Source organism: Bidens hawaiensis, unplaced genomic scaffold (assembly GCF_021521415.1).
Source record: "Bidens hawaiensis isolate Kalapana, Puna unplaced genomic scaffold, B.hawaiensis_p1.1 tig00005453_1, whole genome shotgun sequence".
NCBI lineage: Eukaryota > Viridiplantae > Streptophyta > Magnoliopsida > Asterales > Asteraceae > Bidens > Bidens hawaiensis.
Window position 1 is genome coordinate 5,028 of NW_027491347.1, and position 72,089 is coordinate 77,116.

At 37.7% G+C, this 72,089-nt stretch overlaps 3 protein-coding genes and 4 pseudogenes across 5 annotated transcripts; 3 read left to right on the forward strand and 4 right to left on the reverse strand.

Annotated features, from left to right (window-relative positions):
• LOC143629724 (protein EARLY RESPONSIVE TO DEHYDRATION 15 pseudogene) overlaps positions 1–83 on the reverse strand; it is a 539-nt pseudogene extending 456 nt beyond the window's left edge.
• Positions 84–19,060: 18,977 nt separating this feature from the next.
• On the forward strand, positions 19,061–20,278 carry LOC143629683 (uncharacterized). Its single transcript, XM_077098893.1, has 2 exons — positions 19,061–19,701; positions 19,816–20,278. Exons 1-2 carry the CDS (start codon positions 19,576–19,578, stop codon positions 20,119–20,121), a joined length of 432 nt encoding a protein of 143 aa, XP_076955008.1. The 5' UTR covers positions 19,061–19,575; the 3' UTR covers positions 20,122–20,278.
• An 8,336-nt stretch (positions 20,279–28,614) lies between these two features.
• LOC143629764 (putative methyltransferase PMT6) lies at positions 28,615–32,100 on the forward strand. The gene is made up of 7 exons (XM_077098945.1): positions 28,615–28,908; positions 29,140–29,554; positions 29,646–29,935; positions 30,841–31,227; positions 31,329–31,575; positions 31,662–31,800; positions 31,892–32,100. Exons 1-7 carry the CDS (start codon positions 28,737–28,739, stop codon positions 32,048–32,050), a joined length of 1,809 nt encoding a protein of 602 aa, XP_076955060.1. The 5' UTR covers positions 28,615–28,736; the 3' UTR covers positions 32,051–32,100.
• A 1,380-nt stretch (positions 32,101–33,480) lies between these two features.
• On the reverse strand, positions 33,481–34,658 carry LOC143629685 (transcription factor MYBC1 pseudogene; annotated as a pseudogene). Its single transcript, XR_013153010.1, has 2 exons — positions 33,764–34,658; positions 33,481–33,674 (listed from the first exon to the last, which is right to left on the reverse strand). The product of XR_013153010.1 is annotated as a transcription factor MYBC1 pseudogene (transcript).
• Positions 34,659–37,230: 2,572 nt separating this feature from the next.
• On the reverse strand, positions 37,231–40,469 carry LOC143629727 (actin-like; annotated as a pseudogene). The gene is made up of 4 exons (XR_013153019.1): positions 40,413–40,469; positions 40,013–40,302; positions 37,721–38,377; positions 37,231–37,636 (listed from the first exon to the last, which is right to left on the reverse strand). The product of XR_013153019.1 is annotated as an actin-like (transcript).
• Positions 40,470–44,123: 3,654 nt separating this feature from the next.
• Positions 44,124–47,373, forward strand: LOC143629765 (uncharacterized). The gene is made up of 2 exons (XM_077098946.1): positions 44,124–45,288; positions 47,165–47,373. Exons 1-2 carry the CDS (start codon positions 44,144–44,146, stop codon positions 47,169–47,171), a joined length of 1,152 nt encoding a protein of 383 aa, XP_076955061.1. The 5' UTR covers positions 44,124–44,143; the 3' UTR covers positions 47,172–47,373.
• Positions 47,374–49,376: 2,003 nt separating this feature from the next.
• Positions 49,377–52,344, reverse strand: LOC143629686 (receptor kinase-like protein Xa21; annotated as a pseudogene).
• Positions 52,345–72,089: the final 19,745 nt, after the last annotated feature.

Sequence of the window (72,089 nt, forward strand, 5' to 3'; positions counted from 1 at the left end):
TCCTCGACTTGGCGGACCGCAGCAGGGATAAACAACGGGGCATTCGGGTTCAGAGTAGACCTTCCTTGTGAAACCAGGGACATTCTTGCCTCCCCACAAGGATTTCAGTTACCTGCCAGTGAAGAATAGTTGTTAGGGCATGTTTGGGATTGAGTTTGAAAAATGCTTATTGGCTTTTTCAAAAAGCCATTTTGAAAAGCCTGGATTTGAGGCTTTTAAAAAACTGTTTTTTTAACCCTTTCAAAAAGCCACTAAAACTCAATCCCAAAACATGCTCTAAATAACAACCATAACAGTTATATAAGCTAGCAACCACCTGGTATATCATCTATCATCGGTATAATAAGAACAGCGTGATCGCATTCACTTATTCAAATATTCTTATAATTAGGCCTGCAAACGAACCGAGCAAACACGAACAAGTGTATGTTCGTGTTCGTTCATTAAACTTTAAATGAACACGAACACTTAATCACACAAATATTCGATGTTCATGTTCCTTTGTTTGTTAATGCTCATTTATTTAAAATCTAACGAACAGTTCATGAACATAAACATGACTGAACAAAGATAAGCAAACATAATTGAACATACTTAAATGAACACAAGGAAACATAATAGAATATATATGAACACATATACGAACGTTCATGAACATAAAGAACGAACGAAACATGAACACATGTTTCGTTTGTTTAGTTAAACAAACACAAACTTTTTGTTCACGTTCGCTCGTTTATTAAATAAACGAACATAAATGAACTTCCCATTGAACGGTTCGTTTACATGCCTATCTTATATAATTTGATCATTATAATCGTCAAACAGGCGTTTAAAGGTAAAGAAAACATCTGTATAATTAATAATTAATAATGTTCAACTATATAGGAGACCAAAGTTGGGTAAATTTATATGTCAATCAATCAATCAAAATTAATAATCATTTCATTCCCGATCCTAAACTGATTCATCGGCCATTAAACGATCAATCAAAGCTTAAAAAACAAACAATTTAGAATTGAATAATATAATAATAACTTGATGATGGAAGATTATGAAATGAATCGGTAAAATGATCAAAATCTGAAACCATAACATAACACATCAATTAAACGGAATTATATAAAAAAAAGATGATCGAAGTCTGATTATCCTCCTCAGTCAAGGAAGTCAAGTCAATCACAAAACACGTATATATCAGGAATTGGAATGGATTCAAAATCAAGTGAAACAAAATAGCAGGCAGCAATTATTATTATACCTGAACCGAAGATATCTGCAAAGTTGAATAGAATAGAATAGAATGGTGGTGCAAAGAGAGGTGGTATAGTATATATATATAGGGGAGGTGCTGGGAGATAAGTTAAAACCGAGTGAGGTGGTGGTCAAGGGGTGATGTAATGGTGTGCGGTGCCAACAGATGGTTATCATCTGACGGTGTAGGATGCTGCTTGTTAAAATGATAGAATGTGAGAGAAGGAGTAGAAGAAAGTCATTAAATCTTATCGCATACCCAACAAAGCCTAGGTTTCTCTTTCACATCAACATTAATAAACAAGACGTTATAAATAAGGTGAAAACAAAATTAATTAAATCATATAATTATAGCCTTATGGAGCATTTCAGTGGGTGAAAGTTCCAAAGATGATTTTCAAATGTTAAAGCCATTTTACAAACCTACAGAGGTTATAAGATCGTATGGAACCCATAGTACAACTTCACCTGACATCGTAAACTGATAAAGCAGTCTGTACGAATTTTACGGAAAAGTCATACGATAGTATAGGGCCTATACGATCATATGAAAATTTAAAATTCAAGTTTTTTTTACAATCTTATAAATATAGTTAAAATTTAGCCGTGCAAAAAATAGAGAAACGAGACTAAAGTAGGAAGAACTACGAAAAAAGTTATAAGATCGAAAACTCAGTTAGCCATAAAATGAAGTAATAAGTTAAAAAAATTAAAAATAAAATAAAAAAGTCATACGATCGTATGGGCACTATATTATCATAAGGGTCCTATACTTTCGTATGAAATCGAATCTAGCCTCCTTGGGTAGCCGACAAAAACTGAAAAATTCAGAATCTCATACAATAGTATAAGGTCTATATGATTGTATGGAGTCAAATGGTCTTTGAATAACTCAAAGAGTATTTAATTGAATAACCAATGCCATTCAAATAACTATAAGAAATGACACTAACCAAAACACGTGTTCTTATACTAACTGAAGAAACACTAAGTGAACCCCACGGGCAGATTATAGATAATCTGGGGGTTAAGTAATGTTTCCCACGAGGATGAGGTCCAGCAGAGAAGGTTGTTCTTCAGGGGACCTGCAAAACAGACACCGTAAGCTCGTCACTGAGAAGGGGGGGGGGGGGGGTTCCTCCTTGTGACCACCCTCCGGCGTGAGAATCAGACTAGATTGCTCTGAATATAAGTGTATATTAAGAGATTGCTAGATAAGATTGAGATATCAGATGATGTCCTTACCATTCCAAGGTGTTGGAGTATTTATAGCCGAAGGTAGGTTTCCCAGAAGGTACAGCCGGCTGAATAGTATTCCTGTTCTACCAACAGTGGGCTACGCACAGGCCATGCTGGTTGGTGGGTAGGCTACGGCCAACAGTAAAGGTCGGCTGTATACTGTTCCTTTACTACCGGCCACGCACTGTTCCACCAACTGTAGGCTGCGCACGTCCCATCGTAAAGGTTGGTGAGTAGGCAGCGGCTAATAGTGACAAACAGTACTAGAGGGGTGCTCCTCCTCGTATTGTTGTCGGTGAGCTGTCACCCTGTGATTGGTTCATGGGCTGCTCTGGTCAAATTGTCTGTTCCGCCCATACCTTAGTAGGTATGGTACGAAAGACCTTCCAGAAGCATACGGACTGGCTCATTTAGGCGGGAGTATTCCCGCCTTGCTCATTCCTTCATGTGACTACTGAAGTAGCGAATGCCTTGTGCGTGTAGCCTTGCTGTTATTGCGGGTAGCCTTCCCTGATGGCTTGTATCCGCAGCTGCGGGAACAGGCGGGGTACTTCGCCATTGGGAGGCTTTCCCTGCGGGTACAGCTGGCGTACTGCGCGTAAGGTTTCTCTGAGCATGGTGGGCCCTGCTGGAGCTGTTGGTTATTGCGCAGACGTCCCTATTCAAGGTGAGTCTTGCGGGTCCAACTGGGCTCTGCTGGGACCTACCTCTTCAAGTCCCCCCAGTCCAATGTTCTTCTCATGAATTATTAATAAGTGAGGTGAACTTTTGGACTTAGCAAGGAGTTTTTGAAAAGGGTTTAGTTTTTTGGTTTTCCGTGGTGATTCTTCCCGCGGTTTTCCTGATGTCACGCAGAAATTCCCGACTTTTCTGCTTGATCTTTGGGTGTGAAGCGGGTAGGTTTGTAACCTCCTCGTACGTCAGGAGCGTTGAGTCCCACTTGTGTGGATTCTCCGTGGGGTTTTGGTAGTTTTCAACATACTGATCAATTATGCTAAAACCACCAATCCCATCACGGAGTTTCGAACAATATAGTTCTCGACGTTCCCGTCATGCGGGGATGTTATTCCCGTTCCCGCCAGCATGGCCCAGAAGATCCTTCTTGGTTTCAATTCCCTGCAGAGTGCTAAGTATGTGAAGGGTTTTGCCTTAACACTGTACCCGCACTTGTCTTACGGTTACTTTACTTCCAAGGTATTCCTGGCGTCAATTCCCTGCGGGTGCTAAGTATGTGAAGGGTTTTGCCTTAACACTGTACCCGCACCTGTCTTATGGTTACTTGGTTGCCGAGGAATTCTTGGCTTCAATTCCTTGCAGGTGCTAAGTATGTGAAGGGTTTTGCCTTAACACTGTACCCGCACCTGTCTTACAGTTACTTGGTTGCCAAGGTAAGGGGTATTTTCCCGCTTACTTTTGAATCTTTTTGAATTTTGAATTTTGAAATTCGAAGAGTTGGTGGAAGGATAAGAACAGTCCAAACCTCTGACACGTCGTGCGACGGTTTCTTCTGACTGTGTCAGGACGTGCAGGAAGTTATGGTGACGTGACAGTACATGGTCATTCCAGACGCTTTTTCAGGCGCGTAGGCGCGATTTTTCGGGCGCGTGGCCGCGAAATTAATGGTATGCGTCCTGTCGACAGCTGTTGCCAGCTTGCTTTTTGCCACGTGTCATAGTTTCATTGCACCTTCGTTTTCTCTCTCTTCCACATTAATTTCATCGCATTAATTGCGATTAGTATATAAAGGAGGAGAGGGTTCTTTGTATTTCACACTTTCACTCTTCTCTTCATCTTCTTTGCGATTTCCGGCGAATACTCACCTTTTCAGGCAAGCATTCTCCCGAAATCGTTTTCTTCTTTTTCAAGATGTCTCGTGATCTCGAGTCTACAGCTGACGACAAGAGTACTGCTGGCGAGTGCCAGTGTGCTCTGCCTGGCGATCTGTATCGGTACGTCGTCAGGAAGTTCATGCTCGAGTCTCTCGAGCCTGAGTTTCCTGAACCCCATCAGACGGTGTACGATGCCCCCAGAGGCAAGATCGGGGTTTATGTTGCATTCTTTGTTTATGGGAATCTTAGGTTCCCATTGACAAAGTTTGTTTACCGTGTCCTTCAGAGGCACGGTGTTCATTTGACCGAGTTGCACCCCATGGCGATCGCCAAGATTCGCCACTTCGAGTGGGTGTGCCGGATTCTGGGCATCGAGCCCTATGTCGACCGCCTGATGACCTTCTATACTTGGAGGTGCATCCAGGGGTGGTACACGTTGACAACCCGGATTAAGGGTTTAAAGATCTGCGCGACCGAGCGCAGTCTTCACTCGTGGAAGCGGGAGTTCTTCTTCATATCCGCTCGCGCCATCCCCATTGCCATGAAATTCAAGAACGGGCAAGCACTTCCCGGCCTTCACGCCTCCAACTACCAGGAGGCGGAATGGTTTGCGAAGATATCTCGGGTCCAATCTCCGGTTTACCGGTTTGCGGAGTCCGGGATGGTGATGCTGGGGATGAGCCGGGTGTGGAAGGTTGCCGATGCGCAAAAGATCCCAATCGTCCTCGAATACGGTTCGAACTCTGTTCCTTACGGTATGCTTTGTTTCTTTTTGTTGATTTTGAAATTTCTTCTAACTTCTTTCCTGTTTATTTCAGAGGGGAACGACTTGCAGTCGCTCCTGAACCCGCGGGAGGCTGACGGTCCCGCTCGGATGGGTACTCGCGCTCTAGACGAGAACGAGTTGCCCATCCTAGAACAAACGGCGGATCGGTTCGTGGAGGTCTATCCGCTAGGCCATGAGATCCTTAGCGCCCATCGGCCAGGTAAGGCGCTATTCGACCCTCGACCCCTCAATGTTGAAACCTCTGCTGGAATTCCTTTAATCGTATGTTCTGATGAGGAATCCGCAGATGGTCCTCCGTTGGTGCGGAAGAAGAAGGCTGCCGGCGGGAAGGGGAAGGAGAAGGTGGCCTCCACAGCCGATCCAGCGCCTCGGTCTGACTCGGAGACCGAGAGCGAAGAGGTGGCGGGGAATCCCGGTGGTGAGAAGATCACCATTCCGGAGGCTGTGACAACTGTCACCGAAGAGCCCAGGATGACGATGGTGACCGGCGTGAAGAGGCCGGCTCCATCGGGTTCGTCCCTGCCTCTCCGTACCTTTAGGCTCAAGAAAACCCGTAAGTACAAACTTCCTTTATCTTTAGCTTCATAGTTTAATGTCATTTTAACACTTGTCTTCTTTACGCAGGCGTGGATGTTGACGCATTCCAGGGTGGAGCGCAGAGGAGTACCTCTCCGCCAATGACGGTAGGCTTGGTCAGCCTTCCTGAGGCGACGACCCAGGCGCCTGCGCCTGCATCCGCTGGTTCAGTTGCTCACTCCTTTGAGCCGACTGTTCCAGCTGTGATGACGTCGCCGCCGGCTGTGAGTGCTATTTTTACAGCATCTTTCACCGAGCCGGCGGTTACTATTGCTGCGGATTCTGCAGCGGCCACCGCGGCGGCCGCCACCATGCCTCCTCCGTCATCGGCAACGACGGCCGATCCTTCAGGTATGCATGGGGCGTATCGCCAAACTCTGCCACCTTCCCATCTGCCTGACCTCTTGGATGGATTTCCCTTGGGTTCAGGTGATGGGTTCGGCGGCTATCGGCCTGTTATTGACCCTACAGGTGCGTAGGGTTATTTTGGCCCCCCCTTTTTTTTTTTATATTTTTCAATCATCTTTTCCTAACTGCTCTTTGTTTTTTGCAGTGTCGGATTCCAATGAAGTGTATGTTCCACGATGGAACATTCGCCGAGGAACAACCCTTCGCACCCCTGTGGAGTGCGTGGAGTGGGCTCGTCACGCTGCTCCTAGTGGTGCGTTGGGGGAAGCCATGGCTAGCTACCAGGAGGGTAGGCTAAGCAATGAGCTTCGGGTTCTCCTGGCCCGGATGCAGCCGCGCGTCGAGCTGCTTTGTCGTGAATACGACAAGTTAAAAGCAGCTCGCCTTCAGGAAGTAGCTCAGGCGCGGGCTGTCCGGGAGGAGAATAGGAGGCTTTCCGCCGCGGCGGCGGAGAAGGAGAAGGCGTTCAAGGCCCTTGAAGTCGAGGTTCAGGCCCGTCTCGAGGCTCGCTCCAAGGCTGCCCAAGCTGTTAATGAACAGCTTCGGCTGGCTAAGGAGACTGCTAGGAACGCGACTGAAAGGGCCACCAAAGCTGAAGCTGTTGCCGAGCCTCTACGCGTGGAGAATGAAGAGCTTAAAGCCAAATTAGAGGCTCTCCAGCAGGCTCATGATGCTTTGGCGATGGAGGACGCGAAGAAGCTTCAAGAGATCCTGGACCAGAGGGGCGTGCTTGACCACACTGAGCGGAAGCTAAAGGGCGTCGAAGAGGCTGCTGCAAAGGAAGTGTTGCTTGCCAACCTTAATAAAAGTGAAGCCGAACGCGCCTGTACCCAAGCTCAAGCCGCCCTCCAAGAAGCTCTGGTTGCCAAGGAATGGCTTCTTCGAGAAGCGTTGTCTCGGGTAAGTCTAGCTTCATGTCTTCACGCTTTTCTTTATAAATAGAAAAGGTTCTGATACTTGTATTTTTTCTTTGTAGGTTGTGCATCGGGTCTTCTCAGAGACGTCTTATGACGATGCTATGAGCGCAGCCCTCAACGCTTCTCATGAGGATGGGGAAAAGGCCGGCTTCCTGCTTGGTCTAGGGTTCGTTGAGAAAGGCATCCCGCCTTCCAACTTCCCTTTGTACGATGTGGATACTGAAGCTATTTACGACCAAGCAGTGAACCAGTATGCCGCCTTCTCGCATCCTGTGGTGGAGAAGGTGAACGAAGTCGCTGCTGCTGATGATGGGCTAGCTATTCTTAAAGCCTTCCTTGAACCACCACGCTCTACTGATGGAGCGGGTCCAAGTGGAAGTGGTCCTGAAGCCTGATTCTGAAGATCCCTTTCCACCATTAGCATAGATTTTTGCTTTTGTATAGCTTTGTAATACTTGAATTTGATGAAATAAAGATTGTGTTTGTTCTTTGCCTTGTTTATTTTACGCATGTTTTGATCTAACTTAGTAATTTCTTTAGTACTTAGATAAGTTAACTTTTTAACGTGGTAAATTATAAGTTTGTTTCGCTTCCTCTTTCATGATTGTGCGGGTATGACCGTCACTTACACTTAGTAGGATGGCTTAACTTTACTTATATCTGACCTGCGTGGAAGTTTTCCTCATCTTTTCTGAGGATAAGTTAACCTTTGAACGTGGTAGATAATAGGTGTGAAGTTTTGCTTCCTCTTTCGTGATTGTGCGGGTAGGACCGTCACTTGCACTTAGTAGGATGGCTAAACTTTACCCATATCTGACCTGCGTGTAGGTTTTCCTCATCCTTTTTTGAAATTTCTAAGTGTTTAGGATAAGTTAACCTTTGAACGTGGTAGATAGGTTGAAGTTTTGCTTCCTTGCTCGTGATTGTGCGGGTAAGACCGTCACTTGCACTTACAAGGATGGCTAAACTTTACTTACATCTGACCTGCGTGTAGGTTTTCCTTATTTTTAGCGTTGTGTTTATGCGGGTTTTGCCGCCTTCCACACGTAACGACTTACTTCTTCCCCCATTTGTGCGGTGAATACCGGCACCAGTGTGGGAAGTTCATAAGTATAAAGGTAAGGCTATCAACACATTGTGAAAGGAGAATCATTTCCATTAGAAGTGGCTCTAGGCCTTTTCTTTACAAGTTTGGAATTGATCTACATATAACATTTGCGTAATTGAGCTCCATTCCATGTTCTTGGGATGGGAGTGCCATCGAGCCTTTCGAGCCGGTATGCGCCCTTTCCCAGGACTTCTTTGATAATGTATGGCCCTTCCCAGACCGGGGCCAGCTTTCCTGGGCGTTCTTGGTTCGAAGCCTCGTTGTTAAGCAGTATGTAGTCTCCTACATTGAAGTTGCAGAGTTTTACCCGCGTGTTGTAGTACTTTTGCATTTGTCGCTTGTAGTTCTCTTCACGCACTGCGGCTAAGTCTCTGCGTTCCTCGGTTAGCATAAGGTCCAACCGTCTTTCCGCATCGTTGTCTTCTGGCTGAATCAAGACCCTTGGTGAGGGTAAACCAATTTCGACCGGGACCATGGCTTCAGTGCCATAAGTGAGGCTTCTTCAGCGTTCTGTTTGCCCAAAGGACGTGCGGAAGCTCGTCCACCCAGCCGGATCTGTGTTCCAAGAGTCTTTTCTTTATGCCTTCGACGATGCTCTTATTTGCTCTTTCCACCTCACCATTACCTTGCGGGTGTGCCACTGAGGTAAAGGTGTGGGTGATTTGAAGTTCTTTCAGCCACTGTTGTAGCTTCTTGTCAGCAAAGTTGGTGCCGTTATCGCTCACCAAATTCTGTGGAAGTCCAAAACGACAAATAATAAATTCCCAAATAAATTTTTTGATATGTTTCGCGGTTGTTTGGGCTAAAGGTTTTGCTTCTATCCACTTGGTGAAGTAGTCGATGGCTACCACTAGGAACTGAACATTTCCTGCTGCTGTAGGAAATGGGCCTGTCACATCGATGGCCCACTTCTGAAATGGCCATGAAGAAGTGACTGGAACAAGTTCATTCTTCGGGCGGTGCGTGTTGGGTGCGTAAAGCTGGCAAGACCTGCATTTTCTGATGTATGCCAGTGCATCCGTATGCATCCCCGGCCAAAAGTATCCCGCGTTGTTTAGCTTAGCTACAACAGCGCGGGGACCTGCGTGTACTCCACAGATGCCTTCGTGTACTTCCCTTAGGAGGTAGTCAGCATCTTGGTTGTCCACGCATATTAAGAGTGGGTCAAGAAAGTTACGTCTGTAAAGGATGTCATCGATCAGTTGATAATTCAGTGCTTTACAGCGTAGTTTTCTTGCCTGTGTTTTGGACTCCGGTAGTGTACCTGCCGCAAGGTATTTTATTATTGGTGTCATCCACGTTTCCGTGCCGGTTTGGATGACACAAATTTCCTTGTGCGGGACCGAAGGTGTCTCGAGGAGTTCAATGCGGATATCCTTTCCTAAGTGGGTGAAGGCTAATGATGCAAGCTTGCTTAACGCATCCGCAGATTTGTTTTCACTTCGCTTGACGTGTGTGACTTTGCAGTCATTGAAATCGCGCATAAGGGATTTTGCTTGTGCGAGGTACAGGGCCATTGTGTTGTTCACGGCCGTGTACGCCCCGTTGATTTGATTGGCTACTAACATGGAATCCACGTGGGCTTCCAAGTTTTTCACTCCCATCTTACGCGCAATTCTCAGCCCAGCCAAGAATGCCTCATACTCGGCTTCGTTATTCGTACTTGGAAAATTCAGTCGAATAGCGTAAGTGTATTCTTGGCCCGCTGGGTTTGTTAGCTTTAGCCCTGCGCCTGAACCCTCATTATTGGCTGCCCCATCAGTGTAGAGTCGCCAGACATCATTGATGTCTTGTGCAGGAGAGGGTTGAGCCTCTTCCTGGCACTCTTTTTCCCGCGATGCAGGCACTTCTGCAATAAAGTCAGCCAGAACCTGGCCTTTTATGGCTGGTCTTGGCTTATACTTTATCGCGTATTCTCCCAACTCAATTGCCCATTTGGCTAGGCGTCCCGATAACTCGGGTTTGCCTAGAACGTTTGCAAGTTTGAAGTTGGAGAGAATGGTGATTGGGTGACCCTGGAAATATCGTCTTAACCTGCGTGAAGCGTGTATAAGTGCTAAGACTAATTTTTCGAGGGTAGAGTACCGGGTTTCTACGTCTGTTAGGATATGGCTGACGTAATAGATTGGCATCTGGATGCCTTTTCGCTCTACTAGCAGGACTGCCCCGGTTGCTCTATCAGTTGCGGAAAGGTATAGGATTAACTCCTCTCCCGCTTCTGGTGCTGTGAGTGTTGGGAGTTCGATCAAGCGTGACCGAATCTCCTGAAAAGCTGCTTCCGCTTCTGGTGTCCAGCGGAAGTGCGTTTTCTTCAAATAGTTTCTCAACGTTGACACGAAGGGAAACGACTTATCCGCGTGGTTTGCCAAAAAGCGATTAAGTGATACTAGTCGTCCATTCAGTGTCTGAGCCTGTTTGATGGTAGTAGGTGATTCCATTTTGATAATGGCTTCGACCTTTTCAGGGTTCGCTCTGAAGCCATCTTTAGTGACGATGACCCCCAAGAACTTCCATTCTTCCATTCCAAAGGCACACTTGCTCGGGTTGAGCTTCATGTTTATCTTCCTGAGCGTGTTGAAAGTTTCTTCGATGTCTTTCAACATCGCTTCTGGGTCAGGGCTTTTGATGACCAAGTCATCCATGTAGACTTCCAAGTTCCTCCCAATTTGGGTATGAAACTGGTTATCCATCAGGCGTTGGTATGTGGACCCGGCATTCTTAAGTCCGAATGGCATCATTTGGTAACAAAATGTGCCATCGGGCGTCCGAAAAGCGGTTTTGTCCTGATCATCAACGGCCATGTGGATCTGATGGTACCCCTTATACGCGTCCAGGAAGCATTTAAGGCGGAATGGTGCCAACGAGTCCACCTTAAGATCAATTTCAGGTAACGGATAACAATCTTTGGGGCATGCTTTGTTCAAGTCTTTGAAATCTATGCACATGCGCCATTGTTTGTTATTCTTCGGTACCATAACGGGATTTGCAACCCAAGTTTGATATTTACTAACGCGTACGATGCCTGCGTCAAGGAGTTCCTTGACTTAGGTTCTACACGCGTTAGTTTGTTCTGGCCCCATTACTCTGCGCTTTTGTACGATCGGCGTAACAGCCGGATCGCATTTGAGCTTATGCTCTGCCTTACTTCGGGGTACACCAGTCATGTCAGCTGGTGTCCACGCGAAGATGTCGGCGTTCTTTTGTAATAAGCGCTTGAGTAAGGTGCGTGTGGGATCAACAATTGTTGGGCCAATGGTGACGGCCTGGTCCGGGTACTTGCCGTTGAAGGCCCATCTTTCTGGTTCGGTGATGGTTGGTTTAGCCATCTTTGGTTTGGGTTTAGATGAGATAGATGCGATGCATACCTGGGGAATGCCGGTGATCATCGCTACACCCTCAGCTGTTGGCCATCCCATCATGCCGTGGACTGAGGATACCACGGCGTTGAATCTTGCCATCCCGTCTCTCCCGAAGAGAATGTCGTATGTGTGGTGTGGCTTCCTCATCACGACAAAGTCCACATCTTCTATGCGGGAGTGTTTCCCATCTGTAAGAGTGACGGGGAAAGATAGGATACCCAGGGGGGTGTTTGTGCTGCCATCAAACCCTTCCATCGAGGCGCAGATCGTTTCCAGGCGTTCCTTGTCTTCGTCATCTAGCTTGTCGAAGAACTGCCTGTACATCATCGTTGACGAGGCGCCGTTGTCAGCAAGAGTGTGAGAAGTGATGTAGTGCCCCAGCTGGCTTTTGATGACGATAGGGCCTTCTTTGCTGGGTCCTCCTGGCACTCGCGGGAAGCGCACCTCAGCTTCCTTCCACGCACATGGTTCTGGCGTTCGCCTTTTCCTTCCTCTGATGTTACCATGAACCATGTTGATGCTGATGTCAACGGGCTTTCGTCCGTTGCCTCGGTACCGGTTGTCGTTCCGTCCTCCCTTCTTGATTGATGCCACCAGGTGTGCCAGTCTTCCATCCTTGACGAATGCTTCAACAATATCCTTCAAGGATGTACACTCTTCCGTACCATGACCTTTTGTCCCGTGGAAGTCACAGGATTTGCTCTGATCCGCATTAGGTCGGTGCCGGATCACTGGAGCTTTTGGCCACGGTAGCTTTTCAGTGGCAAATATCTCCGTGACGCTTTTGGTGAGTGGCGTCCACCGGTGCTTTTGGCTTGAAGGGTGTGTGTGATTTCTTCCGCCAACAAGAGGGTGAGAGCTGGATGAGGTGTCAAAGTTTACCCTTGACTGCCAGATACCTAGCTTCCTCTTTTTGTTCTGCCGGGCGATCCGGACATTGTTCTCTCTTGTCCTCTGCGTGTAGAGGTGTGTACTCTGGGGAAGATCCCTTCCCAGTTGCTTCTCCGTCTCGGCAAAGCGCTTGGCCGCCGTCATGATGGCATCCCATGTTGATGGCATGCCATCCTTACCCGTCAATGTGCGGATAAGCTCCGGGTATTCGGCGCCTTGGATGAAAGCGGCGCGAACAAGATCTTCACTTACGTTGCCGAGACTTAGCTTTTTGGAGTTGAAGCGGGTGATGAAGTCTAATAAAGATTCATCCTCCTCTCTAACGCAGTTGAGGATCGTCCACTGTTCTTCAGTATATTTCCTCTGTTGGCTGAAGTGCTGGCTGAACTTGTTCTGAAAGTCCGCCCAGTCATATATGTGGTGGACCGGTAAACGATCGAACCATGCCCTGGCCGCTCCAACCAGAGTCATCTGGAACATATAACACCACGTGGGTTCCGTCCAGTTACTGACGGTTGCCCCCGCAATGAATCTGTTCAAGTGGTCGTCTGGGTCGGATAGACCATCATAAGTGCCAATGTTGGACATTTGCTTGGCACTTCTCGGGGCGATTGCTTCCGCAATGTCCCTTGCCAACTTTGACTTTCCTGCATTTGTAGCAGTTGGCCTAAAGGTTTTTGAGAAGTCACGCGGGTTTCTCTCCGCATTTGTTGGTTTAAAAGCTTCCCCAAAATTCCTTTTTGGCTGGAAGTCCGTTTCCTTACGCTTCCCTTTCGCCTTATGGCGAGGGTTTGCGTCGGTATCGGATTCTTCTCTCTCCTCGTCTGAGTACTCGCACTCGCTGTTCATATTGAGTTGTTGGCGAGTACTGCCGAATTCGTCAGCCTGTTGAACTGAACGCAAGCGTTCATCCAATTCAGCTTGGAACTCTCTTTGACGTGCTTCGGCCCACGCCTTCACTTGATCTAGTGTTTGGCGAGGGGCCCTCGTTCGTTTTTCCACCTGGGCATCAGTGAACCCCAGTGGAATATTTACTGCACTTGCCCCGGCTTGGGTAGTCGGGGTAGTGTTCGTAAGATTTGTATAACCGCCGGTGTTCCCCCCAGTTGCTGGGGTTGTGGTTACCGGGGTTTCTTGGTCGGTTACTGGCCTTGGGACCGGAGTAACGTTAACCATTTCTTCAGAAATTTTGAAAAAACTAAATTAGTTCTAGCTTTTATGCACGGATGGCGCCAATGAAGAAACACTAAGTGAACCCACGGGCAGATTATAGATAATCTGGGGGTTAAGTAATGTTTCCCACGAGGATGAGGTCCAGCAGAGAAGGTTGTTCTTCAGGGGACCTGCAAAACAGACACCGTAAGCTCGTCAATGAGAAGGGGGGGGGGTTCCTCATTGTGACCACCCTCCGGCGTGAGAATCAGACTAGATTGCTCTGAATATAAGTGTATATTAAGAGATTGCTAGATAAGATTGAGATATCAGATGATGTCCTTACCATTCCAAGGTGTTGGAGTATTTATAGCCGAAGGTAGGTTTCCCAGAAGGTACAGCCGGCTGAATAGTATTCCTGTTCTACCAACAGTGGGCTACGCACAGGCCATGCTGGTTGGTGGGTAGGCTACGGCCAACAGTAAAGGTCGGCCACGCACTGTTCCTTTACTACCGGCCACGCACTGTTCCACCAACTGTAGGCTGCGCACGTCCCATCGTAAAGGTTGGTGAGTAGGCAGCGGCTAATAGTGACAAACAGTACTAGAGGGGTGCTCCTCCTCGTATTGTTGTCGGTGAGCTGTCACCCTGTGATTGGTTCATGGGCTGCTCTGGTCAAATTGTCTGTTCCGCCCATACCTTAGTAGGTATGGTACGAAAGACCTTCCAGAAGCATACGGACTGGCTCATTTAGGCGGGAGTATTCCCGCCTTGCTCATTCCTTCATGTGACTACTGAAGTAGCGAATGCCTTGTGCGTGTAGCCTTGCTGTTATTGCGGGTAGCCTTCCCTGATGGCTTGTATCCGCAGCTGCGGGAACAGGCGGGGTACTTCGCCATTGGGAGGCTTTCCCTGCGGGTACAGCTGGCGTACTGCGCGTAAGGTTTCTCTGAGCATGGTGGGCCCTGCTGGAGCTGTTGGTTATTGCGCAGACGTCCCTATTCAAGGTGAGTCTTGCGGGTCCAACTGGGCTCTGCTGGAACCTACCTCTTCACTAACCAAAACAAATCACTAGATATTGTACAAGTGATCTTACAATACTATTTTATGCTGAATTTAATTTGATCCATGATTCATTGTGTTATTTGAGTCATTTGTTAACCAGAGTTCAAGCAACTAATATCAGAACTTATATATGTATAGGTTATTTAATAATATCTTTAAATGATAATACTCGTTGCTAGTTTAGTCAATTCTAATAACAGAACTTTATATTTTGATAAACAAAATGATAGTTTCTTATTATACAAACGTAAAACTACAATTTGTATAACTTTACATCTTTTTTTTTGTTGCATTATGTTCATTGTAGTACATTTATCGGTGTAACTTCAAAAACGATTACAATAAAGTGGCAGGCAAACGTGCAACAAGCTGCGCTGCAACCCCCTTTTGAATAGGAAAGTCAATCCTACTAAAAAAGAAGCTTAGGGACCTATGAGCTGAAGAGGTTCCGTGTATGACACGTTGAACCCTACTCAAAAAATTTACAGCCTCTGGGGCCAGAAAACTAAAAGTATCAAAAGAAAATGGGAGAAAGACATGTTGATTCTCTAAACAAGCTTTCTCATGTTTAACAACTTTGTCTGATTCAGCCTTCAACGCAGCCTGACCCACAACAAACACACGGTCCCTGAGCCCAACAAGAGGGTACACTCCTGTAAGATCCACACAAGCGTGTTTCCCCCATGCCTACCCGAACACAAGAATATCAGCTGGTCGTAAAGTAGATCTCCCTTCACGATACAAAATAACAAAATTATTATTCTATTAATTTAATTAAATCAGAAAACTTTTATATATCTGGTAATCAAATTCACGATACAAAATTTAAAAATGGGCTGGGGGTTTCACTTCACGGGAAATGGAACATATGTATTGGCCCAATTATTGAGTCCAGCCGTCCAGCGATTCGCCTAGACGGGTGAGTGGTGATTGGTCTAATCAGTTGGCCCACCGCCCAAGTACCGTTTGTTGGTTATTCGAATTTATTTGAATTACGATATTAAAGTGTGGTCTTATATTTCAAAGAACCGTGAGGTTCACAGAAACCTTCGTTATGAGTTGGTAAGTTTTCAAATTTAGAAGAAAAAATTAAATAAATAAATAAGATAATTTGCTGAAGTCACCGCTCGCCTGGACCACAACAGGCTCAGGCAGCTTTAGTGAGTATTCAGACAACACTGCATGACACAATATTTTTGGATGAATTCAAAAACCAGCTTCAGCGACAACACACAGCTTAGGCTATGCTAGGGATGAGCAATGAACGAACCGTTAACCGAAACTGAACCGAAAACCGACGAAACCGAACCGATATAACCGAAAACCGAATTAACCGAACCGAACTCTTCATTTTTCGATACTTTCAAGCCTTTTTGTCCCTCTATTTCATGTATTATATGTATTAATAATTTAAGATTATCATTTTCATGTATTTATATCTCAATTTCATGTAATAATATCTGAATTTCATATATTTATACATTCATTTCATGTAGTTATGCATTGATTTTATGTATTTAAACATTCATTTCATGTATTTTAAAGCAAAATTTTAGCACAAATTTGATATAGGTTATTAACCGAAATTAACCGAACCGAACCGATAACCGATCGGTTAGGTTGGGTTAATGCTAATAACCGAACCGAACCGTGCACACCCCTAGGCTATGCTATGCGTTATGGCTCATTGTTCTCATTTTTCATCATTTATCATATCAATGTCACCTCAGTTTTTCTATCATTATTGAACATTACCACTCAAACCATGCTATACCTCGTTTTCCATCATACTTTGCAATTCCATTTATTTATATTAAAACATATAAAAAAGAAAAAAAAATGTGATTGCTTAAGGGGGCAAATGACCCGTGTGACCATGGTCATCTGCACGAAGACAGGGGGCGCAGTGTTTCAATGAGTTCACATGAGCCATGTACGCATCACGTGTGATGCTCCCTTACCTATACTAGATAGCTTTAGCCGCTGAAAAAACTCTCAACCCATAAATTAGACTTCAAAACAAAGGTTTCAGAAAATTCAGCATAGGGGAGATACCTAAATTGTTAGTGTTTTAATTGTTTAAACTTATTTTCATTAAATTTGATTGAATAATTTTCTAACTTCGTATTAAATGTCAAAAGTTCACTTTTATTTATAAGAAGTTCTACTCGCGCGCTGTGGTTGAGTGGGTTAAATGCATTGCATGTTCGAAAGCTGTCATTCGTTGCGGGGGTATGAGGCAGGAAGTCGGCCGATATCCGTTTCATTCGTTAATTTTTGTGGCAAAAGTTTTATTACAAAAGTTGGGGGGCCAAAATGTGAAACGAACGTTGAGGGCCAAAATTAACTATGTGAAACTTATGTGGCAAAAATCTAACGAACCAAAATTTGTAAATAAAGTTAAGGGGATAAAAAAGTACATATAAAAAGTTTTATGGCAAAAGTCTAACGAACGAAAGTTTATTAATAACTTGCCCAACACTGACTGTGTTCCCTAGTCTCATTAAAGGAAAGAAAGGAAAAGAAAAAAAGGAATTGGTGTGTTCCCAAGTTTTTTTGGAAGGAAAGAAAACTTAAGTTGTGTTCCCAATATTCATTTAAGGATGGAAATGAAAGGAAAGTGAGGAAAACAAAGAAGAAAAGTATGGAAAAATCTTTCTTTCCAATTGGAAAGAATTGAAAAGAAAAGAAAGGAAAAAGGGAAAGAAGAAGAAATGGAAAAGAATGGAAAGGAAATGAAAACTTTCTTTCCCTTTCTCTTGTTAACAAAACTCGAGAAAACAACGTAAATTATTAGTGTTTTAACTATACACAGGTTTTGCAGGCCAATGAAGTCTTTATTAATATGAAGGATGATTTGAGGTTAATCCATAAAAGTACAGGATTCAAACAAAAACATACATGCAAAAAAGAAATCGTCAAATCTTGAAATACATATTAACAAATGGCTACCCAATCAAACATGTATTACCCGGTCAATCAAATCAAATCAAACCAAGAGATTGAACAAAAAGAAGGAAACTAAGAATAAAATGTTTGAAAACCTCTTTTGAGTTAGCATGATACAATTGTCTTATTTCTCTCTCAGCATTTTACTATTCTGGTTTATATCAGTGGCGGATCCAGAAAATTTAACCAGTGGGTGCAAAAAAAGTTCAACCTAGAACTCGTCAATTCAAACTAAAACAAATCAAATCAAAATAGGTCGGGTCAAACCGAAAGAGTCGAGTAAAAAATTTACATTAAACAAAATACGCATACAAAGGTAAACCAAATAATCATTCACCATAAGACAACAAAGATCACATGCCTTTTGAATTTGAAGAAAAGGGCATTATATTTTTTAAATAGAAGATCGAAATTGGTTACTGGACTTGCAGTTGCAGAATTCAAATACAAAAGAAATAAATTAACAAGTGATAAACCATGGAATCATGAATGATTATTTTATATTAGAATAAAATCAAGAATTCGAAATCACAATTTACAAAATAAATCTAACTTGAGATGTCACATGTGAAGCTGCCACCACCCTAATATGTTCGTCTTCAACCAATTCCAAATTTTCAATAAAAGTGGTTGAACAATTAACTAATATGGGTTTAATTGTTATTGTTCATAATAACAAAATTAAATTTGAGCTTAAAATTTTTGACTTAAAATAAGTTTGGGGCACTAAATTTTTTATGGGTCACTAAATTTTTTTTATGGGTCACTTGGGTCTTTAGACCTAGTATAGTACAAAATTATAAACGAAACTATGGACTTGAGTGGGTGCAAATGCTCCCCCTGACCGAACACTGGATCCGCCCCTGGTTTATATGACCAAATGTACTTTAATAGAAATAGTAAAATCAAAGAGATTGCACATATCGTAGGACTAAAAACACAAAAGTTAAAATGGATGGATTCAAGCCAACTAGAATTTGTACTAAACATATATTAGTTTATCAGATCACAAATAGCATATTGATAACTCGGTCAAACCTTTTTTTATAAAAGCATAAGCATAAATGGGGAGACGTGCTTTAAACAATCGATTAATTTATCATGGGCGGATGGTCGTCTGCCCCATATTGTCTTGTTTTGGCATGATGACAGACATAGTGGAGGAAGAAGAAGAACAACGCTACTGTGTGGCGGATGGTTCTACCCTTGGTGAATGAACAACTAGATTTCGTAAACAAAAGAAGTGACTTGATCACCGACAAGGTTTCGTGCTCAGTTGTGAGGAGCCTGAATACCACAATAGGTTAGAAAAGTTAGCCAGATGACTTAAATTTTAAATATTGGACATGCTTTTGTTGTAATGTAGAGAGATAACATTATAAAGTTGAATACTTGACACCGTTTATGACAAGAAACCATTTGATGTGAAAATTTAAGAAAATATAATAAAGGTCAAATCGTTCTAAATGCAAACTTAATCATCATCCAACGTCACTTCCGTGTATGATTCTCTTATGATCTTATATATTTATGTCACATAGGATTAAAATTGTGTTTCTAATAATTTCAAAAGGTACATATAAATCTTACCACTTAATATTTTGCCTTTTTAGTCATGATTTTAACACCAAAAAGAAAATGCTTTAATTGTTGCTTCATAATCCCTTGTCACACCCTTTATGATCTAATAATTTCAAGTAGAGATAAATAATAATATAATAATAATAAATCCAACCACTTTAGAAACGGAATCTTTAAAAAATAATACCATGCGAAATAAAGCCATTGTTTACCAAGTCCACATGCAACACATTCTATAACATACAATCCAATCACACCGTCTATTTCGGCACACCATTTACGAATACCAATTCAATCCTCATATTCATCCTACTGCTACAAATCACCATTTATTCAACTCAACCAATCTTCATCACTCCAAGCACCACATGAAATCTTTTCGGGTTTCTTGGATCGGGTTCCAGTCGTCCTTCATGATTTAAAGGCGGGTTCGTCTCAAATTCATCCGAACTGTCTAGAAATGGCAATCGGCTCAACTTTAACAAAGGGTGTTAGAAGAACATGGGAAAATAATAAACCAAAACTGCATAAGCCTTCACCTGATTCATCAAAAACCAATTCCAGTTTCAGAAAAACAAGTATTCAGGTTTTTTTTTCATTAATCTTTAAATATTTTTGAACATAAATTCATAATGGATTTAAGATATCAAATGGAAAGAACTGGTTTATGGTGTCATGATGGTGTTTGATTATCTGGCAGGGAGATAGTGATTCAGAGGTTACTTCATTCAGTTCGTCGGTGCATGGTTCGACATCTAGTGGAACTTCTTCGACTAGTCGATATAGCAGTGGGATTGAAAGAGGAAACCATCAAAGGAAAACACTTGATAAGTTGAGTTCACCAAAAGTTGTTGCTTCTGGGAGCATCCGACTGTCTAGGAGAAGACTACAGTCGCAGTCGACGAATGATGATCCGGCTGCCACACGCCACCCGTCTCCGGTTGAATCCTCAAATGCATCACCTGATCTCCAGGCAAGTCTAAAAGTTTGTACAAATTTAAGATAATAATAATAATTGGAAACAGGTTTTTTAGATGATGTAGGTATAGTAATTTGGTATATAAAAAGAGTAAATAAATTGCTTGACTTGGAATCAAATTAAATATAGAGAATCCTCTTAGTGAAAATTAATTAATATAATACTAAATGATCAGAACTGAAATTGAGTGAGTAATTATGAATTGATCAAAGATTCACGCGTTACAATAAAAAAAGAAATAAATCAATACATTCTAAATGCAGAAAATAATTGATTTTGAAATATGGGCTTCAGACGCTGGAAATCAGGTCCGATAGTTGTGACAAACTATCTATAGAGCCCGTAACTCCAGTCCAGACATGGTCCAAGTTAAGCCATTTTTTTAACTTGGACCAGTTTCTAACCTGTTTGCCTTTGTCAAGTTGGTTCAATTGTAATTTATAAGTCAACTATCTCTTAGATCATCTCTACCTCCATTATGTGAATAATTCGAGTCGCCTATTGTTTAATATGTTTGTCATTGATATCTTTCCCTCTGTGCAGAAACCCGTGCCCAGGTTCACAAGATCCGATAGTTTAAGATCCTTAAAAGTTGTAAGGAAAAAGAACATATCGTCTTCCGAATCAAAGGCGCCTTCTAATATCAAAGATTCACCCTCAAAGAAAGCTACATTTTCTTCTACTCTAAAGGATTTAAAGTTCCCCAAGCAGGTTGAGCCTCAGGCGGGTGTAAAAGAATCTGAAGAGGCACTTTCACCGGCTAAACTCTGTTCATATGAACATTGTTCTCTTCATGGCCATCATCATCATCATGAGCCCCCAATTAAACGGTTTTCGTTTCTAAAGCGTCGTTCTTCTAAGGACCAAAAGAACATAAATCCTCAAATTCGGCCCATGGATAAACAGCCCGTTAAGAAAAAAGAAGATAAGATAAACAAAAAGGTGTCTAATGAACAGCGGGAAGCAAAAAGATGTTGATTATTCCATAGAGTTCTATGCAAAAACGAGGTCCGAGCCTAGTTTTCAACCAAACAGTGGAGATGATTTAAACCTCGCTGATATCATGTTTGGTGTCGATGGTAACAACAATGAGACTCAAATGAGCATGTGGCGACTAATTCATCGCCACATGGTGTCTGGTAATATAGAACAACAACTACAAGAAGAGAAACAATCTTCTTTAAAGATGCTTGAAATCAAAAACATTGTACGAGAAGCTATTGAAAAGATTATTGTTCCAGAAGACGACGATTCAGAAACGAATCAAGTGGATGATCAAACAGAGCCGGATCAAGCAGATAACGATCAGTTTAGTGCCAAAAATGATAAACCAAAGGGGTGGAGTCATGTAAAGAAAGTTGTGCTTATGAGGAGGTTTATTATAGAGCTAGAAAAGGCGAAGAACAAATTTGGTCCCGACAAGCGTGGGCATGTTTTGCTAGGACCCGAGCCAGAACCAGAACCAGAACCAGAACCCGAGATTGTGTCTTTAAGGAGTCAAACAACCGGTGAGAAGAAAGACTCGAATGAATGGATGCTTGATTACGCTTTACAACAAGTTGTTGCTGAGCTAGCTCCAACTCAGAAGAGGAAAGTTGCTTTGCTTGTTAAATCTTTTGAGATGATCTCTCCAAAATCCGAGAAAGGGGTCGCTATATGAATATATCCTTAAGTCGGATTATCTTTTCTGTGAGCAAGTGTATCATGGATGTATGTAATTTGACTCGGTTTTGTATGAGGTTTTTAAGTTTTTGCAGACTAAATTAATTATACAACTGAGCTGAACATACACATAACACATCCTTAATACTTTTGTAGCCTCATGATCAATACATTACGAGTTCGCTATGTGTAGCAATTGTTTTGCAACAAATCATTCCTTTTGGAAGCACCTAAACCGAACACTTCGGATTTACTAAAACATATGAAAACAAGTATAATTTGGGTCAACTTGACGTAGAAAGGTCAATGGGATTAATCTAGGATTTTGTAATGTTGTTTTTTGAAAATGTTTAATTAATCAGTTTCACTCAAGTTTCAGATACGCGAACAATATATAACATATGAAAATTTTACCCGCAACTTGGGTCCGGCGGCGCTGAGATAGGTATTGCAAGTGTGTCTAGTCAATTGAAGTCACCTTAGCCGAACATTTACTTACAAAACTTAAGTTTTCCAGGTTTAGAAAAACATAGTATAGATTCAACTTTCTAGTTTTAACCACGTTTCTATAGTCCAGGCGTACCAAAACCGCATGCACATATGGTGGACCGGTGAAAATGCAAAAACAATAGAGTGAATAAACGATCTAATAATAACTCAAAAAATCCTTTTAATAATGTAGTTTTATTTTTTAGAACCGCAAACTCACACGTCCATTATAATACTACTCATAATTCTACATCTTTGTTCAATGTGAGACTCAAACCCTCACCGAATAAGAACACCACTTTGTACGCTCTTTGAAACCACTAGTCTAGAAGCCCGGTTATATAACTTGATCGAAAATACTGCTTGGGTTGGGATTATTTAAGCCCACAGTTTGTACATTGGTTACTTTAGCTATATTAATGATTCGATTTATATAAACAAAAGCTATTTAAAATGTTAGAAGAACTTTTTAATGTGATAATACAATTTCTTCTATTGGATGTTATGTAAACAATTATTATTAACATATCTAATCTTTTTATCACTTCCGACATGAATGGGAACCCTCGTTTAGAATATTTATTTTATCAAAAAACCATCAAACGACCAAAGTCAAATAATGACAAAACTGACTTTTGACTTACAATCTACATTCTGGAAAGTGGAAACCGTCCAACGCTTACGAAACGAAAAGTGCTTGCAAAGTTCTGGAAGTAGTTTTTGGTATTTAAAGGATCTTGACTAGTTGACCTCATAATAATATTTATTTATTAAATTTATTTATAAGCTAAAGTACAATTAAATATTGAATATTAATACTAATACAACAGTACAACTCTAACTGCAGAATACACAACTCTAGTAATGCAACAGGATGATATAATAAGTAAAGTGGTCCGTATACAATATTACAAAGTTACCTCTCACTTATTGCCTTGAATCAAACCATAACCTAACACCTCAATATCAATTAAAGTTATAACCGGTCAGTTTTGGTTAATATCTAAGCACCCATAAGACCTAACATAAGGTCCGGGGTATACCTTAACGCCCAGAGCGTTAAAGCTGAGTTGACATGGGTTAACATGTTGCATACACTTTCTACATGGGTTAAGGGGCGTTAAATGTAAGGTGAGTTAAAATGTTAATGGACTTTAAAATCCACTACACACATAAACGCAATAATTTAAGAATCAATATTGCATCACCGTTTTCCCAAGTTAACTTAACAAAGAAAAGAAAGGAAAGAAAAAGATAAACTTTCTTTTCCTTTCCTTTCAGACATCATGTCTCTTTTCTTTTTATTTCCATCTAATTCTTTTCATTTTGGAAAGAAAACTTTCATCCTTTAAAACATCACATTTCCTCCACTTTTCCTTTCTTTTCTCCCCTTAAATGAAACCTAGGAACACAAGTTTTTAACTTTTCATTCCTTTCTTTCCATAAAAAAACTTGGGAACACACTCACCTCTATCTTTTCATCCATTTCATTTCCTGTGTAGTGGATTTTAAACTCTATTAACATTTTAACTCACCTTGCATTTAACGCCCCTTAACCCATGTAGAAAGTGTATGCAACACGTTAACCCTTGTCAACTCAGCTTTAACGCTCTGGGCATTAAGGGATACCCCGGACCTTATGTTAGGTCCTATGGGTGCTAAGATATTAACCAAAACTGACCAGTTATAAGGTAAAAAGGGGTTAAACAATTTCCTTTAGGGTGAGGTGGAGTGAAATAAGGTAAAGTAGGTGATGTGGTGCCTACTTAGAATTAAGGAACGTGAATGTATACCACATGGCCTAAGTTCTAACAAAGTAAACAATCTCATACCAAAATGTTTCTTAAAATATATTGTTACTAGATTAACTTTGATATATTTGGCTACATATTGGTTAGCCCATGAATTATAACCTTACCCGACCATGGTAAGTCGCCAATCGGAAGGGTTTACCCTCATTTCAACTAATCACCCTTTTTTAATCCCTTGGTTAACTAAACCACTCCATGACACTTGTTTTTTAAGTTGATTAGTTAAAGCCCTTCCGTCTATATATGTGATAGTTATGTGGTGGTAATTTTTGTTAACCAACATCAACCACAACACATGATTAACTAAACGGTTTATTGTATGTTCAGTTTAGCTACATATATATTAGTTTGATTATTTGGTTTCATTCGTTTATGGCTTCAGTAGTTATTTTAATTTTTTAACGAGGGAACTTTTATTCTAAAATCATTGTAGAAATGGTGGATTTTTATTTTTCTAAATATGGGTTAGAAACTATTTTGGAAGCCAGTAGCTTATCATTTTTAAAATAAAGTTACAATTTTATCATCATCAATATATAAGAGAAGATAATAAAAATGTTAATAATCTAAAAAAAAAGTATGAAACACGTACGTTTGAATATTCTAGAAGCCAAAGGGCGGTCTAAACAAAAGCCACTAGAAGAAGAATATTAAAGCCGTTACTTCTGCGTGGTACACAAGGAACAAGCCCTACAAATACTTTTATTCATCCACAATAATAATAAATACAAATTCTAAACAACAATTTCGATCAACAATTAATGGCTGGCCTGCAACAATTCTACTTCTTCCCTACAGATTTCCTTGACACCATAAGAGACCATCCAACTGTTCCTCTTGCCGACGCTAAGGAATACGATAGTAAGCCGCATAAGTCGACGATCACTGTTGAGAAGTTGAAGGGTAATTACAAGAAGGTCAAGATTTCTAGTGACTCATTGCCAGGAAAGTTGGTTCCTCTCAATAAGCAGAAGAAGAAAGCCCAAGTGTAAATTGTCCGGTTAAATTTGATTTGGCTTTTGTACATTATTTCGTGTTTTTTGAGTCCGATTTTTGCATTACCTCTCTATTTTGATATGTTACAAAGAATGACATTGTTTATGAAAAGTAATTTGTTTAAACTTGATACACTTTTGGGTCGATTTGAATGTCATGTTAGTTTGACTAAGAATAAAAGTCAAACGTGTATTCACATTATTGTATAGGGATGTGATTCTCATACACCATCCTCACATGTCTATATGGCTCGTATATGCTTATACGGCTGTATAGGGTACGAATGACTGACAAGGGGACAAAAATAACTTTTTTGCAGCCTATACGAGCCGTATAGGCATTAAATGGCTCGTATTGCTCCATGACAAACCATATAACCTATATAGTCGTACATGGCTATACGACCGTATAAAAAACATTTGCAGAAATTCAGACTGTCTTTTGACCACTGTTAATCGCTGCCGGAAAACGACTATACGAGCCGTATAGTGCTATACGACCACGTTTAAAACTTGATGTATTTTAGGGTGAACAAGTTGCTTATATGTATGTGGATTATGTGTTTGAAACATGATGTATTTTGGGGGTGCACTTTTATGTTAATATATGTGGACCAGATATTTATCAGTATGTTTTGGTCAAATGTTTTCTTGTTTGCTTAATCATTGATTGATTATTGTGTATGGACTATTATAAAGTGTAACATAATATAATCTTAAACGAATGTTCATGGGGTACAACTACAAATTACTTAGCCAAACGTGTTATGTTATTATTAAAAAACAATTTATTATATTCTAAAATATTATATCATTCAACTTTTCAATATAAAACATAATTTTATATAAGTGAAATAACACATGAAAGGGTCGAAAATGAGAACATTAAAAATTACTAAAAAAATATATTGCAAGTCAGATAATATATCAAAATAAATTTTCAAAAAAAATGCCGACCGTATAAGCCTATACGAGGCACCATAAAGGATGGCCAACAACATCAGACACAAGCTGACACGATTCAGCTGCTATACGACCGTATAGCCCTATACGATCTGTATAGGAAAAAAAGTGGTGTGTGACGATTATAAGTGGTGTGAGAGGATCCTAAGCCATTGTATAACTTATTTAATAGGAAAAATTCCCAAAACTGCCCTTTTGAGAAGAGAGAAAAAAGGCCCAAAAATATTCGACTTTCCCAAAATGACCCAAATAATTTGTACTAAGTCGACACATTGGAAAGCGTTTCAACGAGATCGCTGAACCATTTAAAAGGTGACACATGGCAACAAGCTGACAAGGCTGCCCATATTTTCGAGTACATATTTGTTCTTTAATATTATTGAAATAACAATTATGTTTATTTTTTGAGTCAAAATCGGCCCAAGTTCACCGATAAGATGTGATTCTGTCTGAGGTTGACCACATTTGACGGATTCTTAGTAACTAAGTGGATTTATAGAAACTCGCCTCGGTGACATACCTTGTAGCGAATACTCGGCCTTGTAATCATACTTTTACAACATTGGGTGTCGTACAAATTTTTTCCATATGGTTTTTTTTTATTTTTCTTACCTGGTCCGTACAAATTCTATTTATTTTTTAGAAAAGAGTTTTTTAAATTGCGTCTGCCAAGACGCATTTTAAATGAATTTGTTCCAAGGAGATCATATTTTAATCTTTTGTTCTTATAAGTTTTGAAAGTTTAAATCCCGTCTAGACCGATAGGATTTTTGTTATTTCGTCTAGACCGACAGAATTTAAATATATTCCGTCCACTCCAACTATATTTCCAATTAAGTTTCACGTGAACCCCACTTTCTTAAATCAAACTATTAATTATTACTAACAATTGTGATTATCCCTGATTTCTTCTTCATCATCTTCATCTTCTTCCATTGTTATCTTCTTACAATGGAATTTGATAACATTGTAGTACGAACCAATAAACCAATGACCCATGTCAACAACCTCCACTCGATCTCCCCTCTTAAATTTCATTAAGAAAAACAGATCGGATTAAGGGAGATGAAATGATAAGAAGATATAAGAACGGATCGGAGTTTGTGAACATTTTAGAAGATGAAATGATAAGAAGATATAAGAACATGACATTTGTTTTTACCATACAGACATGATGAAAATATGATCTCCTTGGAACAAATTCATTTAAAATGCGTTTTGGCAGATGCAATTAAAAAAACTCTTTTCTAAAAAAAAAGAATTTGTACGGACTAGGTAAGAAACATAAAAAAAACGTCTGGGGAGACTGTTTTTTACCAAAAGATTTAATGAAAAACACCCCACGATTTTCAAAAATATGGTCGGCCTTATCAGCTTTTGGCCACGTGTCACCTTTTAAATGGTTCAGCGATCTCGTCGAAACATTTTCCATTGTGTCGGCTCAGTCCAAATTTCTTGGCTCATTTTGAGAAAGTTGAATATTTTGAACCTTTTTTTTCTCTCTTTTAAGGTCATTTTGAGAATTCTCCCTATTTAATATTAATCACTAATGTGTTTAGAAGTTAGAACTAACATGCATAAGCACCAAGAATAAGATGTTCTAATTGTGATTTGTGAATTAAACCAGGATTAACAGAGTGGATTTGCCTTTACATCATTTTGAAATTTTTATCATGTCTTGTAGTTTTAATGTTGTATCACAAAAGCAAGGTCTAAAGTTGAATTGCAGCACCTACACGTTATAACACATAATCATGTGCTACTCATTTTTAGTTTTAGATGTCTAAATGATTGGTTTGTAAATAATCAACACATCTTAAAACTTTGTTTTCTGTAGAATCAATTTTGCTATGCAAAATGGGGTTGCAGCACATCTTGTTATCCAGTTAGTTACATGCCATCGTATCATAAAGATATAAAATTAAGAAAAAAAAACAAAAATCTCAAAATCTACTGAGGTTTAGTCCAAAGTATGATGCATGAATTCATGAAATTTTTGTTGAGGATTATGATGTCATCAAGACATTTTAAGTAATTATAAGATTCATTTAGACCAAATGAAGAAATAGATAGTGCAATGATACAAATTTGGTGTTCAAAACGAATTTTGGTCTTTGAGACCAAAGTTGGTGAACATAACCAACTTTCATTTTTAATAGTATTGTCTTTGTCGCAATATCGTATCAGTTTCTACTAGTATAAATAAATAAAGTTATAAGATAAAAATATATTATTTTAAAAGTTGTCTATGAACCAGTGGAGCTTGCTCTAATGGCTAGGAACATGATGGATGATGACCCGGATGTCCCAAGCTCGAGTTCTGATTCCGACCGGATTTTTCCAGAGCAAAAAAACCTGTCGTGCCTTCGGGCGGGGTGAGCCAACTAGGTGTTACCGGGAACGGCCAAGCCAAACTCGGATGCCAGCGTGGATCCTGATTATGTCAACATAGTCTGGCCCGAGTAAGGTGACAGGGCTTATTCTTCTGCTGGACCGAAGAGTGTGATATATCCTTAACTGCGAAATCGGAAAAAAAAAAGTTGTCTATGTTATCTTCTTTTTCATTATAATCGGATCTGCACCCAATCAGATAGTTTTAGTTTTAAGTGACGCCGACACCACTTCTTCTGATTCCGACATATATTCCGATGACTTACTAACCGGACTCGTCCAGATCCCAATTCAAACTTTAAACCATTTGCATTCCAATTCCAATTAACAAATGGGTAGGCTTTCATTGTCCAAATCAGCCCTTGATTTGGTGTCAGGCCAAACCATATTACTCTTTCTCCTACTCATCATTGCTTCATTCTACACCGGAACCTTTTTTGGCCGGAAATCATCCCTTTACGTATACCAGTCCACCTCCAATTCTTCATCATCCAATTCACCAGGTACCCTTTTTACCAATTACTTTAAGGTTTCGATTAATACTAGGTTTTTGTTTCTACCATGATGTTTCTTCAACATAATGTTTCTCTTTGTTAGCTTAAACCATCTGTAGATCTGATTTTCTGTGACATCCAATTTAAAAGATTCAAACTTTATTTAGGTTTCTTTAGGGTTACAAGATTCAGTAAAAGATTCAAACTTTTGCAGTACTGATTAATATTATATGCTTGCAGGCAATGCTGCATTTAGTAATAGAGTTGCTCTTACTTACCGACAGTCGCCAGTTGTGATTCCTGAAACCGGGATGAACATATGCCCTATAGAGTTCAATGAGCATATTCCATGTCATGATCATTCATATATTAATGAGTTACTACCAAAGTTGGATCTTTCCAAGAGAGAGGATTTGGAAAGACATTGTCCTCCGTTGGAAAGACGGTTGTTTTGCTTGATACCGCCACCGAATGATTATAAAATACCGGTGAGGTGGCCGACTAGTAGAGACTATGTCTGGAGGAGTAATGTGAATCATACACATCTTGCTGAAGTCAAAGGCGGGCAAAATTGGGTGCATGAGAAAGGTCAGCTGTGGTGGTTTCCGGGGGGTGGTACACATTTTAAACACGGTGCTACTGAATATATTGAGAGGTACTTTCTATGGTTTTTTAATTAAGTTTATGATCTGCAGATGTTAATATGCATAATTTGAATTTGATTAATCGGTGGTTGATCTATGCAGATTAGGGAACATGACTACCAACGAGACAGGTGATCTTCGTTCATCTGGGGTTTATCAAGTTCTTGATGTCGGTTGTGGGGTTGCAAGTTTCTCTGCTTATCTTTTACCATTAAATATACAGACCATGTCGTTTGCTCCAAAAGATGGTCATGAAAATCAAATTCAGTTTGCTTTAGAACGTGGAATCGGTGCTATGATATCTGCTTTAGCTACAAAACAGTTACCTTACCCGAGTAACTCGTTTGAAATGGTCCACTGTTCAAGATGCCGTGTTGATTGGCATGAAAATGGTAATATATAGGGGTCAGTTTGGGCTCAATTTGAACCCAAAACCGAATTCGGTTTGAGTTTTTGAAAGTCATTCGGTTTTGGCTCTTTTTGGGCCGGAAAAAAATTTGGCCAAAAATAATGTATTGGTCGAAAGTTCGGTTTTTTAGTTTTTTAAAAACTGTTTGGTTTTGGTATTTTCTGTTATACCATTTTGGGCTTAAATTTTTGTGCTGAAAAAAAATTGGCCAAAAATAATGAATTGGGCCTCAATTTTTTGTTAACTAGTCAAAAATGATTATTAGACATTGAGACTAAAGTATTTGGGTTGCACTATTTATTAAATTCTTATTAATTACGTATTATTTTGATCTAAAAATGAAAATCCATACATTTGGTTCTGTTTGGTTTTTTAGTTTTAATTTACATGCAAAACCGAAACTTAACGAAATTTTGTTTTTCTACGAAAACATAAAAACAAACCGTCGGTTTTTGTTTGGGTTTGGTTTTGATTTTTCGGTTTGGGTCTGTTTCGGTTTTACCATTTGTGCTTGAAATTTTTGGTCCTGACAAGAAATTAGCTAATAACGATGATTTTGGGTCTTTTGTTGATTAATGATTAACTGATTATTATACATTTGGGCTAAAATATATATGTTACACTAGTTAGTAAATTCTTATAAATTACTTAACATTCAAAATTAAGAACGAAATCCATACATTCAGTTTGATTTTAAATTACATGCAAAATCGAAACCGAACCGAGAATTTGGTTTTTACAAAAAACATAAAACCAAACCGCCATTTTTGTTTGGGTTCATTTTTCGGTTTCATGCACACTAATAATTTGCATTAGACCCCGATGTTTTAACCAGTATATTTATCAAATTTAAAATCCTTAAATTTATTTTTTGAATAATATTTGCAGATGGGATTCTTTTGAAAGAAGTAAACCGACTGCTTCGACCAAATGGTTATTTTGTATATTCAGCTCCTCCAGCTTACAGAAAGGACAAAGATTTTCCATTGATTTGGGAGAAACTTGTGAATATAACTTCCGGAATGTGCTGGAAGCTTATTGCTAGGAAAGTTCAAACAGCAATATGGATAAAAGACGCGAGTCAATCTTGTCTTGAAGACAATGCAGAGAAAAAGCTTGTGAATATATGTGATTCTGTCAATGATATTAATAAACCCTCTTGGAAAACACCATTGAGGAACTGCGTTACACCTGTTACCAGAAGTTCTGAGTCACAAAAGCTACCTCCTTTTCCGCATCGTCATTCGGTTTATCTAGAAACTCTCAGTAATATAGGTTTGTGATTATCTTATTGATAATTTAATATTGCATAATCATTTTAAAAACGCGTATTCAAACACCCTTATGATATATGAAACATATTATGTTGGTTGTAGGTGTCACTCAAGAAATGTTTCTAAAAGATACGCTTTATTGGCAAGATCAAGTTCGTGATTACTGGAGGTTGATGAATGCTGACGAGGCATCGATTAGAAATGTTATGGACATGAATGCCCTTTATGGTGGATTTGCAGTTGCTTTTGATACTTGGCCTGCTTGGGTAATGAATGTGGTCCCTGCTACAATGAACGATACTTTATCTGCTATCTATTCTCGGGGCCTAGTTGGCACTTTTCATGACTGGTGAGTGAAAAGAAAGCTACATATAATTTACCACCATAATTGTTTATAATAATAAACGGGAAACGGTTTTATGCTATCATGTGTAGGTGTGAACCATTTTCATCATATCCACGCACATATGATTTGTTGCACGCGAGTCATCTTTTGACTCATTATATAAACCAAGATGGTGGTTGCTTGTTGGAGGATATCATGCTCGAGATGGACCGTCTTATACGACCTCAGGTAACCTTTTATTTCCTGTTTTGGAAGTTTTTCTTGTTAAAATTACCTTTTACTATGAAAGGATAAACACTTTGGGACCTTGTTTACACAGGGTTTTGTGATTATTAGAGACGATGAATCTGTTCTATCAAGAATAAGGGATCTTGGACCAAAGTTTCTTTGGGATGTTACGTCACATGCACTAGAAAATGGACAAGGGGGCTCAGAACCGGTTTTGATTTGCCAAAAGAAGTTTTGGGCGATCGTTTAATATTTATCTATACGCACAGACTTGATCGATTTTGTTTGTTAATTGTATATCTTATGTATAACAATGTAATCACTTTTATTTATGGATATCTAGTGTAAATCTCACTTTGGTCACACAAGAACTTGTCATTTGTCATTATTTCATGTTTTTTAACAAGGGCATTAAGCTTGAGTTGTTGCTCCTTGGATAGCCATCAACGTTCCCTACTTAAGATCCCTCATGTACTCGTGCGTCTGAACAAGTATTTAAGATCTTTTGAATGTTGATAAGTGCAAAGGTTGAATCTTGACAGCTAATAAGTAGTTGGTGTGTTTTGTACTTCCTAGATTCTAAATGACTATATTACAATAGTTAACTAACAGATTAGTTGGTTGATATTAACGACTTGATAACAAAAACTTGACAACTCTCTAAACAACTTTGTATCAACCATCTGTGAATCTTATGCCATTGTAGACCAAAGACTTTTGAGACACATGCCTATGCAAAATTGCAAGATAACGCAAACTCAACAATTCTCAGTTAACAATCTCTTAATTCAAACATGACTGTTTCAACCACACGTATAGTTATGCCTCCAACCATTATAGTTCCAACAGGATTGCTGCAACGATGAATGATACCCAGTTGCCATTATCACGTACTCATACTTATGGGATTTGTCGTAATATTACTCCGGAAAGGCTATCTACTAAAGAAGTTGATAAGATAACGAGGGGGAATATTTTTGGTGTCCTAATTAATATTTTATGTCAGGACACAAATGTAAGAATAAACAATTGTTTTCAGTTGAGTTGGATGAAAAAGAAGATGAAATAACAGAGGATGTGGACAACCAGAATTGTCAGGAACCACACCTATCAATACATACCATCCTTTTCAAATATAAAGGTTGTAGGTACTAAAACTAGAAGTTTACATATTCTAGCAGATTCTCGTTCTACTTATAATTTTGTGGATGAAAAGTTGATTTTGAAGTTTCAATGCCAATACAATGAAAGTTATGGCTGCAATGTCCAACAGTGGATGTCAATACAACTTAAGTGTAGTTATATCCTTACGGTCAAGAGTGTGTTTTGTGCTTTGCTACTTTCTAAAGGACCACACTAGTAATAACCAACTAACAGATTAGTTAGTTGATGTTAATGTTAACTACTTGGAAGGACTATACTTTCTCTCTTACCAGTTAATCTTTCTCTATCATATCTTGACCCAGGTTACATATTTTAACATAGATCAGTTCCAAAGAGAGTACATTAACCCAAAATTTGATCATACAAGAACATATTACTTGTAAATCATTTCAGTTTTCATGCTCTTCAACAAGAGGAATCAAGTATTCAGATCTTTTGGATGCCGATAAAAGCAAAGGATAAATCTTGATCATACTTGATCCTGGTCAGATATTAACATAACATAACATAATACTGGTATGTAATATTTTTATTGTAATTATAACCTCAAAGATGAGTTCCAAATTGTCTACAGAAACCCAAAATTTACACAAGGCAACAAGCATCATCTTTTCACATCTTCATATGTATCATCATCACTCGCCTTCCTGATCATCAACAAGGTCATCTCAGTCCAATAAGAACGCCTCAAATCGTCATTGCAGCATCTACTGTAATAACCTAAATCACAAGTAAAACGAATAACCTTTAAGAACTTATTATGCCCAATTTCATAAACACAATAAAATCAACAAATTACCCAAATTCAATCATCCCCAACCGGGAACAAAGTGAGCGCCCGTTTCTCATTCGCAGGCTGCGGATCATCCACATAACCATTCCGCACCGGGGTCCCCACCATATGCACCGCCTGCCCCGGCTGCCTACTCAAAAACGTCGACCCAAACTGCCTCTGGAACTGATGAGCCGCCATCTGCTGGTGATGCTGCTGCTGCTGTTGCTGAAGCGCCGCCACGGGCATATACGGCAAAAAACTATCCGACCCCGGAATCGACTGGTGCAGGAAATGCGGGGGCACCGGCGAACTCGCAAACAACCGATCAGTGGCCGAATCCCCACCCGACCCAAACCCGCCTCCACCGTTCCCACCGGACGACAACCCCTGCATCCGTTTTAGATAAAGCCGATACTTTTGCAGATGACTGGCCACGTTTTCTCGGGTCAACCCGTCAACACTCATGAGCTGCATTATTGTTTTGGGAACCGCGTGTTTGATGCCCAATTGAGCCACGGCGTCCACGAACCGCTTGTGAAGCTGTGGGTCCAGACTAAACGGGGTCGTTTAAGGGTTCGAGCTGGCTCGTCGCCGCCGAGCTCAGACGAGTCGAATTCGGCGGAATTGGGTGAGAGGAAGGGGTTTGGGATAAGGGTTGTTGTTGTTGAATATTATTGATATTATTATTAGGGTTCCAGATATCGAAAGCAGCAGCGAGATCGGGTGTGATTAGGGTTTGGGATAAGGGAATGAGTTCTTCGGGTTTAGGGAGTTGGAGTCCCACTGGGAGAACCAACTGGATCCGTCTTCTTTCATGTTTGATTGAGTTGAAATTGAAAATCAAGATTTGGGTGGGTTTTAAGGTTGTGATTGATGATATTATTATTATTATTATTATTATATGATGAGAGAGAGAGTGGGGTTGCAGGCAGTAGAGATAGAGAGGAGGGGGGTTCGAGGTGGATTTTGGTTATAATAACTTGTCATATTCTCTTACCTTATTATTTCTATTTTTATAAGAGCAATTATGTGAGATCTGGTAACTGTCGTTTCAAACATGGAATCATAATAATATCATAAAGTCAAGAAAGATAACTTTTATTATTTGATAAAACTATACTATAGGATAGGATAATACAAAATCAAATGGATTTCTTGTTTTTCGTTATTTGCTATTGGTTAATGGTTAGATATGGTCTCCGGTCTTAGTATCAAGTTGAGAGAGTGTTTGGGATTCTTATTTTTATTAATTTATAAATTTTTTAAAAAGTTAATAAGATGTATAAGGTGTTTGGCAAACCATAAGGTCTTTATGTATTTTAAATTATAGAGAAGGCAAAATAAAAGGATTTTGAAAAGTTACGAATCTATAACTTATTAACTTAATGAGTTTGATTTACCTATTGCACACCTCTAGCCCTCAAAACTTATTACATTTCTTTAAAAAAGTGTTATTTTTAGTCATTTTGGTTTTCCCCAACATATAAGCCTAATCAAAACAGTTTTTAAAAGCTTATATTGAAAAATTTTATAAGTTAATAAGTCTTTTTAACAAAAAATCATTTTTCACTTAAATAAGCAATCTCAGACACACCATTACTCATGTTACAAATTTGTTAACTCAATATAAAATAATCATTTTACTTTCTTATTTAAAAAACGAAAAATATATAAATATGGTCTCGATCCTCCCTTTGGTGTGTACTTTTAAGCGTTAAAACCTTTTCTCACTATTGGTTTTGCTTGTTTCATTGGTCACCGTACAAACAAAAAACGTGACCTATATTGTAATTGTCACAAAACACTCATCTCCACCATTGGCCCCTCCATTCTATTCATGACCATGCGTCCCCTACTTACCTTGATCCTTAAATCTCATTGAAGGTCTACACATGTCAAATTGTCAATATGACTTTTGAGAACCATTGTTGCAAAAGATGGTTCAAGTCTTTTCAATTCTTGTAATCATATATGAATAAGTGGAACCACATTCTTATACTTCCTTCAATGTGAATAGGTGTAAGTCCGACAACCACTTTCTAGCACCCGTGCCTTCATGGTGCACATAGTTTTGGTGACAAAAACGTTTAATTGATGTCTTTTGCATCAAATTGATGTAGCAAGCCGAAAATGGTTATTAAGAAAAGAAGAAAAAGAAAAAAGAAAGTTGTTGAGTTTTGTTGTATTTGGAAGTGACTTTTTGAGTTCATTGGTTTTTAGGTTTTTGAGTGGTTCAATTGGGGTTTTATGATGGCATGGTAAATAGAGTTGTTCACAAGCTAAGTCGAGTCGGTGCCAACATTGAGTTTGAGATAGGCTCGAATTTTAAACCAAGCCATAATGTTGGTGGTTAAAATGGGTGACTGAAAAGGGTGTGAGTAGAAAGGGGTTGGGGTTAAGTAACATTTTTGTTTTTTTACTAAAAGGGTAAAGTAGTCATTTTCATGAAAACTTAACAGGAACTTTAGGGCGTCTCCAAAGGTGGAGGTTTTTTTATTTTCAAACACCTTCACATCATCGCAATCTAACCACCATCTCTTCTAATTCTCTCATGTTTTCTTTCTTTCTTTTTTTTTATCTTATCTCTCTTACTTTTATCTACAAACACTATTGCAAATAAAACATCTCTCTTCTCTCTCTCCTCCACACATGTTTTAAACTCCTTACAAAATTAAAGCATTCACAACAACAAATTTTTACAAACCATCACACCAAGATCACATGAGATTATAAACTTTTCAAAAAAACTCACATTTTATCTACAACAAACATCCACAAACTTCCATCCAACTATCCACATCATCACCTATTTTTACAATAATTTAATATAAATCAAATTACTTTTATAATATCTTTTTAATATTATGTATGTATAGAATTAAATTAAAGAAATAAATAATATTTTTTATCTACTTAACAAAAAACACAAACTTTTTAATCTTTACGTTACTATTTCCTTTTGTTTTCTTAAATTATGTAGTTTGTATAAATATAAATTCTTTTTGTAATAAAATAAATGGATACAAATCATCATATAAACTGTAATTTATACAAACTGTTGTCATCTAATGAAATGAAAGTAAATTTGTTTGTGGTCCATACTCCATAGAAAGAAAGCAATTCTCATATTAATTTATTATTATTGAAAAAGAAGGGTAAATGTTACATGGAGTCTACTTTCAGTTTGTGACTGCAAACATTATCTTTAAATTTAAACTGTAAATAAAAATCAATCCCACATCGGTAAAATCCTGACACTTTTGTCCGCTTGTTTCCAGCTAGTTCCGGACGGTGCCACATTAGCACCGTTGTAGATGCTCTTACCATTGAAGATGCCATTAGGTAGTGAAAAACACCATATGTGTTATTGATGATGAACATTGTACACAACAGGGCATATCTATAGTTTTTGTAAAGGCAAATCAATAATAATACTTTGTTTTGTTCCGTTAATCTATTTTGGTCCTTTACAACCAAGCATCAATTACGCACCCTCAAAGATCATATACCATCCAAAAATGAAAATAAAAACTAACCTTAGCCATCAAAGTTTATAAGCACGAACAATTTCAATATTAGCAGAACATTTAAAAATCAAATCACAATAAACCGATACTGCTGCAAGTAATTCATTCATAGAAACAAATCCTTACAGCGTTGGTACATTATTCAAACAAAAAAAACGAACCAAAAACTAGTTAACTATTCCAAACATTTGTGAAATTATTGTTTTACTACTTTTCCCATGATTAAAAACAATGAATGAATGCAGATAACTAGAAAACAATGTCCCCTTAATACTACCATTTCTCTTACCTCTTTCCCCCTGATTCAAAAACATTTCCTGTGCACAATCGACGGTCCAGATTCATCATACTCAGCCTTCGCGATCCACATCTGCAACAAAAACAACCGTTATATTCAGTTGCATTAACAAATAAAACAAAATTCAGAAAAGAAAAAAACAAAAATAAAACCAACCTGCTGGAAAGTGCTGAGAGATGCCAAAATCGACCCTCCGATCCACACACTATACTTCCTCTCAGGTGGGGCCACCACCATAATCTTCATGCTGCTCGGGGCTTTCGCGGTAATCTCCTTACTCATCCTATCATACCCGGGAACATAGTTGTACCGCCACTAAGCACAATGTTTCCGTATATATCTTTCCTAATATCCACGTCACACTTCATGATAGAATTATATGTTGTTTCATGAATACCCGCAGCTTCCATTCCAATCATAGACGGTTGGAAAAGAACCTCGGGACATCTGAACCGTTCAGCACCGATTGTGATCACTTGTCCGTCGGGTAACTCATAGCTCTTTTCAACTGCAGAGCTGGTTTTGGAGGTTTCTAGTTCTTGTTCATAATCAAGTGCGATGTAAGCCAGTTTCTCTTTCATGTCTCTCACGATTTCCCGTTCAGCACTTGTTGTGAATGAGTAACCTCGTTCGGTGAGAATTTTCATTAATGCGTCGGTCAGATCGCGACCTGCGAGGTCCAAACGCAAGATGGCGTGCGGGGGTGCGTACCCTTCGTAAATTGGGAGCGTGTGACTCACACCATCTCCGGAATCCAGCACAATACCTATAAATATGAACAAAAGTGAGCCAAAAAAATGCACATTTTTGTAAACGGGCCATTATTTGGTTGAATCAAACAGGTGGGGTCAAATGGGCCACAAAATCTCTAAAAGAATGTATAAATAACTGATGCCCATTTGAACCATTTGAGATGAAACGAAATCCAGATTGACACATTTACAAGTAAACGGGTTGAAACTAAAATAAAAAAGAATTCACATTTTTATAAAACGAGCGTCGAATCGAACAGGCCGAGTAAAATGACCCACAAAATCTTTTATGAAAGATGTATAAATAACTAATTCCCATTTGAGCTGTTTGAGTTACAAGTAAACGGTTAAAACTAAAAAACACAAAAAATAACCAAAAGAATCCACATTTGTGAAAAACGGGCCATTTTTTAGTTAGATTGAACAGGCAGAGTCAAATGAGCCACAAGATCTTGAAATTATACAAATAACTAATTCCCTGTGACGAAATGAAGCCCAGATTAGCCCGTTTACACTTATAATTAAACGGGTTGAAACTAAAATACATAAAAATGAGCCATATAATCCTTTTTTATTTTTTTTGTAGAACGGGTCATTTTTTTAGTAGACGAACACGACGAGCCAAATGACCCACAAAATCTTTTAAAAGATATATGAATAATTAATTCCAATTTGAACCATTTGAGATGAAACGAAACAAAGATTGGCTCACTCACAAGTGAATGAGTCAAAACAAAAATGCACGAAAAATCCACTTTTTTGTATAACAGGTCATTTTTAGTCAAATCAAACAAGCAGAGTCAAACGACCCACAAAATCTTTTATTAAATATATAAATAGCCAATTCCCATGTGAACCTTCTAAGTTCAAACAAAGCCAAGGATGACAATTTAACAAGTAAACAGGTTGAAACTAAAATACACAAAGGTAAGCCAAAAGAATTTACATTTTTGTAAAACGGGTCATTTTTAGTTGAACCGAACCAACTGAGTCAAATGACCCCCCAATCTTTGAAGATATATAAATAACTAATTCCCATTTGAGATGAAATGAAACCCAGATTGGCCTGTTTACAATTAAACGGGCTGAAACTATAATACACAAAATTAAGCCCAAGGAATCCACATTTCTGTAAAGCGGGTCACTTTTCAGTTGAATCGAACAGGCGGAGTCAAATGACCCACATAACATATATTAATAACTAATTCTCATTTGAACCTTTGGAAATGAAAAGAAAGTAAGAAACCCATATTAACCGGTCTACAAGTAAACAGGTTGAAACTATAAAAGCTGGAAGAATCGACATTTATGTAAAACGAGTCTTTATTTAGTCAAATCACACAGGCAGAGTCAAACGACCCACAAAATCTTTGAAATTATATACAAATAAATAATTCCCATTTGAACTGTATGAGATGAAACGAAATCTAGATCGGTCTGTTTACAAGTAAATGGATTGAAACTAAAATGCACAAAAATAAGCCAAAATAATCCTCATTTTTGTAAAACTCGTCATTCTTTAGTCGAATCAAACATGCTCAGCCAAATGGCTCACAAAATCTTTAAAAAGTATATAAATAACTAATTCCCATTTAAACCATTTGAGATGAAACAAAACGCAGATTGACCCGTTTTAACCAAACGGGCGAATATTACTACTTCTAGTTTTTTATGTAACAATAGATCAGAAACTAACCAGTCGGCATAGAGTGAAAGCACAGCCTGAATAGCCACATACATAGCGGGAGCATTAAACGTCTCAAACATGATTTGAGTCATCTTTTCACGATTAGCTTTCGGATTAAGCGGAGCTTCAGTAAGAAGAACAGGGTGTTCTTCTGGAGCCACACGAAGCTCATTGTAGAACGTGTGATGCCAAATCTTCTCCATATCATCCCAGTTATTCACAATCCCGTGCTCAATCGGGTATTTCAAAGTAAGGATACCTCTTTTGGATTGTGCCTCGTCCCCGACATACGCGTCTTTCTAATCCAGCCTTTAAAATAATGAGCACAGAATCACAAAATAAGATCAAGATTTTTATTATTAATATTGAAAAGTGGTAAAATAATAATAATAATAATGTTATATACTACCTTGACCATTCCAGTTCCATTGTCACAAACAAGGGGTTGAATATCTTCATCCGCCATTTTTTAACGTCTGTAACGAAATAATAATAATAATGTTATGTTCCTAACAGTATTAATGAGGTAGTTTTATAAATTTATCATGGTTGCATTCAAGAATCAAGATGCATGTAAGAACATCATGTGTTTGTTTGTTTGTTATAATAATCTGGGAATAATATAATATGAACCCTAATGGCTAATAGTAATGCAGGTGATTCTTGAAAATAGTAAACAGAAAAGGTTACTTGTATGATATGATATGATATGATATGATGATTCAATTATGCATATTGATTCAATGAATTGAAATGGGTACTAACCGTTGAAATTGAAATCTGAAAAATGGATTGATTAATCTTTGGGCTTTAGAAAGAAAGAAAGGATGTAAAGGTTGGTTTAAAAACAGGTGCGGTTTGGAATGAAACTCGGGCGATTTGGACGCCTGATTTTGAGATCACAGCCTGTGGTTTGTTTCGTTTCTCTTCATTTGTAAAATGTATAATTATATATCATTCTTGTGCGTTATAATAATAAAAATTTTAGATTGACGAAATTATTGTTGACTACAAAGCGTAACTATGTCCAGACGAAATAGGTTTTATATGGCTTGCAACAGTTTTAAGATAACACTGGTATCTTCAGAAGATTTTGTTAAGTTTAATAATTTTCGAGGTTAGAGTGAAGAGTGTTGGAACTTGGGGAGATGAAGGCATTTGCGTGAGGGCTTATAAATCTCAATTGAGGATATTGGTTTCTCTTAAGCAAGTGACTACTTGTTTGTGACATAAGGGTATAAGATTTGCTAAATAAATTTAAGGAAGAAGATACTAGATTAAAAGAGCTTAAGTTTGTAGAAACTTCAATTCAAAAGAATATGAAATGATAATTCGGCCTTGGATTGAAATTAATCATAAAATATTATCTTCAACATCATTTATAATCATTTGATACACGATAAGAAGTATTTTAATGTAAAATACGTTTTTTTTCAAGCACGCCTAGTAAGGGTAAAAGATGCTAAATAAATTTAAGAAATAAGAGGCCACTAGCTATTAGAAAGATTAAAGATTTGAAAAAAAAACTTTATTTATGAGAACTTTTCAACTTCAATTGAAAATCAAAATATACATCTTTTAGTGGTTCTTATACCTATTGGATGGTCATAAATGATGTATAAAACAATCTTTCTAATAAGTGGATGTCACCCAAGGAAAACGAATTTATGGTTATAAGTTGTAGTGATATTTCTAATGGCTAAGAAAGTAAGAAATTAAGAATTGACGTTTCAAAGGCTAAATACATTTCAAATCAGATTATTTTGATTTTTAATAAAAAAAATTGCAGCATGTCTTGTAACAATGTTTAGACCCATATTGTTGGGTAGATAAAAGTATTATATATTTCAAGTATCTAGGGTGATGATCACGTATTTAAATATTAGTTGGTGTATTTTACAGAAAATGACTGTTAAGTATTATATCAATTGTGAAAATGACATGATAAGGTTCTAGCATGTATAAAATATTTTAAAAAGTCTAGATGATCAAAATTGACTAAATTTGGATGACTGTAGTAACAACCAAGTCGGATGTAAAATGATGAATTTATGAAATTAAGGTTTGGATACAAGGAACTTGATTACAAAGAGGTATTAATATTATACAAATTAAATTGGTGAATTTGGACGCATTTAAGTGGAAAATGGATCACATAGTATAATTAAATAATCATAACGTTCTAGTCTAATTTGAAAAACACAAGGTGGATACTTGGCTTAACCGAAAAATAGAAAAGACTTTGCCACTTTGGTGATGATAAGGTAAGTTCACCACTTATCCTTTAGGCTATGTGATGGAGGCTACAAAATGGGGGCGATTATTGACACGTGTCGTCACGTCAACAGATGAGTAATTTTCATTTTAGGGGTGTAATGGTTTTATAGCCCCCCCCCCCCTTTTTAAATATTTTCCAACATACACAAAACAAACATTGGCGATAAATCCATGTCTGGCCGCACATATCGGGGGGGGGGGGTGCCGCCAAAATTCGCCCAAAAATTGGAGATTTGTTTTCCCACTACACTCAACCTTATAGATGCATGTTAATATGTTATAATCTAGTTGATTTGTTCAAATAGTATGAGAGATTACTATAGCAACTAACTCGATCCCACATTGTTCGAAATTACTGGGCTAATATTGCTAGGTTGTGCACTGTACAGAATCAAGTCATCAACCTCTTATTCCCCTTTTATTTTGATATTGCAAATAGTTATCATTGAGTGATACATGGATATTGTGTATCATCATTACTTTAATATGAAAGCTTAGTTTCTAAACACTAAATAAACAAGGGACGACGATACGATAGTCACTAACGATAAAGGAATTCAGTCTGAATCTAACACCAAACAAATATTACATTAATATTTTACTAGTTGTATTTATATATTAGAAAAAAAAAATAAAGTATTAGCAACCATGGAGTAATTCGAGATTCATATTATATGAACTAGAGCTTGCCCTTTGCGTGTTGCGCCGATCAAATCGAAATGTTCAAACACACATAAAACATAATACATTACAATAATTTACCATCAAACCACCTTACTTATTCATGCTTGATTTAGTATGATCTATAAATATAAAAATTTGTTTCTATTATAAAAAACTCAAAAAAAAAAACACAAAACAAAAAACACTAAAAACCAGCTAAATGGAGACTCGCACTCTCGTCTTGCAACTTACAACAACACAACACTATCACCACAACAAATCAATTTTTATTACCTTTATTAGTTTCAAATCAATAAATTCAAAAACAGATTTTGAAATATTAAAAAAAAAAACTTATGACAACCACTTATTAGACCTATATACTTTTACTATAGTATTAGGTTTCATTTACATATAGTGTAACATTCATGCATGGAGATCAGAATTGGATAAAATCTCCACCAAGATCGCCTTTAGAAGAAGAAACATCTTAAGGACTTCTTGTGCGTGTTCTACAATGCTGCAGAAGAGTCTACCGAGCACGTTTTCACCGGTTGCTCGGTGACCACGTAGGTTTGGGACGCTTTAATATCTTGGTGCAAGATCCCGTCTTTCTTTGCCTTTTCGGTTAAGAACTTACTTGAAGTTTATAACCATGTGGGGCTGAAAACAAGGAAAAAGAGGCTTTCAATGGCATCATAATCATTGCTTGCTGGCAAACATGGAGGGCCCGAAATGTTTTGATTTTTGGAGGAAAAAAGATGAATATCGGAGATATCATTAACGACATCAGATCATTAAATTTTCTTTGGTTTAAACTTAGATCTAAATACAAATCGATTTGTTGGTCATATTGGTGTAAGTTTTCCTTGATGCAATTGTCTTTTATTGCTTTATTTTGGCTCTTCTCCAAATTGTAAAGGATGCTATTAGCTTCGGCCTTTGTTTATAGAAATACACGATCCAAATAAAAATAAATTATAGAATCATGAAATATGAAAATGTATAGAAAAGATAACATAATTATTACACAAGCATTGAAAATTTTAATTTCATATATAAAGTACCAATAAAAAAATGATATAAAAAATTAAAAAAAACCCCTACATCAAACACCAGTTACCTTGTCCCTCATTTCCCCCAAACCAAGCACCCTTGAATCATACATACCACACCATACCAATCAATCACCCAGCCACCATGGACGCCGATCGCACCCCTCACGGATCCTCACCACCCACCGAACATTCTCATACCCACCACACCACCTGCGTCAACTGCGGTGGCGCCACCTCCTACCCCCCACCCCCAACCTGGTCCGAATCCTCCCCACCCCCCACCTACCGCCCCATCCGCGCCCCAGCCATCAACCTCCCACCCCACCAAAACATGCAACAAACCATCATCATGACACCCGTCCCACAAGCCCAAAAGGTCCACATCCTCACCCCACCTTACCACTTCCAAACCCCAACCAAAGTCATCCAATCAGACCACCACATCCAACATTTCAAAAACTCACACACTTCCAAAAACTTCATAGGCTTTATCGTCTTATTATCCCAATCCATCCAAGGCCACAAGCTATCCGACCCCTGCCACCTGTCCACTGTCACCACCTCCATCGTCTCCATCCTCGAAACCCTAACTCAATTCGTCGAACAAATCCCCCCTCTCCCGCAGTCCTCCCGCTACGGCAACCTCGCCTACCGCGATTGGCATTCTCGTATGACCGAAAACGCAGACCGCTTCACGCTCCAGTTCCTCCCACCCGATCTTCAATCCGCCACTGTCGAATTAACCCCCTACTTCACCGATAGCTTCGGGAACTCCAGCCGAATCGACTACGGGACAGGACACGAGACGAATTTCGCCGCCTGGTTGTATTGTTTAGCTAGGTTGGGAGTGATTACCGAACAGGATTACCATGCGGTTGTTGCAAGGGTTTTTGTGAAGTATTTGGATCTTATGAGGAAGCTGCAGCTGGTTTACTCGTTGGAGCCTGCGGGATCGCATGGTGTGTGGGGGCTGGATGATTATCATTTCCTGCCGTTTATATTTGGGGCTTCGCAGTTGGTTGATCATAAGTATATGAAGCCGAAGTCGATTCATAATGAGGATATACTGGAGAATTTTGCGAATGAGTATTTGTATCTGCAGTGTATTGCGTTTGTGAAGAAGGTTAAGAAAGGGCCGTTTGCGGAGCATTCGCCGATGTTGGATGATATTAGTGGTGTGCCGAATTGGAAGAAGGTGAATAGTGGGTTGTTGAAGATGTATAAAGTGGAGGTCATGGAGAAGGTTCCGATTATGCAGCATTTTCTCTTTGGTTCGATCATCAAGTGGTAAGTTTTATTCGTTTATTCCACTTGGTAATATATGTTTGGTAATCGGTATGTGTGTAGACACAGCTTCTTTTAACGAGAAGCACAAGAAATTAACTGAAGTTACGATAAAATTAACATAATATGCCTGCTTATGCTTAAGATAGCAGCTATGATCCCAAAAACTTCATAAATTAGGTCTTTGCGATTAAGCCCGTGTAACGGATGTACTTAACTAGTTAACCATCAATACAAGCCATCTAATAGATGTTATGTGCGAATCAGCATTCAGCAATTGTTTATCAACTGGATGGGACTAATCCTAGGCTACTTCTTGGTTCTTAAACATCACTGAGCATGATAAATAAACTCTTCAATAACACCTGCTCATAGTGATCATCTATCTGATGAAAAGTTGAATGCGTCGAGATTCTTTGATACTATGACAGTTAGCATTGGCAGACATGATTTCTATAAACAAATATATTCTCAAGTTGGGATTAGAAATTGGAATTACAATTTCTAACAACTTAAGATAGATCCAACAAAAAGGGGGAAAGATTTATATAATGAGTATCGTTTTAAGTTAAGCACTTATTTTGTAACATGGGTAAGAAAAGAAGATGAGAAAGCATGCTCAACCACCAACCAGATATAATTTGAGTCAGCAGTAAGTTATTCATCTGTTTGAACATTGTGAGCAATAGGCGATGCCTTCAAAATTTTAAGTTAAATCAAAATCTCTCACTGGAAAACGTTTACCAACCGTTTGATGAAATGACTTAGTAAGAAGTTTATCTTTTTCTTATGTTTTGAAGACACCTCATATGTCTATTGCTCATTAGATTCAGTGAGGTGAATAAATTGGAGTTGATTCATATTATATCTGAACTTTTTTAAGTTGGTTGTTGAGAATGTTTTATCATCTGCTTTCTTGTGTTTTTAATTATGTGGTGAACTTTAAATTATACGGTGTATGTATAGCTTTCTCCCTTTTCGTCAGATCTATTTTTGTTTCTGGAAACTGTAATTCCAAATTATATTTCCAAGTTGAGAATGTTTGTTTATAGAAGTTATTTATGGTCGTTGCTAACATAATATGAGAATTGAGAAATCTTGATGTGAACTTTTTATTTGACGGTTGATCATTACTTTGTAGGCTGTAGCAGAAGTTACTGAAGAATTTATTTATAATGTTCAGTGATGTCAAATTCTTTTAGCACGCTAGAAGCCCTGTTATAATCAAATCGAACATGAATAAATTAGGATGCATGCAAAACTGTCAAGGAAAAACCTTATTTTTACTTATTAAGGAAGTTTACTCTCTTTTTCATGATTTTTTTGTTGTAATGTTTAGTTGATATTGTGCTTTTTTATTATAAATATTATGTTGTAAACATAGAAATATACTTTATTCTATGACAACGTGTCTCCAAAATAAATTAAAAAAAAGGGCAAATATAGTGCAGCACATTTGTACAATGTACACCGTCTAAATGAGATGCGTACAAAATATAAACTAAATGAAAATGTGTTGTTTTAAATATGATGTCAGTTGGAAGTTGTGTAACTTGCTGCTAGTTCAAGGAAGTTTGACTCATTTCCACATCTCGGTTAACAATTAACAGGACACATTTAGAACATGTGGTGAATCATTTGAGAAACAATATTAAGGTTTTGTCTCATAATTGGTGGTTACTGAATCACACCAGTTAACATTTGACACGTCATTTGTGACTTATGTACTATATGTGTTCTTCCATGTGTCTTAACATCTAAAAACCAAATATAAAATGTTTGTTATTCACCATTAATATTATAATAAATTGCCACATTTTTATGTGGTTTCGAGTGTAGACTTGATTATCGACGCTAACAAGTTTTTATGATTATGCAGGGAGTAGATGATTAACAAGAGGTTCTATAGAATGAGAAGTGAAAGTGAGGTCTTTGTAGTTAGTTTTGAAACAAGTGGTTGGTTGTATTATGTACTGCCACATTGCTTAACCTGCTCTAGTATTTGATGCTTGTTTGCTGCACCTTCTATTTATTTTTAATTTGTGTGCAGTGATGGCTTCATATTCATTTTAAGTATCTTCATCTCCATGCTCATTCTATTATGTGGTTGTAACATAGAGCATTTGGAGTGGGACACTTTCAACACAGTGACCCCAAGTGTTTTCCAATAAAACAACACGACCGACTAACAAACACTTAAGTCAAAATTAACATAGGTGTGCAAGTGCATTATGCGATTCTTACATAACTTACCCTTTGCCTTTCCATCTCTTGGTTAAATAGTATTGGTTAAGGCATGAACGTGCCCCTATGCATCTATTCATCAATCATTGTTCTTCGTTGGTTTATTCATTAATATTCGATTTTGATGTGTGTCGGTATGTAGTTACTTGAGAACGGAGTTATGGGTTGTTACCTTACCTGTATAGTGAAGTAGTTAAAACAAGTGGTTGCAATCTCAAGTGGGCATTCAGATTAAATGATTGATAAATAAACTATAACAATTACTCCAGTTCTCTCTTCTATTCTCAAATGCATGCTAGTATGTTTCGATTAGCAATTGCCAAGAATGGCATTTAAAGTGATAAAGACGTCAGCATTCAACAATGACAATTCACAACATATTCTTCCAATCGGGACATAAGGTGACAACAGGCAACCAACAAGTTCCATTGCAAACGAAAATACTTCGTGATGTGATGACCGGCTTAGCAATTTAGATGTAATTGGCCAATAACCAACATAATCGAGAAAAATTCTACATCATCGCATCCTCCTTCTAATCAAGAGCTCTAAAACAATACTTTGAAATTCGGAATCGATGGAGTTAAGTTGTTTTTAACGACGATCCATTGAAAACAAATAGTGTGAAAGGTAGAGCCGGTGATAGAAACTTTTTAAGGTGAGATTTTTATTGGTCAACCTAAAAAAGATGGGATTAATAAAATCCAATTTTTCTAAATAAATTAAGGGAATGTATTTTTTTAAGATGATCGTTTTACCCTTATTCTTACTAAATGATCTTTATCAACTTTGGAGCGTTAACCAACACCTAACATGTTACCGATGCCACAAGCGTTAACCGATTTAAGATGGATTGCGGGTGTTAGGACACGTAATAAGTGTCGGACACGTAACCTAGTGTCGGACGCCTTATCGACGACAGACGCCCAGACAACCGTATGCATTATCAGTGCCGAAAACGCAATCAATGGTGTACGCTTGATGCATTAACCGACGTCTGACGCGTGTAACTAGTGCCATACATGTAACACGTTCTACGGCAATTTAAATCCCTTTGTAAAAATAAGGGTAAAATAGTCATTTAATAAGTTATTTTTAATAGAATAGATAAATATATAATATATGTTTTAGGAAGGAGAAATATGTAAACGTCTATAATAAATATAAGTGTGACATAGTAAGTTAATTCTAATTAGTTAAATTATATATGTTTTAGTAAGACGAAATATTAAGGGTAAATTAACCAATATAATTAACTTTAATGAAACTGATAATTGATAAATATGTGATATATGTTTTCAGAAGAAAAAATATGTAATTTATCCGTTGTTTGAGGATATATGTGACTGATGGTTATAGTATATAGATATACCTAAAAATCATTTTTTTAAGTCTAATAATTTTCTTTCAGAATTTATAAACTTTTAAACAAGTATGGCATTATAAAATTGCTTTAAAACAATCATGAACAGATGAAAGGGATTTGGATTACACGGGCTCCAACTTGGCCCGTTTAAACTCTATGATAATATTCATGATAAAAAGGATCCAATTACAATATAGAGGCAAGTAAGCGGACAAGCAGCGGCAATACATTTCAGTAAACATCAATACAGTCGTACCAAAATATTTTATTGAAAAACAGACCGATATTATTACTCTTACGAACATGAACAATTACTAGCGGCAATACATTTCGGTAAACACCAATACACTCGTACCAATATCATCATAGACATAAGAACACACTTATAAACAAACATTATAACACAATCACATACTAGCTTTTTGGGGATTGCCGAACTTGATTGTGGGACCTTAAATCTGGATCTAGTTGCAACTTTTATTTAGAAGAGCTCGTGAACAACAGTCTCGATATTCATTCGATTTTGCATGCACCCCAATTTTCACTAACAAAATCAAACCCTTTTCATCAACATCCTCATTTAGAAGCACCGGATCCAAAATTTGATAAACAGAACCATCAGCCAAGGCATTCGTAGCATAGGAATGCAAAGTTAGCCCTTCGAACATTGGATCAACAGGTTTCTTCCCTGTCATCATCTCCAACAATAGGATTCCATAGCTATACATGTCACCACTAGTTGAGACTTCATTTCCAAGTCTATATTTTGAATGAAACAAGAGTTAATAATATAGCTTAGCATAGACTAAACGAGAACAGTAAAATGGACTAGTGTTCATTAGCTTACCAGGAGGTGCATATCCAATAGTTCCTCTGAATACACTTGAGCTATTATCGTTTGCATTAGGAACTCCTTCAAGGGAAAGAATTTTGGCAAGCCCAAAATCTCCGACATCTGCGACCATATCAGTGTCCAATAAAATGTTACTCAGCTTCAAATCACAATAAACAACTATGTTTCCACACCGACAATGTAGATAATCAATAGAGCAAGCCACATCCTTGATAATGTTGATTCTTTGAGCAAGACATAGCATCTGGTGCGTTGAATGCAACCAACTCTCCAAACTCCCATTTGGCTTGAAATCATAAACTAAAGCTTTGAAATCATTGCCTTGGAAATCGATACTTGAGCAAGAAGTTATAACCTTCACCAAGTTGCGATGGCGGATATTTTTCAAGGCATTACACTCGGCTATAAAACTCTTTAAACCTCCTCGACGATTAAGGTTTAGTACTTTTATTGCCACAACTGTGAAACCATTTTCATCGAGAACTCCTCTATAGACTGAAGCAAAGCTACCTGCCCCAATAAGATTTTCTAGAGAGAACCCTCCAGTTGCTTTAAAAAGTCTTCCATATGAAATCTTCTCAAAAGATTCAGTTGATATTGTATCTAATGGTTTATCTGTGTTCCTTTTAACACAACAATAAAACAAGAGAAATGACACTAGAGCCAAACCTGCAAGAGTGAAAGATAGTGAGATCGCTACAACAACACGAACAGAATGCTTTCTAGTAGTTCTTTTGGCGTCATTGGTTGTGCATTTGGGTAGGTGAAGCTCAGGTTTGCCAGCGCAAAGCCTACGGTTCCCAATGATTGATACCATACTTGTGTTGGTGAAAACACCTTTAATAGGCACCTCTCCCTCAAAGTTATTACATGATAGATCTAGATGCTTCAAATCCAGTTCTTAAAAATATGTTGAAATAGGCCCAGAAAAGTTATTTTGGGACAAGTTAACATATTTGAGGCCTCTCATGAAACTCAATGCCTCTGGCATTGACCCATGGAAGAAATTGCTGGAAAGATATAGTTCTTGAAGGCTGATGCAACTGCTAAAACTACTTGGAAGTTCACCTGATAAACGATTCTCGGATAGATCAAGAAATCCTAACATCTTTAGGTTGCCAATCTCTTGTGGAAGAACTCCAGACAAATTGTTTTGACTCAGATCAAGAAAAATGGAAAGTTAAGGCATTTGGAATATTTCTTTAGGTACACTTCCTATGAGGTTATTTGCATGAAGTTCTAGACCTATCAACTTTTTGCAATTGCTTAAAGTTGATGGTATAGTGCCTTCCAATTTGTTTGCACCCAATGTTACTTCGGTTAAAGATGACATGTTTCCTATAGATGGTGGAATTATCCCAGAAAAAACATTAAAGCGAAAACTTATACGTTCCATGTTTTGTAGCTTTCCTATGCTTTCAGGAATCATGCCTGTGAAGTTGTTTAATGCTAGATTAATCAGAGTCAGGCCAAGCAAATTGCCTATTGACGAAGGGAGGTTGCCTGAGATATAATTCCCAAAAAGCCCTATGTATTTCAGTTTAGATGAGAAGTTCCCAAGCGAATTAGGTAACACCCCTGTTAATCGGGATTCACCAAGTTCCAAAGTCTCTAAATTGCTACAGTTGGACAAAGAATCAAAGAGATTTTTTCAATCAACAGGGTTGCTTTCAAAGTTAATTTTATTAAGACCCAAACGCTGAAGTTTATACAACTGTCCAAAATCAATCTTGAGTCTCCCCTTAAAATCATTCATAGAAGCATCAAAACTTTCCAATTCTGAACAGTTTGATATAGAGGGTGAAAGGGACCCACTGAAGTGATTAATATCTATTTCTAGTATTTTGAGATGAGGTTGGCTCAAACACAAGTTTGTGGGTAGACTGCCATGAAGTTGGTTGAGTGGGATGTTTAAAAGCTCTAACTTGGAAAGATTATAGAAAAACATTGGAAAAACTCCGGTGAGGCCATTTTCTCCAAGGCCTAATTCTCTCAGTTCTTTCAACTGACTGAAGGAATTAGGAATACTCCCTCCTAACAGAGTTTCAGCAATATAGAGGCGTTCAAGATTGGTGAGATTGCCAATTGATGGTGGAATCCCACCCGTGAAGTTATTTTTTGTTAAATGTAATGTTCTCATCATCTGGAAGGAACTGAAAACATTTGGAATTTCCCCAAACAGTTTATTTGAATATAACTCAAGTAACCGTAGTTTAGAGCAACCTGATAAGTTGGCTGGGATTTCTCCACTGAAAAAGTTTAAGGGAAGGGAAAGCTCTTGTAATCGTGATAAACGACCTATTTCATGTGGGATACCACCATAAAACTGGTTGTCATCTAAGATGATGTACCTGAGGAAGCTGAGGTTTCCAATAAACGGAGATAAGGAACCTGCTAAACCTTTGCGTGTTAGATTTAAGCTTGTAACTCTTTGGTTTCGACGATCGCATGTCACTCCTTGCCACGTACAAAAAGGAAGAGAATCATTCCACGATCTGAAAACACCTTGAGGGTCATCGTTAATCTCGGATTTGATATTCAATATTGCAACATGATCATCCGAAGGAAGACTCGAACCAAAAACAGCAACATTCATTTGTATAAGAACAACAAGATGCAAGACAGCTTTTAAGAACATAATTCCTAGTGTTGAAGATTGAGCTTGAATCCAAGATTCTGAATGAAAGAAAGGAAGCTATCTATTTATTTTATATCAAGTAAGCATTGGAAACACAGAGACATTTTTGAATTGTTTAAAAAAAATAAAACCAACTATTCATTCTGTGGAAGACTTAACACATATTATATTTACAAAATTGCGCAACTACTCAAAAGATATTAGTGCTTTAAGACTTTTCGTCTTCGCAGTATTGTAGTTCACACGGATTTTAGTGGGTTTTGATTCACAAATCCAGAAGAAATAATTAAATGTTGCCAAAGCAAGTTATGCCAATAGATTTGAAGCCTTGTGGGCAACTGGGCACTACTATACGATTGAAAATAATAGATCAACAGTAACTGTTATTCTTTTAATTATTTACTAAATATATATTTAGGGATAAATAAATCTGACTGCTCGGTTATATTAGTTAAAAGATGTAAAGGAAAAGTTAATGATTACTTCACCTCATGTCATGGATTTCATTTTCTATTGAAATATGTTGGTGCCGAGGAAGGCTGGTTTTGTTTTATGGCGCGCAGCTCTGAGTCGGTTACCAACTTTTGACGCTTTGGTAAAAAGGAATATTCCGGTTAGTTCGTCTATTTGCCCAATTTGCGTATGAGGTGATACAATTGAATTGACTTGTCGACCAATGTAAATCATTATATACATTAATACATGAGTTAGGAGGTGAATTGTATACACTTGTTTGAGTTTATTATCTGATTGATTTATTTGGAAAGTAGTTTGATAAACATTGGGACTGGACCGGTTGTGATCGGTCCTATAATGACCGATAGCTTCATTTTTTACTCAAACGAGTCACCCGATAGCAGCTTTGAATCTGGCCTAAACAACAGTATGCATTCAGACTGAAACGCTCCAATTCACAGTTGGCATGGCAGCTCATCTAGCATCCCAGCCAACATTGCACCGAGAAGTGGGCTTTCAGAAGCTCAAAACGGGGTCAATTTTCCGACCAAACATAACGAGATAGACACGAGAAGATTTGCACGTGTTTTGGTTCAACCAAGGTACCTTGATGACTATGTTTTAGAAACTAATGTTGATTGTGAACAGCTTCATTTAGAAAATAGTGATGGACCCAATAGTTATCAGGAGGCTAAAGATTCAAAGGATTGGATTAAAGCGATGAAAGCCAAGATAGATTCCATCAACAAAAACGATACATGGACCCAAATGAGATAAACCCGTAGTTTGAAAGTGGGTGTTTAAGATATAGAAGCTAGAATGGCGTTTGAACTGTACGTAAATACAAGGTTTGGTTAGTTGCAAAAGGTTATGTGCAACAACTCAAATCGGACTTTGGGGAAGTATTTGTGCTCCAGTCGCACAACTTGAGACTCTCCGACTGGTAATTGCATTATCCACATCTTAGTTGGGAAATTCACCATCTTGCTATAATAACGCTTATTATACACAGTGAGTTAAAAGAGACTATTTGCGTAACTCAGCCGAAGGGGTTTGTGAAGAGCAAAAGGTGTATAAAATGTCAAAAGCTTTATATGGCTTAAGGCAAACACCATGTGGCTGAACAGTAAGGTTTACCACATTTTGAGAGACATGAAGTTTATTCGGTGTAAGAAAAACAATCGTTGTACTGAAAATCCAATGGAAAACATTATTTGATTGTGGTGGTTTATGTCGATGATCTATTTGTAATTGAAATGAGTCATAACATCATAATCGAGTGTAAACATAGTGTGTCAACCCAGTTTGAGATGTCGGATTACAGAAAAATAGCATATTATCTCGGTACTGAAGTTACACAAAGCAATGAAGGGATAATAAATCAAGGAGGATATGCGAATTGAAGATGCACCTAACTCATGTACACATAGATCATGGCTTATGGTTGTGTAAAGTAGAAAATGAGGCGGAGATCGATGCTACATGATACCGGATTGTTGTCTGGTGTTTAAGATATACCTATCATATTCGGTTGGGTTGTTAGTCGCTACATGCAAAGTCCGATAAAATCACACGATTTGACAACTAAACTCATTTGTGGTACGTGAAAGAAACCACAAGCTTTGGGGTAAAGTTCGACGAGAGGGGTCAAAGAGATTCGTTGGCTAATGCTATATATACTGATAGTTGGCTAATGCTATATATACTGATAGTAGTCATAATGTAGATGAGGATGACGGAAAGAGTATGACCGATCATGTTTTCTATTTCGGTTTATCTTTCGTCACATGGTGCTCACAAAGACAACCAACTGTGGCTCATTCTTCGTGTTTAGCCGAATATATGACAGCTTCTACAGTTGCGTGTCAAGCAGTTTGGCTCTAAAAACTGTTGGGGGAATAACCGGAGAACCGTTACAAAAGATCAAGTTGAAAGTTGATAACACCTATGCAATTTGCCTTGTGAAGAATCTCGTGTTTCACTAACGGTAAACACACCAAATCTCAATTTCCCTTCATTTGCGAATTTGTTGATGTGGATGAAATAGAAGTTGAGTATATAAGTGGAAAATAGCAAAAGGCGTATATTATGACCAAGACACTTGCCATATTCAAGTTTCAAGGGTTATGATATGTATCAACTTGGATTTGAAGACTTAGAATGGAGACTTGAGATGATCAGAAGAAATATAGATAGAAATTAGACCATTTTAATATGTTTTCATTCCTCCTTTGATATTGAACTTAGACAGCCATTTATAAGCAACAAGAAATGAAATCCCTAATCCACGACTAATAACTCAAATCTAACCACTAATACTTTTATTGTAACTAAATAAAATAAACAGAAACATGAAGTGAAATTGGGTGCATGGGCTACGTGTCATGGTGATCATGGGATAAAGCCATAAAGGGTATGGCACGTAACAGGTTAGTTTTGTTGTTGACCAACTTCAAGTTGAAGGCCTCCCGAAATCCAACTTGGAAATTAAGGGCCTGGCCTGAGATGTTAGCTAAGATGGGCTATGATTATGGGTTTTAGGGTCATTAGTTTTGTTGTTGACCAAGTTGGATTAGCACCACATAATTATTTTAACCGGGATAAGGGTTTTGATATGGGAGTTACCGTATTAAGGTTTTGAGTCATATTATCTTACTACTCTAATGAAAGGCTACTATATGTTGTCACTTGTCAACCTCTCATCACTTCTCACTTTTTTAACTCATCTTCACTAATTTAATCCATATTCACTAAAATGTCATTAATTCGGATCAACCCGCCAACTAATATTATCCGGATCCGTATATTTTTCAATGAATTTGTTTCCCCTTCCAAATAAAAAATCCCTACGCTGTTGACCCTCAATCAGGCGTCGTGACCCCTTCATTGACAATCTGGCATTACTTCACTGCCTTCTCCCTTATCTGATTAAACCTACGAGACCGTTCATCTCCACCGCTGCTATCGTTCATCTCCATCGTTGCTTTAGACTGTTCCATTGTCGCTTACTGTTAGGTAAAGTTACACAGCCCGACTTTAGTACTGTTGGTGCCTACCGTGAATCATGTGGTGACAGTGACGGAACCAGAACATTTTAATTGGGGGGTCGTAATGGAAATGTGTATATTTTCGTTAACGCACATCATTTCGAGATCTTCGAACATATTAGGGGGGGGGGGTGTTCCATGTAACTATTTTAACTTTGACCAACACACAAGATGAGACTTTACCACCGTGGAGCGGCTTTTTTCTAAAAGATGAGGGGTAGTCACCTTTTTTTTACCAATCGATGGGGCAAATGGTAATTGCAATCTAAGGAGTGAAAAAGAGGGGGGGGGGGGGGTAGCTTGAAACTGTTGTAAAACGAATTCATTTTCAACACTTGAAAAGCATCTTTCTCAACACAACATTAATTGGTTTTCGCTAGGCCGGGTCACCAACCCTTCATCTTTAGATAATTCAATTTTCTCTCTGATTTCTTTTATTATTGTTTTACTTCTTTAGGATACGAATGATTTGATGATTTTTGATACTTTGTGTGGGTTCTTTACCAAAATATTTGTTTACGCTTGCATTTTACACATAAAAATAATGAAAATATTTAAAGAAATTGAATTATATAAATTAACAATCAAATTGTATGTTACTTAAACAACCGTACCCTGTCAAATATCAATTCAATATGTGTAATGTGTTATTAAATAAATAAAAAATTACTAGCTTAGAAAAATGACAAAAGTGAATTAATTAACTTACTTTTTATTGTTACAAAAGGCGAGTTTTTTACCAAAATAGGGTGGTGGAGAAAAGTATTTACCAAAATGGAGGATTTTAAAACTATTTACTAAAATAGGTTTTTTGTTTTTCTTATTAATTTTTTAACATCTTTTTACATTTTTTTCTAATTACTCAACACATGGTCAAACTCACACCCCACCCAACCCCCTTCACTATCACGAAAACAGTTAATTTTTTAAGTGTTCCGATCATCGACGATCAATCCGGCAACCCTATCAAACAAGTCTAACCCATCAATATTAGAATTTTTTTTCGAAATGGTGTGTATTTACAAAAAAAAAAAAAAGGAAAACGAGGAAAGTCAAAATAAAAAAAGGAAAACGGTGTATCCTTTCCTGCCACCAGAGGATTAGGAACAATATGGATTAGGATCCTCCATTGGCAGGCGAGGTTCAATCATGGGGACCTATTCCTTCCACGCCAATGGAGGATTAAGAGGAGCAACTTCCAAACCCCGTTTGTGTTCCGTTATGAAACTTACAAGTTAATACCACTTTTCACATCTTACAAGTTAATACCACTTTTCACATGCCCCCTACCAAACACCATCAATATATTAAAGACGACTCAGAATTAGGGATGTTCAAAAATCTCGCGGCTCGTGGCTCGCTCGAAACTCGCTCGAAAAAAGCTCGGCTCGAAAAAGCTCGATTCTAAATGAGCTTGGCTCGACTCGGCTCGATTTCTGAATGAGCTCGAGCTCGAGCCAAGGTCAGCTCGGCTCGTGGCTCGGTTATATTAAACCCTAAATTTTAATATCTATATATAATAATTGCATATCAAGAAATAAATAAATAAAAATTATACATATATTATGCCATTAATACCTAAAACCTTATAAAAGAATAACTAAAAAAACATATAACGTTAAAAATTCTTTAGTTTATAAATTTTATATAATATGTATTTAAAATTATAATATTTTTCTTTTATATATCAAAATTTGTAAAATATAATGCAGTTCCCCCCCGGGGCGTCGCTGATCGATACAAGATCCGCACGAGGTCTAGGAGTGCGGAATCCTCCTAGACTCGTTATGGTGTTGGAAAACGAAGAACACGATTACACATAAACAAACACACGAACAAACACATGAATGGGATAAACGAATCTGCAGATCCTTTATATAATAACCATAACACGTTACATATCAAATATAAACAAAAACACGGCCGACCCGAGGTGAGCTCTACCTCGGGCCGTCCCACACGAATCTCCCTCTCTATTTCTCTCTAGACAATTGAACTGAACACAAAATACTCTAACTTTCTGGATACAAAACCCTAAACAAGACACACACATATATAGATAACCAACTTCGCGGGCTTGGGCTTGGGCCTGTAGGCGAAGTTGTTATAACTTCGCCTATGGCGAAGTTGTTCTAACTTCGCCACTTCGTCTCCGTTGGTCAGAATTGCATAGCGACGGTCACAAAATGCACCAACAGACTCCCCTTTGACCGTTGCTCTCAATTCTAACAAACACAAAAGATCATCTGTTACAAAACATGCACCAACAGACACCCCCCTTAACTGATGATCTTCTATTTTCTTCTTCTGGTAGGACTCGATTGCACTGTGATCTTCAAACTTGAACTTCACATATACATGCAACATCCATCCTGTCTTCAACCAGCCGTGTCTGAAACTGTCTTGTAGCTCCACAAATCTGCCAATCACCCGGCGTGTTCCATATCAGATCTCCCCTTCAGTGTAAGCTCCTCCGAACTATACCGATCGAGATCTTTGACCTGCATCCCCGTGCCTAATCGATCATCTCAATCAACACGTGAACTTCTTCTAACTTCACCAACACGTGAAGTTGTGCTCCCTCCACAACTTCACCAACACGTCGGAATTGTATAGTAAGATAAGGTTCAATCTTCAACTACTCAACATCAAGTGATCAGTTTCATCACAAAACCACCTTGACAGAATCTAACACACATGGCCATTAATTAATCCGAAGCATCTTCAATCACCAGGGATAACGATCAAGAACTTAACCAATTTAATTCCCGATTAAATCCAACTTGTTCCAAAATTTTTACCTTAATAAATAAGCATCCCGGATGCTCGTATCCCACGTTTTCAGGATCCAATTCTCGAACGCCTAGAAAATAACAAAAATAATATGCTTTGACTGCAATCCAGTAATGACGAAAACCCGAAAAAAATTTGACTTTCTTCAGTTGGTCAACCTCGAACAACAACTATTTCTTTGCTAAAAAACACCCAAATATGTGTCAATATCCAGTTTCAATCAATATCCCGTTCACAACTTCAACTCTATATCCAGAGTTGACCCGTATTTGTTCACACGTAAGACCAAGAGATACCAAGTTTCACTCGTTGCCGGAACAACGTCTTCGGTCTCACAATAATCGTGTACACCTGGCCATTCGGACGAAAACTCCAAACAATTTTTTTTTTAACTTCGCCTTAAAGTCAACTTCGCCTAAAAGTCAACTTCGCCAAAACCCTAAAATTTTAGCGACAACTTCGCCTGAACCCAATAACTTCGCCGACGACGGCTGTTCGGCCAAAAACACCTCAGAAACGTGCCAGAAACACCAAAACGCAGATCTCGAACCATAGCACAAGAGCCTAAGGCTCTGATACCACTTGTAGTTCCCCCCGGGGCGTCGCTGATCGATACAAGATCCGCACGAGGTTTAGGAGTGCGGAATCCTCCTAGACTCGTTTATGGTGTTGGAAAACGAAGAACACGATTACACATAAACAAACACACGAACAAACACATGAATGGGATAAACGAATCTGCAGATCCTTTATATAATAACCATAACACGTTACATATCGAACATAAACAAAAACACGGCCGACCCGAGGTGAGCTCTACCTCGGGCCGTCCCACACGAATCTCCTTCTCTATTTCTCTCTAGACAATTGAACTGAACACAAAATACTCTAACTTTCTGGATACAAAACCCTAAACAAGACACACATATATATAGATAACCAACTTCGCGGGCTTGGGCTTGGGCCTGTAGGCGAAGTTGTTCTAACTTCGCCACTTCGTCTCCGCTGGTCAGAATTGCATAGCGACGGTCACAAAATTCACCAACATATAAAAAAATAAAAAAAATTAAATGAGTCGGCTGACGAGCTCGAGCTCGGCTCGAGCTTTAAACGAGCCGAGCTCGATCTCGATATTTCATCTCGATAAAGAAAACGAGCCGAGCTCGAGCCAGCTCGATTAAGTTCGAGCTCGAGCTCGAGCACACTCTGGCTCGACTCGACTCGGCTTGTTTACATCCCTACTCAGAATCCAGCCAACCACCTCAAAGCTGCCAAACACCTTCAATATATTAAAGCTGCAACATTTCACATGCCATTTGCCACAGTCAAGACCCGTGAATGGTGAGTTTCATAACGGAACAAAAACGGGGTTTGGAAGTTGCTCCTCTTAATCCTCCATTGGCGTGGAAGGAATAGGTCTTAATGATTGAACCTCGCCTGCTAATGGAGGATCCTAATCCATATTGCTATGTTGCACAGAAACGCGACCAACCTGCCGTACCCCGTCCCGGAAACTCGCCGGGGACGGAAACGCCGACGGGGACGGCCAGAAACGTTTCTTGACCGTTTCCTTAAAGTTGGGGACTGTCGTTGACCGTTTTGAAAAGTCAAACGATGTTTCGGTACATTTCCAGAACTTTGGGGACGATTTTTAAACGTTTCCGCAATTTAAAGGGTATTCCGGCGCCACATTAAGTATTCCGGCGAAGAATTCCGGCGCCGGAAAATCGATGAAAAAGATGGAAGAAGAAGAAGTGGCGGCTGAATGTGTTAGGTTAAGTTATAGTTTAAGTTTAAACATTAAACCACTTTATCTTTCAATTGTTTGCATCTAGTTCCTAAACTTTGTTAACATTTACATAAATAGTATTAAATTAGATTATATTTTAACATTTAACACTCACTATCTAGATTAGTTTACATTTGGTCCTCAACTTGTAATTTTATACATAAAATGTTTAAATGACATTTTATAAATCAAAATTATATATTTATTTATTTGTTATTAATAATTATTTAACTATGTAATATATACTTTTTATTGTTTTATTACCCGTGCCGTATCCGTTTCTTGATTTTTTGTTTCCCGTTCCCGTACCCGTGCCCGTTTCCCGTTCCCGTGCAACATAGCCATATTGTTCCAAATCCTCTAGTGGCAGGAAAGGATACACCGTTTTCCTTTTTTTTTTGACTTTCCCCATTTTCCTTTTTTTATTGTAAATACACACCATTTCGAAAAAAAATTCATCAATATTATTATTATTATTGTGAGAAGGGTTTAGTCCAATTTGGGGATGAGCAGCAAACGCTTCAAGGCAACCATGAACATCAACTTGTGGATTCAAAACATTAAACCCATTATTATTATTATTATTATTATTATTATTATTCAATTTTAATAGTTTATGAACATATACAGACCTTACTGAACCAGATGTTGTTGGCTGCAACCACAGCTTCGTCATAAGCAGCAAAAGGTCCAGTGGCCATCATTTGTTCAACGAATTGAGTGCTTCCGCAGCATGATATGAAATCGGTTTTGCTGAATTCGATTGCCATTGAAGATTGATGTGATGAAGATGATGATGTTTGTGGATCGAGTAGACAAACCTGCAACATAATATACCCCTATCTGTCTCTCTCTCTCTCTCCCCCTCTCCCTCCCTCTCCACTCAAAACCGAAGTCGACAAGAAATTTGTGTTTAATGTAGCTGCGGTTGTACAGACTTTGTGCTACTGGTGCAAAATGAAATCGGCGACAAATTGTATTGGGTTGTCTAGATCTGTCGGAAATCACGAAATTATGTGATTCAGGGTTGCCGGATTAGTCGTCGATGATTGGAACACTTAAAAAATTAACTGTTTTCGTGATAGTGAAGGGGGTTGGGTGGGGTGTGTGTTTGACCATGTGTTGAGTAATTAGAAGAAAATGTAAAAAGATGTTAAAAAATTAATAAGAAAAACAAAAAAACCTATTTTGATAAATAGTTTTAAAATCTCCCATTTTAGTAAATACTTTTCTCCTCCACTCTATTTTAATAAAAAAAAACTCTATAAAAGGCTGTAGTTGATTGACATAGGCTTTAGCCTTTTCTTGAAGGTTGAAAAAGATGTGGCAGACATAAGAGATTTGTTTAAAATATAAAATACAACCTAGGTTTTAAATTTAGATAAATGGGCCGAGCTAGCCTTTTTTAAAAGCCCACCGTTAAAATTCAATTATTTAACCAATTAAATGTAAATTATTACGTTCATAACCATCTTCTTCCTTTACACTGCAACTTCCAAAAACTTAATATCTCGCCTGAAATTTACTTTAAACCGCCACTCGCTGCCGCCAGAAACCTTTCTTCACCCTTTTTCTTTACACTTTAATTCTTTTTAGCGGAAAATCAAGAGGGTCAACTATCTAAAATTATTTTGGCTGAACACTCTAATAACCTTGGAATTTGTTCGGCCGGAGGGTTAGCTGACCCACCTGACCCTCCCATAGTTTCGTCCCTGTGTGGTGGGATTAAAAGAAGAGATCAAGGACCTTTGAATTTGATATGGTGGTGTTATCTAAATGTTTGGTTGATGTTGATCGTTATCAAATATGTTTTTAATTAATATATTATCTTCACATATCTTTTTAATAAATATGTATATAGTGTAGCATCTGATGCTTTTTGTCATCTTGATATCATGTTTGTTAATAATAAAGTTATTTAATTATAACTATAATCAGGACTTAGGATGTTGGTGAGTGGACTATCCATCCGTGGATTCACAACAATGGCAATTCACTATCTGATGCTGATTTGTTTCCTGGAGTATCCATCCCCAATATTCATCTTGTTGGGTAACCTAACCATAACATCTTATTTTTTAAGAGCTAAATTTGCTTTTTCCCCCTATGGTTTAACTACTTTAGTACACAGCCTGATTAATAACCACTTGAATAACTATGTTAGATTTTTCAGTTAAGTAGAAGCGCATTTTTGTAATTTTTTTATTTAAAGGACGGTTTGGGTTAAATATACTTAACTTTTATTATTATGATACTCAAATAGTTAAACCTCATATTTATGATTTCTGTTATCAAACGTGCAATTGCTTTTTACTCTCGATTGGGTTCAACTGTCAACTCATGTTTGGATCGTAGAATTCGCGTTTAACGATAATTTATTTATGAAACTATATTCATTATTCACTCACAGAACAACCCGGCCCGACCCACTCAGTTTTACCAGTTTATTAGTTCTTGATGTGTTAAGCTTTCATATTTTTGTTACAACAATAACTAACTTCTTTTGGTAAAATTTTAATTTCCACCTTGCATTATGCATATGTGTAGACATGATGATATTCATTCTATTTTTATACTGTTTAGGAGATTTAGTAGCACAAGGTATATCATTATATAGATATATTTTTGTTATGCTCCTTAGAAATCATAACTAGAAAGAAGGCTTATGTAACGGTACTTGACTACATATTATATCTTTAGGTACTCGTGTAGTTGAAGCCAAAATTATTTCTGGAACTAACATTGGACATAGAGTTTTGATCCACAGGTCGTCACTGACTCCATCAGACAACAAAATAGCATACAAATTTCAAAGACTACAATTTCCCCTTGCAGTATTTTTAGCGATGACGATAAACAAAAGCCAAGGTCAATCATTATCTAGGGTTGATTTGTACTTAAAAGGACCCGTGTTCTCATATGGACAACTATACGTCGCCTTGTCAAGAGTTACAAGCAGGTGTGGTCTAAAGATTCTAACTCTTGATAAACAAGGTAATTTGACCAATACAACCACAAATGTTGTGTACAAAGAATTTTTTTCTTATTTGTAAAATACTTGGGTAATGTTGCTTTTGTAATTTCTGTAATTTTAATGTAAGTTGTAATTGTATTAACAATATATGATAATTATGTTATTAATTGTATTTTGTTTAATGTTCAAATGTTATAATTTTCATTAATTGTCCGTGTAATACACGGGTCTCAAACTAGCTCGATAATAAAAGTGAGTTTTTATTATACTGTTTGTTCGTGAGTATCGTTCAATTCGTTGAGACCCTGACCTTTGTCCATAAAATTGTCGACCATGAAGGCATGGATGTCGAAGGTGGCCACATTGAAAAGGTGGCCACATTGAATATGCTCTTACAAAGAATTAACAAAGTGATTAATTGAAGCACATATTCAATAGTTGTGCCTTTTATCGATCTTCTTAATAGAATTATGTTTATTTCTTTTACGTGTTCAGGAAACACATTTACTCATTTTTATATTATTACTAGCTTTTGAATTTATATATTACACGTGATTTTGTCAAATAATAAAAAATAAATAAGATTTGTTATTTGAAAAAATGTACAAAATTATAGCGCTAACAATATATAGTCTATAATCATAAATTTACAAATTTGAGAAAATTTGTTTATATGCAATATTTTGCTAAAATTGTTTTCTCCCATGACCTATAGATAGCTAGGATGAATAAGATGAGAGATTAGAGAATTATAAAGGAAATAAATTGTAACTCATTTATCTCGCTTCCAATAAAATTCATATATTGAACAAAATGATCCAATTACAATAGAGAGTGTTGGGTTCGTAGGCCTTGTGTGACCTGATTTATTATTTGAAATCCAAAGGGCAGACAGGTGTAGGGTGGCCAGACCAAAGCCCGACCCGGTTTGAATTTCTTGTTCAATAATTTACAAACCCTAGTTCAATCTCTATTTAAAAACCGCTATGTACTTGTAATTATTTGTCACCTAATAAAGAATACCTAGTTGCCACCCGTAGACGTATGCCAGTTTAGACCGAGCTACGTTAAATACCCGTGTTCGTTTATTGCTTTCGTGTTTGTGTTCAGTTCGTGTGTGCACTTAATCATAACAAGTGGTATCAGAGCTTAGGTTCGGATCACACGAAGAACACGTTGAGCAAGTCCCGTACGTTGCCTCACCAGAAGTTAGGGCTACGGTTCCACCAATTTCTGTTTGTCGCCGTCACAGTCGGTTAATGATTGTTCCCCGCCACCGATGTTCGTTGTGGAGGTTCTGTTCCAAAATTTGAGCATCGCATCACCACCGTTGATTATCATTAACTCCGTCGTTAGAAACCATTTCGGATCTAATCGAAGGTAGTTTCTTTGGCTGAATCGTAGGTGCGTTCATTGAAAAGAAAGCCAGAATTGATCGAAATCTGTAAAGTTTAAAGAAGTGTCGCCGAAGACTTTTTGTTTCAAAGATCTATATGTTGTTTGCATTTGACCAGGAAAAAGGAAATTTAGTTTATTATTATTATTTTTGTTTCCTTGGAATTCACGTCATCCAAGGTACAAAGTGATTTTATTTTATTTCTTTTTTTTTTGGATCGTGGAATAAGGGCAAAAGTTTTTTTTTTTAAATTGAGCTGGGTAGGCCCAATTTTTGGTTTAGTTTTGAGTGGGTTAGACATATTTTGAAGTATTTGGTCAAGATCTTATTTTAGTAAAGTTCGAGCCAATAATAGTTGAATCAAGATTCTATTTTTGTTGAAGAACAATCGTCTAATCAGAAGAAATTTTTTAAAGAAATGGAGAACCAGTGCCAACATCACTTGTCAGGTTTTATCGTTTCAATTTCTGATTATTAGTTCGTCATTCCGTTGCGTTTAAATAAGTTAAAGTTTAATAGAGTTTAGTAGAATAACCATTAAGTTCAGGCTCGTGGCATTGCTGTGTATTTCTATGTTCTTTATCCAGGTTTTTCGTTTTAGACATTTTCATGGCAGAAGACGGAAATGCTTTAATACAGAAGTTTGATGGAAAAAAGTTTGGTTGGTGGAAGATGCAGATTGAAGAGGTACTTTGTCAGAAAGACTTGGATGTAATGCTTGAGGATGTAAAACTAGAAAAGTTGTCAGATGAAGATTGAAAGAAGTTAGACAAGAAAGCTAGGGCCTGTATTACTTTGTCGTTGTCAGAAGATGTGGCAACATCATGAAAGAAACCATCGCACGTGGTATGATGGAGGCACTATCCAACATGTATGAGAAGCCTTCGGCAGTGAATAAGGACTATCTTATCCTAGAGTTAGTGACAACTAGATTGAAATAGGGCGGGTCAGTTACAACACATATTAATAATCTTAATTCGAACCTCTCTCGCTTAGTGTTAGTAGGCATTAAGTTTGATGATGAAGTTCAAGGTCTTTTGTTGTTATCCTCTTTGCCCGACTGTTGGTCGCAAACAGTGACTGCAATTTGTAGTTCGTTTACAAAAATTACTTTTGATGGGATTCAGGATTTGATTCTTGGAGAAGATTCAAGACGTAGAAGTTCAGGTGAACCATCAAATAATATATTATTTAGGAAAAACAATGAGGCAGTGGAGCAGGTTGAGGAGCCAGTCTACGACTCGTAAATATATAGAATGCTGGGGTTGTAAAGAGAAGGGACACTCCGGGAATCGATGTCCGAATGGTAAGAAATAGATGAACGTTACAGAAGACAAAACAGATGGCGGGGGTCACCAGTGATGAGGCTTTGGTTTGTAGTGTTGAGAGTAACGTTGTTGATTGGGTGATGGATTTGGTGCATCGTTCATGCCACTCACTGTAGTGAAACGATGAAGAATCTAGTTTGGGGATTTTGGAAAGGTTCGACCTGCGAACGTTGATATTCTAGAGGTTGCTGTCACACTACAAACTAAGGTGGAAATGCCGAGGCGTGAGCTGATTGTTCACAGCTCTCAAGGTACTATCATGCAATAATTTAAAAGTGACAATATATGTTTATTTAATTACATAATCAAATAAATCAAATACAAACAAGTACATAATTCATAAGATACAACAAAACAAATTTATATTTCTAATGATCTTGATTAACATTCTTCTAACTTAAATTTTTCACTAAGCCTTCACCAACTAACATTCAATTCCTACGATAACCTGCATATGCGTGTAAAATAGAAATAATTTTGTCAACAACTCATGTTTATTGAGTAAAACTCCAGTTAATTTGAGTTACAATATAATATATAAAAGAAAACGCAAATTGTTCCTGTGAGATAACAATTAAGCCATAGCATGTACACAATTCAAACAAATAATAAAGAAATGGCTAAACCATTGCCATTCGAATCGTGCATTGGTTACCAAAAATAAGTTGTCGGTGAAACCATTGTCATGAGAATGGACGCCGACCACTACGACATTGATTATGATGGATCTCTCCGAATGCGGTAAAATAAAGTATGTAAATATATATTAAGTTAGGCATCAAACTGATATGCACACAAGTATTAACAGTTGCAACTGTGGATACTACATAATAGGTAAATATCATAACATACGCTTATGTCCCTAAAAGGTTTAAAAATAAGTAAAAATGGGAGTGATATAATCACCTTAGAAATTAAGCAAGAGATAACGATTCGTTAAGAAAAGAAAGTACATCAAGCTCTTCGAGAATTACTGATGAGATATCCTAATAAAGAATAGTTGCGGAAATAAATATAATTTAAATAACGGAACTAAACTAAATCGGGATTCTGGAATTTTGATGATGATCGGGTGTGTTCTTTGAAAAAATTAAATATTACATAGATTTATTATTACTTTTACTATTTTGAAATATCACTTTTATTTATCAAAGTTTTAACATAAATAATATGATTTTAATTATATAAAATACATAAAAATACTTAAATAATAATTATAAAGATTTTACAGTTTATATAAAGAGATTTGTTATAAATATTTCTTTTAAATTAAAAATACATTTAATATATTTATATACATTTATATTTGTTAAAAATCTTTATCTATTCTAATTTATATGCCTTTATAGTTTTATGAAAAGACCGAAACGATAATTAAACGATGTCAGTTTAGTAAAATAAAGTGTATTTATCATCCATATCAATAATATTAATTAACTAATTAAACAAAACCATAACCTTTTTAATATCCTTATTATTTAAACCATTAACAATTAATAAAACTATTATACATTCATATATACATTTATATATGGTTTTTAACCAAAGTTCGGAAAAGACTAGTTAATGTGTCGGTTTTTAGAAAAATATAAATTTACTACATATTTTATAATATTTATTATATTAATTAGATGATTAAATATGATTAATTAATAATCAAAAATCGTGTAACAACTCGGGTTTTTCGAATTTATATAAACGCCCTACTCGTTTCGACGTCCGGGTTATCTTATTTAATATATTGTGTTTATCGAGTTATAAATTATTATTGTATTAATATTTAATCTATTTAGCTTTGACACTTTTAACCCAAAATATAAAGTTTTATCCATTTCTATAATCCATTCCCAAACCCGACCCATATTCAATTTCGCGAACCCTGGATCAATCAATCAACCAATTAACTATCTAAAATCATTTGTAACCAACTTTTGATTAAGGAAATCAAATTCGTGCATGATTCGCGGCATCACCATTAATGTAATTGAACTAATTATGACCCGTTGACTTGTTCTTCCCTGTTTAGACCTAACCGACGCATATTAACATCCAATGATCGCGTAAGCGATGTTTATATTCCAATTAAATTCATGGACACCTTCCTTATAGAGTGACCGTCAATACCCTATAAATAATTGAATTCATTTCAATTGATTATACTCGTTCATACACCCTCAGCGCCGGCTCTTGTCCTGTCTAATTAGCCCTCTTCAGATCGTTGTTCGAGGTAATTGTTTACATGGTTTGATTCACGTTGACGGCTTGATCAAAAGCCGTAAGGTTGTTTGGTTTAATTTGACGCGGATTGATCAATTGGAATTTTAGGGTTTATGTAATGAATTTGGGGATGAACAGTTTATGTATATTAATTTTGGAAACTGGTTCCTAATGCACGTCGCCTTATGACCTGCTGGTTAAACACAAGACTATGGGGCAGAGGTCGCGGGTTCGAACCTCTGCCATCTCGTTTTTCAGTTTATTTTTGGTATATGCAAGTTAAGATCATTTTTATTAAAGATACTAATAATAATTATTATTAAATAACTGTTTTATTATAAACCGACCCTCTAATACTTGTGTTCTCGTATCTTTTGTTCGTTTGTGTACGTATATGTGTAATTAGTTTTGCATATATGTATATGTGCATATATATATAATAATACGGAAACTAGTATTTATTATTTAATATATATAACGAGTAAACTTTACATGTAAATAAACAAACTAATAATATTCTTAAAGATGTATTTTACTTTTATATTATAATTTAAAAACTAATGTTTTAATATAAATCAAGTAAACCAATTTTATAAAACTACATGTAAATTTTATTAAGATAGATTTTTTATAAACTTAATTAATTATTTTTTTTATAATAGATGTTTATGTATAATAGTATATTACTTTATTTTATCGAGTTGTTGTAATCAATATTATACCTTACTTAAGCGTATCCGTTACTTTCGTTTCTTTTAGAATTTAACTTTCGCGGGTGACTTTTTCCGTCTTCTCATTTTCTTAATCATCCTTTGTTCATCTATCGAGGTGAGTACCACATTCCCCTATTTTACTTGTTTTCTCACGTTTTGGGGACATATGCGTAAAATATATATTCTCTTATATACTTATACACAAAACTGCAACTTTGTCTTATGTGTTAACAACTTATACTTTACTTGCTTATTTGCTTTGTATGCTTCCGCATTCGGAGATGTCCAACATAATCTCAGTCTAGTATGATCATACGCCAGTCGTTATAGCTTTGTGCTTCTAGACATCTCAATTCGGGCCTTAAGGCTGGTGTGAATAATCATTTCCATGGCCTGAATACGAGAGGGTTTAACTCTATCCTTTCGGCTCAGGGCATCGGCCACGACATTCGCTTTCCTGGGGTGGTAACGAATTTCGCAATCATAGTCATTGAGTAACTCAACCCAACGCCGTTTCCTCATGTTGAGTTCTTTTTGGTTGAGGATGTGTTGCAAGATTTTATGATTGGTATAGATGACACATTTAGTTCCATAAAGGACGTGTCTCCAAATTTTAAGAGCGAAAATCACCGCATCTAACTTAAGATCGTGAGTGGTGTAGTTCTTTTCATGGATCTTGAGTCGACGAGAGGCATAAGCTATGACTTTGCCTCGTTGCATGAGTACACAACCGAGACCTTGATTTGAAGCATCATAATAAACAAGGAAATCGTCGTTTTCATCGGGAAGGGTTAAGATGGGTGCGCTACAAAGTTTTTGTTTTAGGGTTTGGAATGCGTCTTCTTGCTTTTGTTCCCAAATGAACGGATTGCCTTTTTGAGTTAAGGTGGTGAGAGGTAAGGTTATTTTTGAGAAATTCGAGATGAATTGACGATAATAACCAGCTAGACCAAGGAAGGAACGGATTTCTAATGGGGTTTTCGGGGCTTCCCAATTCTTGATGGCTTTAATTTTGCGGGATCCACGTGTATGCCTTTATTGTTAATAACATGACCCAAAAATTGAGCTTCCCGAAGCCATAATTCACATTTCGAAAATTTAGCATAAAGTTGTTCTTTTCTTCAACAGTTCCAAGGTGAGACGAAGGTGTTTCTCATGATCGGTCTTGGTTCTTGAAAAGATTAAAATATCATCAATAAAAACAATGATGAATTTGTCAAGGCATGGTTTGCAGATGCGGTTCATAAGGTCCATAAACACCGCGGGTGCATTAGTCAAGCTTAAGGGCATGACCATGAACTCGTAGTGTCCATAACGGGTATGAAAGGCGGTTTTGGGTATGTCTTCATCGAGAATTCGCAGTTGGTGATATCCCGAGCGGAGATCAATTTTTGAAAAACAAGTGGCTCCTTGAAGCTGATCGAAAAGATCATCAATTCTCGGTAATGGGTACCAACTCTTGATGGTAAGTTTATTTAACTCTCGATAGTCGATGCACATTCTGAAAGATCCATCCTTCCTTTTGACGAAAAGCACAGGACCTCCCCAAGGTGACAAACTGGGTCGAATAAATCCTTTGTCGAGAAGTTCTTGAAGTTGGCTAGAGATTTCTTGCATTTAGGACAGGGCTAAGCGGTAGGGAGATTTGGCTACGGGAGTTGCACCGGGTATAAGGTCGATTCGGAATTCAACTTGTCGAGACGGAGGAAGTCCTGGCAAGTCGTCAGGAAAAACTTCGGGATAGTCTTTGACAACGGCAATGTCTTGAATCTTTTTCCCTTCGGATTTCTTGTCAACTACATAGGTGATGTACATAAAATTATACATCTTTCCGGCATCAAATAAACTCTAAAAACTGCAATTTCTATCAAATAACATAGCATAAAAGGCTACTTATCATAATAAAATATAATTTCAGGTGAAACCAAGCCCCAAACGAAGAAACAAGCGAAAAGACGAAGAAAAACAAAGAAACACGCCCCCATGCCTCAAGAAACACGCCCCCATGCTTCTGAACACCAGAAAAGACAAAAATCTACAAGAAAAGACAAAAACTGGGAACAAAAGCATGGGGCCGTGCCCCTTGACCACAGGGCTGTGGAAGTCTACCAGAAACGACAAAATGAATTTAGCACATGTCTGTGTCTACGTGGACACGGGGCCGTGCCTTTCTCTCCAGATTGCCTATAAATAGTGGCTCATGTTGCACTCATTTGGTGTGCCTTGAAAAGAATTCTATCCGGTTTTCTCTTATAAAAACACACACTAACACTCACATAGAAGACTTAGTGAAGAGTTTGAAGGCTTGGAGGTAATCATCATCAACCATTATCATCATCCATCATCATCACCATTAAGAAGGAAGATTCATCTACATTTGGTTAGATTGTTCCAAGTTTAATCATGTATTTGTTATCATCATTCATCTTAATGTTTATCATCATGCTCATTATGAGCTAAACTCCTTTTACCATCTAAAATCTATGAAGAAGCTTTGTTTTACATGATAATTATACAAACATGTGGTGTAGTCTAGTAAAGTACATGGTTATGTTACAATTATCTTTTGATGAGAAATGTTTCACCATCTTAAATCACTAATTCAAAGTTGGTGGTTGTCAATTCTATTGGAACTCGTTCATGATTGATTCATGTTCTTGAAAGATAGAAATACTTTGATACATTATCGAAACATGGATCCTTATATTGTACTTAGAAATGATGAGATATAAGTTATGATGTATTTCTCTAAGTCTTGGTAATCCGAAAATGGCTTTGCTTAGGATATCATGCTAGTTAAAGAAGTCACATGTTAATGGAATGTGTAATCATAACCTACATAAATCAACCAAGGAGAGGTTGTGTGAGTTAACTACAACCACCTGAAGTTGTTAGAATTGGTATTTGAGAAATCGAAGTCAATCCTAATCTTTCTACTTTACGAAACTACTTGCTAACTTAAATTGACATCATTGAGGTGGCATGACATT

Excerpts from the sequence above, each read along its gene's own strand:
- LOC143629765 (XM_077098946.1), top strand. The coding sequence starts at position 44,144 with ATGGACGCCGATCGCACCCCTCACGGATCCTCACCACCCACCGAACAT.
- LOC143629764 (XM_077098945.1), top strand. The coding sequence starts at position 28,737 with ATGGGTAGGCTTTCATTGTCCAAATCAGCCCTTGATTTGGTGTCAGGC. Across the intron at positions 29,555-29,645 it reads GCTACTGAATATATTGAGAG|ATTAGGGAACATGACTACCA; the intron begins GTACTTTCTATG and ends TGATCTATGCAG. Across the intron at positions 31,801-31,891 it reads ACCGTCTTATACGACCTCAG|GGTTTTGTGATTATTAGAGA; the intron begins GTAACCTTTTAT and ends TTGTTTACACAG.
- LOC143629683 (XM_077098893.1), top strand. The coding sequence starts at position 19,576 with ATGGCAATCGGCTCAACTTTAACAAAGGGTGTTAGAAGAACATGGGAA. Across the intron at positions 19,702-19,815 it reads TCAGAAAAACAAGTATTCAG|GGAGATAGTGATTCAGAGGT; the intron begins GTTTTTTTTTCA and ends ATTATCTGGCAG.